The 72,089-nt window shown below is 38.3% G+C and overlaps 2 protein-coding genes and 1 pseudogene across 9 annotated transcripts; all 3 read left to right on the forward strand.

Annotated features, from left to right (window-relative positions):
* The first annotated feature begins 671 nt into the window (after positions 1-671).
* On the forward strand, positions 672-4,915 carry LOC104438814 (annotated as a pseudogene).
* Positions 4,916-14,244: 9,329 nt separating this feature from the next.
* On the forward strand, positions 14,245-58,008 carry LOC104436202 (disease resistance protein RUN1-like). Of its 8 annotated transcripts, XM_039301525.1 has the most exons (13): positions 14,245-15,182; positions 15,324-16,406; positions 19,263-19,596; positions 19,690-21,117; positions 21,220-21,343; positions 21,447-21,624; positions 21,748-22,505; positions 22,916-23,055; positions 41,836-42,187; positions 43,467-43,779; positions 56,023-56,918; positions 57,056-57,547; positions 57,646-58,008. In XM_039301525.1, exons 1-2 carry the CDS (start codon positions 14,485-14,487, stop codon positions 16,387-16,389), a joined length of 1,764 nt encoding a protein of 587 aa, XP_039157459.1. In that variant the 5' UTR covers positions 14,245-14,484; the 3' UTR covers positions 16,390-16,406; positions 19,263-19,596; positions 19,690-21,117; positions 21,220-21,343; positions 21,447-21,624; positions 21,748-22,505; positions 22,916-23,055; positions 41,836-42,187; positions 43,467-43,779; positions 56,023-56,918; positions 57,056-57,547; positions 57,646-58,008. The 8 variants fall into 8 exon arrangements, with proteins under 8 accessions (XP_039157459.1, XP_039157461.1, XP_039157460.1 ...); XM_039301527.1 differs by lacking the exons at positions 56,023-56,918; positions 57,056-57,547; positions 57,646-58,008 and adding exons at positions 44,039-44,420; positions 44,812-45,316 and having other exon boundaries at positions 21,447-21,527; positions 43,467-43,901; XM_039301526.1 differs by lacking the exons at positions 56,023-56,918; positions 57,056-57,547; positions 57,646-58,008 and adding an exon at positions 44,812-45,316 and having other exon boundaries at positions 21,447-21,527; positions 43,467-43,901.
* LOC120286374 (disease resistance protein RPV1-like) lies at positions 19,690-21,126 on the forward strand. The gene has a single exon (XM_039301891.1). It carries the CDS (start codon positions 19,690-19,692, stop codon positions 21,124-21,126), a length of 1,437 nt encoding a protein of 478 aa, XP_039157825.1.
* Positions 58,009-72,089: the final 14,081 nt, after the last annotated feature.

The following is a 72,089-nucleotide window of genomic DNA, read 5'->3' on the forward strand; positions in this document are numbered from 1 at the left end:
ACCTTCATTTGGTCCAACTCATTGGCAGGATCAAATGCCTCTTTTTGTGATACTTTGCACCACGTTCATGCTTTACTATGTGCCCTATCAAAGCATCGGTGCCGTCATCCTGTTGCTGTCATCGACTCATCGCAATGAGAGTCCGCTTGTTGAGATATTGATCCAAATTTCCGGAATAGTGCATGCATAGATATTCTGGAATACATGTTAAATATCAAGATAACTCTAGAATATGATATGTTGACAAAATTTCAGTCAGTGGCCTTCTAGGAAAGTCTGCAGCCTCTTTCCCATGCATCAAATCTTGTAAAAATCACTTTTCATGATACTACTTCATCAGCTTGTACCAACTATTCCACTAAAGGTCCTTTTCAAAACCAAATAACCAACCTTATTTATTCAAACTTTGTAACTTAAGGGGAAAAACAAAACAAAAGCTACCACCGTCGATTAAAACAAAAATTTGGAAAACATTTTTTTTTTTTTTGGGTAAAGGTAATGATATATTGAGCCAAGAACCAATAATTATAGAAGATTAGGCACCACAAAACTTTCACTCAAAGAGACACAACGTCAAAAGGAGTGAAAGGGCGCCTAATGCAAAAGAACACCGCAAAGCCGTCAAAGCAAGCAAGCAAACACAGACGGCTGAAAAGAAAGACAAAACAGCCATGCAGGGCAGGGGAAACAAAGAGAACAACACCAACCAAGGAACAACAACAAGGAGGACCCGAAGATTCGAGGCAGCCGCGGAAGGCGCAAAAAATGGGAAGGCAGTCGCAAGACAGTAGGCGGTCGGCGTAGGAGATACTAGGCGGTCAGCGTAGGAGAAGAGAAAATAGAAGGGTCGAGCCCCTAATTCCGTTGAAACCTTCTATTTCTCGGGCAATCTTTGACGCTTCTAAAGGTTAAGGATTTATCTTTGACCACTGAGATGCTTCTTGACAGCCACAGGCACCACTGGATGACCTCGAGAATGTCGCTCCTATACCTCCAAATAAGGTGGCAGAGCGCAGCAAAAGAGAAGCGCCTTATAGCATTATAGAAGTCCTTACCTGATAGGAATTTCATCGCCCACTGAAGATTTTTCACCCACGATCCGTTTCTCCACGGGAGATTGCACTTGGCTGCCCAAAAATAAGCCATATGCGAAGTAATACCGCAGCCAAAAAAGAGATGGTCAATAGGATCGGCATAAGCTTGCAAAAGGCACAAACGTCCCTCCCGATCGTAGCACTTAGAAGCTTACAACTTCAGCAAGTATTACCTGCCACGCGCCGCTCGGGCCCTCCCACCCGGCCGCGCACGCCGAGGCCATGCCCCCCGGCCACGAGATCACCGTCGACGTCGACCGCGCAGAGCTGTTCTGCTGCGTGTGCCGCGATCAGGTCTACGATCGCGACTTCGACGCCGCCGTGGTCCTGGCCTAGACCGCCGCCTCCACTCTGCCGGCCTCCGCCAGCTCCTCCGGTGGCTCCCGAGCGGTGGTGGCCCCGGAGAACCTGCGGAAGGGGCGGAGGGTTGATTACCGGCCGTGGTCGCCAGACCCGCGCGAGCGCGCCCTGATGGGGAGCTGTTCGAGCCCTCTCGAGTCCGTCTCGACCTCGGATTTGCCGCGGGGCTTGCGGGGGCTCAATAACTTGGGGAACACCTGCTTTATGAATTCGGTGTTGCAGGCATTGTTGCACACTCCTCCTTTGAGGAACTACTTCTTGAGTGACAGGCACAATAGGTACTTTTGTCAGAAGAAGAATGGGGTTAGTGGAAATGTGAGTAAAAGGAATGTAGATGGTGCTCTTGATGGAGGCCATGGGAGCAAGAGCAAGAATGGCAGCTTCTGTTTGGCCTGTGACATGGACGCCATGTTCTAGGCGGTGTTTTCGGGGGAGCGGATGCTGTATAGTCCCGCGAAGTTCCTGTACAGGTCTGTGGATGTGGAGGAAATTGCTCTTCTATGAATTTTTTTGGATAAATGTGGATGCTTGATGGTTTTTTGTTGGTTTTTGGAAGCACATGGAGGTTGGAAATTGTCCAAGAGGCTCTGTAAATTTTGCTGTTGTGACCTAGTGGCTGTGAAGATATGGAAGTTGTTTGATCAGTGCATGTTCTGCTATATTGTTAGTATGATGGACATTACCTAATTTGCAATTGCGCTTTGACCTCCTTTGTATCACAGCTTAGCTGCTCCATCTTTTTTTTTCTTTGGCAAATGGAAATTGGAAAATGTCAGAGAGTGCCCTTTGCACTTGTTATGGTTTGAAGAGTAAAAAATCACAACCATCTTGGTTGAGATGTGTTGAACAGCTGAGATCAATTGCCTTTCAATCCAACGATAAAAGATTGCTGAGGCACCGTGCCCTGTCGGGACTATGGCTTGGCCCCTTATCGGATGTGCTCTCAAAATTTCGAATTTACCATTGGATGTATTGCCTTAGTTAAAATGTGTGTTTCTCTCATTATTTTAAGTGCCTTGGAAAGCATTATTTCTGATTTTGCTAAAATTAACGAGTGCCCTTGGGACATTCGTTAACAAGGCCTTTGGAAATTATCTTCTTTCATGACGTACTTTTGTCTACTGGCTTTTCTGAAAATGGCTGTGGACATAATGGATAGGCATCTTTTCCTTATTCTAATGATGCATGCTTTTGTCAAGTTCCTTGTTGACCATCAATGTTGGACTGAGACTTTCTTAACTGTTCTATCTAATTGACTTAGAGGAAATCTGCTTTATACTTTTTATATTGATTTGGTTATCCCACAGTTGGTGGCAACATGCAGCTAACTTGGCAAGTTATGAGCAGCAGGACGCTCATGAGTTTTTCATTTCGATGCTTGATGGGATCCATGAGAAAGTGGATAAGGATCGATGCCGGCCACAGAGCCAAGGTAAATTTTACAGGCATTGCATTAAACCTGTTTCATCCAGTCTCCATTTTTTACAGGCATTATCTGGAATCTGCTGGTGCTGAGGACAGATATCAAGTGTTGTTAACATTTTCTCTTGGGTCAGTGGATCAAGCAGGCTTGTTTTTTTGTATAATCATGTAAATGAACTTTTGAACTGATGTAGGATCATGCTTGTGGATTATTACCTTTCTGGCATTTCCCAGGCCTAATATCTCTGAGTCCCTTGGGAAGTTTCATTTTGTTCTGGTGTCATTCGTTCTTGGAGGCATATCAGTCAGGAGATTCAACTCTGTCAACTAATATCAATGGGTCTTTATATTTGGCATGCGTTAGCCTCTAGTTTCAACTTTTCTTTCAAGTTATTCCATGGCGAAACTTATTATTGTTCCATCACATGGTAATTTAATGCATCTATAATATCTGCTGACAACTGCTTTCCTGGGCAAGTGCGCTCTTTTGTGTCATGTCTGATGGTTTTGTGTTTGTACTATAAAATATGTCCTGCAGTGACTTGTGATGCTGTTGAGGAACTTTTTTTTGACGAATTGTGGATTCTCAGATATCTTTAGAAGTGCGCTAATGAATTATTACAGGGAGTGGAGATTGCTGTATTGCTCAGAGTATTCTCTGGTATCTTATGCTCGGATGTCATGTGTATGGCTTGTGGTTTCACATCTACAACATATGACCCTTGCTTGGACATTTCTTTGGATCTGGAACAAAGCCAACATGGTTCTGTGAAGGCGACATCAGCTAAGTCACATCACTCCTGCAATGGCGAGGCAGAGTGCATGAATTCAAGCCAGAACTCTGGGATACCGACCTTGATGAGCTGCTTGGACCGATTCACAAGACTGGAGAGGCTGGGTTCAGACCAGAAGTTATTCTGCCAACAGTGTCAGGTGAGTCAGGAGTCTCTCAAGCAGATGTCCATAAGGAAGCTCCCATTGGTTTCTTGCTTTCACATCAAAAGATTTGAACATTCTTCCATACGGAAGATGTCGAGGAAGATCGACCGATATCTGCATTTTCCATTTTCATTGGACATGGCCCCTTACCTCTCTTCTTCCATTTTGAGGAGAAGATTTGGGAACAGGATTTTCCCTTTTGATGGGGACAAACCTGATGCATCAAACGAGTTCTCCTCAGAATTTGAGCTGTTCGCTGTTGTCACTCACACTGGTAAATTAGACGCAGGCCATTATGTGACTTATCTGCGTCTGAGCAATCAGTGGTACAAGTGCGACGATGCTTGGATTACCCAAGTGAATGAGAACATTGTGAGAGCTGCACAAGGGTACATGATGTTCTACGTCCAGAAAATGCTTTATTATAGAGCAAGTGATAAAATGGGTGCTTCATGATAGCCTTTGGAAATTGAAGTACCAGTTGCTGGTGCTGTATTATGCGTGTCTTGCGCTAAATCGCCGGGACTCGAGGTCAATATGCAGAATAAAGCGAAGAACAGTGCTGCAGTTTCTGCTTTGTCTGTGAACTGAATTTTAATGAGTTGCTGCAGCTAATTGCGGAATGCCAAACGAACTCTCTTCCATCGGGGCAAACATCCGTCGGAAAATAATCTGTAATTCTACTTTTGTGCTGTGCTGAGCCTAATATTATTTGGGGTGCCTCAGCGGATGAGGGAATCGCTTAGTGGAGCCCTCAGAGTTATTTATGAGTTAATTATTTCAACTTTTCCCCCCTAATTTTTCCTGCTTGTCCAAGTATTGATGGTGGGTTGATTTTTTTTTTTTTTTTTGTGGCATGGATCCTCGCGAAGGTTGATGCTTGGAGCTGTGGGTTCATTCCGGTATGCTCATTCCTTGCATTCCATATTGTACTTTTTTTGGGATTTTTTTAAGCTTCGGAGCTTTCTTGGGGAGGCGCTTCATATCAATTTCTTGAAAAGGAAATGTGAGGAATGTTATGCCGGAGATTTTGTATGTCGTACTTGTTTTGAGCAAAGAGAAATCATAGTATGACTAACTACACCTTAACATTCTTGATAGTGTTCACTTGCCATCATGATTTGGTCTGAATATCAAAGTCCATAAACGCCAACCTGACTCTGGCGAAAAGAAATAGTTGTGACCTTTAAATTCAAATGCTACAAACTGAATGAAAAGCAATATGATGTATTTAACTTTATAAGCTGCATGCCGGATCGAAGAACAAAAACTTGCTGGCTGTTTTTTCAATTCTTTGAGATGTCGTTGGATCTACAGGGCAGACTTTCCGCTCTCTGGCTCTAGGCAATTAGATCAATCTCTCTCGCTGTTAGAGCATTTGCCCAGATGATCCGGAATATAAGTGCTGAATAACCAAAGTTAAGACCAAACCATCCAATGCCACTGAAGAGGCTAGTTTTTGTATGAATCGAGCCAAGTGAAACCTCACAGAATGAACTGAACACACATTAAGATATAGGAGAAAATATGGGGTACACAGTGGCGTCACGTCATTTTCACAATAGTCCATTTACTGTGTGACATGTATCCATAAAAGGTGTACTTGTTAGATTTTTCTCTCCTTTGTTACCATTTCTTCTTTCACTGTTATCTCTTCTTCTCCAGTTCTTTTATTTTCCTTCCTTTTCCTTTGGCCTGTGGTTGGTCGTAGGGTCGCCCTTGCCGAATTCGGCGAGAGGTCAACTCTCGCTGCCAAGGCAAGGGTTGCTCCTGTCGGATCTGGTGAGGGTTGAGCCCTTGCTGGATCTAAAAGCCGTGGAGGAGCGAGTAGCCTTCCACTGCCACCTCACCACTATTGAGCTCGGCTGTCGAACTTGAGCCTTGGATTTTGGATCTAAGCTCAGCAGCAGGTTTGAGCTTGGGATGCAAACGATGGGATCTTGGGAGTGAGAGCATTTTGAAGAAAAAGGTTGGGCTTTCTTCTTTTTCTCGAAGAGAGAGGAGAGAGTGTGCAGGGGTTTTTGATAGGTGGGCCTAAATGCAACACATGTCATCCGTTCGGTGGATTTTTGTAGAAATGACACGACATCATTTGGTCACCTCATATTTTCTCGAGAAATAGATTGAAGTAAACATAAATGGAAAAAAGAACGTGAGATATAGTTACAACTAATGTAACAACTACAAAGGAGTGTGCATGGTGGGAAAGGTGATAGCTTAAACTAAACTATAAGTCGAAGAAGAAAATGATACTTTGAGCTAAACTAGTAGGCTAATGGTTAAAGATCATACTTCTGAAATTCATCATTCATCTAGGAGTTTGCAGTCCATCCTCCTGAAGTTCAATTTTTTCCTTGAAAGGTCAAATCCCACATTATAGAATTGCTGAGCATTCATTCCAATCACAATAGTCATTGGGCGTTTCCGATATCGTCATGCAGAAATACATCGGTGATGTTTGAAAGAACAAGCTCTCTGCCTCTAATCCCAGTTTTGCACCACTGCTAAAATGAAAAAATAACAACGGGAAGTCCCTCAATGTCCTTGTTAACATCACCTTCAAAGCACAGTGCATTGAGATCTTTTTGTAGGGCTTGATCCAACTTTTTAGTTCCATCTTCTCTCTTACTGCATTGGCAAGCTCCTCATATGCTCGTTGGATTAAAACACCACTCTCGCCTCCTGAGTCAATCATGATGCCACCTTTCATGAAGCTGTTCGCTTGAATGCAGCTCTAGGAATATTAAGCATAAATCCTAGACTTATCCCTTCCAAAGTGACAAAGTAAAATCCTTTGTATACATCTAGGAGTGTCGAGTCACCTTCAAGAATGGCCCCTTCCCCTAAAATTAACCGGTTGTATCCATAAGAACGATCTTTAACTTTTCCAACACAATAGGAGAATTTAGCTTCTTGTTGTGTAGCTAGAAACAATTATAATTAAAGAGATTACTTGGGTTTCACAAAGGAATGAATACTCAGGGTTGCATTTCTATTGAGAAATGTAGGGGAGGGAAGAGATTAGCAAAGCAAGCCACATTGAGCTAGCCTCTTTAGGATCTGAACGTTGTCATCGGAGGAATTGAGGGTTTCTAGGAATGACTTAAACTCATAGAGAATGAAGCTTTGTAATTGCAGCGATCAATGTATCCTTTTTTTCAAAATCGGTGAAAAAGAAAGAGCTTACTACCTATTAAAAAAAAATATTTATCCATCCATCCAAGTGATTGTGTACAAATCTAAGATGTTCTATTATTTCTATTGTGATAGCATAGCCAAATAGTAAGATATGTGAGATTTCTAACATAGCACGGAAGTAGAGTATTTATACTTTTGGAATTAGCTAAAAAATACACACTACCTAACAAAATATTATGCTCAGGATGTCAAAATTCATTTCAAGAAAAGAGTCCAAGAGAGAGAGACAACTCCTCCAAGTCAAGTATTATGTTGATTAAACATGTGGGAAAGCCAAGGTTATTGAGGATGATAGGCGTCATCAAAGGATCACACAGTTGAATCTTAAATGCTCATTCATCTAAGTTCTTTGTTTTTGACAAACATATGACTCGAAAAGATCATAATAATTTATTAAGAAGCTAAAAGTCAAGATGATCAATCTATAATACCTCAAAAGTAGTCGGAATAAAAAATCAAAACCTTACCAATGATGAACTTCTCTATTTATATTTATCAGTTCTAATAGTGAATTTGCATAACAGACTATAGTTAATTAAGTTCAAAGTGACGAAGACATGGAAAGGAGAATCACTAAGTTGGAAGGAAATTAGGTGCTGGGAATGAAAGGGCAAATCAGGTAAGGACACAAGTAATAGTTAAGTTATCAGAAGACATTGTCTAGATGTAAAACTCTGTAAGTAGGGTTCTCTACTATGCTTTTTTTGGTCTCTATTTTGGCCAAAGAAAACGTCATTTCATGCCCCGCACCACGTGGGTTTGGTACTATTCCCATTCAAGTAACCAATGTGAGTGTGCAACTTTGAGCTATGTGCATTGCAAAAATTATCTATGTCTTCAAATGTTTAGTTAAAAAGAAGAAGCTGTTTATGGTTTCATAGGAAAATTGTCTTAAGGTGGGCTTGGAGTGAAATTCATTTCGAAAGTAGATATCATTTATCATCCATTATTGCTGGGCACGGAAGTATGGCAATGGTAACACGAAAAATTATAATGAGCAATTTGGGACATGTTGATTTGAAAGTGCAGTATAACTATACATAGACAAATTAAATATATGTCACCCAACTATCAGACATATTCTTTATGATTGGTAGAAGCTTACAAATACTATAATGATTGTTTTTCTCATGTGACATACAAAAACAGTTGGAGCGAAGTGGACTCTTTTTTGTTTCTTTCCCGCATTGATGAGTCAACTCTTTCTTTTTCTCCTCAATTTGGAGCTCGCAAACTTTGAAAGAGCCTGAGGTTTCATGCATGATTTCAATAGCTCCTTATCTTCATGTTCTTGCGAAATCATCTGTCTATTATACACCTCCCACATAGCTCCCTCCCATTATTACCCTTGCTATTTCCTACACATCAGCCTCAACAAGTAGACGTTGATTTGTGATAATAGTTTTCGTCGAAGACAAGAATTACGGTATCTCGTGTTGCTAGCCTCCTTTCAAAAATTGCAAATTGGCACAAGAAAATTTATAAATGAGTGGAACATGAGGTCCCATATTTAAAACTGTTTTTCATCAAAACATCGGAAAGACCAATATTACTTGGAACGGTCGGGCCAAAAGTCAAGGCAGAGAAGCAAGAACATTTCTTCCCCTCACAGATGGACGAGCCAACTCTCTTTTTCTTTCTATTAACGAAGCTTTGCATGCTGAAGCTTTCTAATGCCCTATTTATAGGCACCAATCTACTGCTTTAGGAACGTTAGCTTTAGAAACAAATTCTTTTGAAATGTGTAGCCAAAATTCCTGAACGAAAGATTCACACGTTTAGCCACGAATATTGAAGCCCACAAATTTTGAAAGGCAAAATCCTAAACTTCGTGAACCTCAGCTTCATGTACGACATCAAGAGATCCTCATCTTTTATTTTCTTGTGAAAGCATTTACTGTATGTCTTAACATATAGTTCGCTACCATTAGGCATACTATTCGCTACACGGTAGCCCACAGATCCAATGATGCCCCGCCGCATGGTTCAATTAGAGGACAAAAACTTCACGCAGTTTCTAAGAACGTACTAATTGGGTAAGCTTTCCCCTTTTCCTTTGGACCGGCACCCAGGCTTTTTCACGTTGACCCTAAAACGTAGAGGTCCCTGATGGCCGTGGAGACCCGGAAAGGAAGAGCAATTGGGACGGAAGAAAAATAATTGATGAATGCTTTTCTATAGTATGATGGTGATTGTCCTCTCCATCTTTATCCCTATTCGATTAAAAATTTTGGTCTAATTGACTAAATTTAGGTTGCATTTGATTGGACTTTTGATTTTTTTTTTAAATATAAAAGACTAAAAAAGTAAAGGGATCTTTCAAAACACAAATTGCATTTGATAAATTGTAATCTAAAAGTCCATTGTAAAATACTTTTGAACAAAATAGTACTTGGACAAATTATATTTACAAAAAAAAAATTATTATTTAAAAAAGAAAAAAGACTGGCTGGTGAAGGGTAGTGACCGTCGGTGATCCAAATCTATCGCCATTAGTTGTTGTCTAAGGTTGCTTGGCCTCAAGCGGCCCACGGAGACCACTGGCAAGGGCTACTTGGGGTTGGGTGACCCTCGAGACCCAAGCAAGACCCTTGTTTGAGGTCTTGCAGTCTCGTTGAGGGCTGCCTATGGTCGGGCAACCCTTGATGATTGTCACGCGAGCTCATGCAACCCCTGATGCAAGCGGCCCTTGCCAAGGCCACGCAACCTGGCGAGGGTCTCTCTTGAGTTACACGATCCCGGTGAGGGTTGCCTATGGTTGAGTGACCCCTAGCAAGGGTACTGCGACCTCGAGGGTGACCCTCGTGGGGGGTCGCGTGGCCTAGATAGTACAGGGGGTCACACGATGTGACCCCTCGGCGATGGTCGCCACTGACCTCTCTCTAGCTAGTCTCTGACCATCCTACAACCCTATGCAACCTTGCTGACTGCCCCTTAATGGATGCATAGTCATATAACAAGGGAAAAATCGAAAAATAAAAGGTTGAGGATAATTTCGAAAGAAATTTTTTTACTAGCCTACTCGAATTTGCATGCCAAAAAAGCCAAAAGCCCAAAGTACCCCAAGACCAGTCTTGGGCTTTTAGCCTTTAGAAGGCCAACTTTGCACCAATGGAGTTTGTAAAATTTTTCCCAAATACCCAAATTTTGGCCAAAGGGGTTTTGGGTGTCTAAAGTCCATTCCCAGTGCAAATCCCAAACGTAGCCTTAACTGCTGTGTACAAGAATTTAGGAAACACTTGAATTCATTCAAGATTTGAAATATTGGAAAATTTTATGTATTGCTAAAACGAGAGAAATTAAGTAAATTTTACTTATTTTTGAAAGGAAAATTTTGCTACTCGAAATTGTGTGTGGGTGTGTGGTTTTTTTTTTTTTTTGTTATTCAAAATTGCATATAACATGGACATTAGTGCTTGATTGATGAAATTTGGGATTTTGATGGTGCTGGCAAAGTGTTAGTAGAAGTCATAGATAAGTGCTATCATGACCAAATCCAAGTTATAATTTTCTCAAAGCACTTCTTTTGGCAAAGTGTTAGTAGAAGTCATAGATAAGTGCTATCATGACCAAATCCAAGTTATAATTTTCTCAAAGCACTTCTTTTGAAGAATGATTCGCTTCTTTTCCTGTGCTTAAAATATATTTGATCCATGAGGATGCTCAGCTGGAAGAACAATTGCTTCAACCAACCCATATGTTCTCTTGAGCAAATTCCTTAAGTTCAGCTATCTTAGTCCCTTATCAATTCTTTTCATGGTAAATCATTAGCATTTTTTTTTTTATCAACTGCTATATTTCTTCACAAGATTTCTCAGCCATCTTGGATTCCTTAAATAGATTTACATGTCAAACTTGACCAAGTGCAAAATATCAATCAAATTCATTATGTCTAGAAAAATCATGTTTTGATTTTATGTTACGTTCATTCAAGCGTCATAATATAGCAATTGAGGCCCAAAATGTATGTGAAGTTCAAGTTGAGGCATTGGACCTAGGTAGTGCACACAAGCCCCCCAAACAATCACAGTGTAAATAGGTTTCTTGAAGATTCACATTCCTTGACCCCAATCGGAAGAAAGATCTCGGGATGGTCCACAAAACGTGTATGATGGTCAAGCCATGATGTAGACAAAGCAAAGTGGGTCCCTCCTTGTGATACTCCATTAATTCTTTGCTTACGTTGCTTTTCCAACGCGTGTTTGTACTCCATCCATGCCAGCCACAGATTGAGCTTCCATGGACAGTGCACGTCAGCCCATCCATACAAATGCATTCCACATTTTCGCCATGACTCCAAAGAGCAAATCTCACGAAAGCTTCCAATAATTTTGGCAGTAGTGCCATATTGCTACTATTGCATCACGCGTCACTTTCGAAAACAATCTCGATAAGATATAATAATTTTATCAACTTAATCATATAAACTTTTATGGGAAATATCAATGTAACCTTTGTGGCCAATTTCTATTGAGAATTATTGATGCGGCGACTTAATTATCTTGGATTGTCCAGTGGTTTCCATAAAAAAAGTGCCCACAAAAACTATATTAAAATATCGAAGAAAGGTTTAGAATTAAATTGTCTAAATTATAAATTATAAAACTAAATTGACATTCATATAATAAATTTAGGACTAAGTGGACAATTTTCTTGATACAATAATTGGTTTAAAATACGAAAAACATTCATGAGTAACGATGCATCTGATCCTACCTACCCATACTTGTCTTGTTCCCACTTGCCTATCTTTGAGCTATGAGCATTGCAAAAAATTATGGCATGTCTTCAAATTTTTAATTAAAAAAATAGAGTTCATTAATGGTTAAAAAATCATTTGGAGGTAACTTTGGAAGGAAATTCGTTCTGGAAACTAGATATAAGAAAATTATAATGAGCAACTCGGATCGGGGCATACTTAATTGAAAATACATTATGAATACTACACAAAAATAAAAAGAATAATTTGTGACACAATTGTCACACACATAATTCATGATTTATGAGAGCTTACACTTACTATTACAATTGTTTTTCTCACATGACACGCAAAAACACTTATATTTCTTTCTCGCATGGATGAGCCAACTCTTTCTTTTTCTCCTCAGTTTGGAGCTTGCAAACTTTGAAAGAACTTGGGCTTTCACGGATGACTGCAATAGCTCCTCATCTTCATGTTCTTTCGAAAGCATCTATCTATTGGACGTCTCCCAAATAGATCCCCACTATTAACCCCTACTATTTCCTACACAGTAGCCTCAATAAGTAGACGCTGATTTCTGATAGTAGTTTTCGTCGAAGACAAGAATCACAGCATCCCTTGTCAATTTCTGCGTGTGTTGCACAGAACTTGAATAAGAGCGAATAAATGGAACGTACTAACTAGGGGAGTTACTAATTGACGGGGGCTATTTAAGCCTCTTTTCCTTTTTTTTTTTCTTTTGAACGGCTGGAGGCAATCTATGTGTTTCACATTGACACTAAAAAAAAAAGGTTCATGGCCTTTCAAACTCGGAAAGAAGAGGATGGATGAGAAAAGCGACAAAGGTCCTCGATTCATGAGATAGAAAGACCGATTTTTTCGTTTGCGAAATACAAAGATAGAGAAGGCCATCGATCGATGCAGGTAGAGGGTGTAATTACATGTGGCGATGCATTGCTTGGTAACCGTGAATGAAGGGATTTTGGTCCTTCTTCATTCAAATTGATTAGAGATAGGATATCACTTTTGACTCGTAATTAGAGGCCAGCCCCACCATACATCCCTTCCCGATGTAAAGTTAAAGACGTCCTTCCCATTCACACGTCAACTTTGTATCCTTCCCTTTTTTTCCTTTTTTTCTCTCTCTCTCTCTCTCTCTCTCTCTCTCGATCGATCGATCGAAAGGAATAGGAGGTTCTTTTGGTAGCAGAAAAGGATATTTAACGAAAATAAATCAAAGGAAAGGGAAGGAAAAAAGGGGGCATTGCACTTCATGTGGCAATCGTCGAGGCCTTTGCAGTGTCTCAATCTTGAACAAAAGCTTGCACTACTTGCCATATCTCAGTGATTGAGGCAATCATATTATTTCAGATAATAATTTTTTCTCATGTTTAGTGGTAGTTAATCTACTGCTCGAAGGCTGTCACTACTCCACTTCCACCTCCATCAAGGAAAGTGTAGCCAAAATTTCCTGAACAAAAAATTCATTGAAGCCCACAATTTTGAAAGACAAAACCCTTAACTTTGGGAGCCTTAGTTTTAGCTTCACGTGCAACTTCAAGAGCGATATTCTCCCAAATAGTTCCCTACCGTTAGACTTACGACATACATTGATTTGTCGATCCAATGATGCCCCTACTGCATGGAAGTTCAATCGAGAGGAAATAAGGCTCCGCGGACGAAACTTCGCACAGACGTTCCTGGGAACGTACTAATTGCGTCGGTGCTTTAAAGTTCTTTGCTTTTTCTTTTGGACTGGTAACTAGTGCCTTTCACATGGACAATGAAAAGGAAAAGGATCGTGATGATCTTTGAGACTCAGAAAGAAGAGTGGTGGGGTTGGTTGAGAAAAATAATTGGTGAATACTTTCTAGTAGTGTGGGGGTAGTTGTTGTCTCAAAACCGATAGTGCTAATGTCATTTGGGCCAAAAATCAAAGAAAAGTAAGCAATAACATGAGTGTTGATAGTTATGTTTATTATCCTTTGTCATTTGCTGAACTTCATAAGTTAATTAAAAGTAAATTTCGTTGATGTGCTTGCAAAGAGATAGCATAATTTCTTAGCGATATGAATTAAGCTTACAAAATGAAATATGTTTCGTACATAAATCTAAAATAGATAACAGGCGAAACTTTCCATGAGGGATGTCTATCTTTATTTTTGAATGATTTTCCTTTTATTTTTCCACTTTAATCGAACTAAATATTTTTTGGCTTTAATTCAAGGGGCATATAATTACTTTCAATATTGCGGAAATCTCTTATTCTAATGAAGATAAAGTATATTTCTTGAATAATTAATTCTTGTGATCACAGTAATATAATTATAGTGGCAATAGCTAATATGTTCTTTTCTTTCAATTTTTTTTTTTATTTTCTTATAATGGGGGTGGTTGCTAACGCCAGCAGAGAGCAAACGTCAAGGGCGAGGAGTGAGGAGTGAGGACCACAAGACTTGCTTTTAGTCAATTAACAATTAACTTTTTTAGTCAAAATTCGAACGCGTCTCTGGATCCCAATATGAACACATGAAGTATATGAAACGGCAATGCTGCTTCGTCTTCCTGCCTTGCCTCCTGCTTTGCTTTCTTCCTCTTTACCGGCTCGAGTACGCTTCCCAGCTCAGGCCCTAGCAGCCGAACGGAGCCGTCCTCCTGGTTGACAAGCAAACCACTGTACTCACCCCCTTCTTCCATCACCTCAAAAACTATCCACAACAGTCGCGTCTCACAGAGAGAGAGAGAGAGAGAGAGAGAGAGAGAGCTGCAATGGGAAATTATTCCTCAAAGCAACAACGCAAGCGCGTTAGAGACACCGATGCTTCGAGTCCGACCATTTCGAAGAAACAAAGACACGAAAAATTGGTTGAATTACAGTCAGAGCAGCGCGAGAGCGAATCGCCTCTTCTTCTTCCCTCTTCGGACTCTTTAGAGACGATCAATGTGCCCTCCGCGTCCGAAGCGAATTCTGACCTATCCGCTTCGTCCATCTCCGTGATTGGAAACAATTACCATGTATTCTTGAGCTTTAGAGGCCTTGACACTCGCAAAGGTTTCATCGATCACCTCTACCGTCAATTCGTGCATGTGGGCCTGCACCATCCAAACTTCGTGTTTAGAGATGATGAGAACCTCTGCTTTGGCGAGCCAATTGCTGAAAATCTTCTCAATGCAATCGAGCGCTCTAAGGTTTCAATCCCAGTCATCTCGGAAAATTATGCTGCTAGCGAATGGTGCCTTCGTGAACTCATTCATATTGTGGAGTGCAAGGAAAGTAGAGGACAAATGGTTTTGCCTGTGCTGTACAAGGTGAAACCCAAGGATGTGAAATTCATGCTGGGGAAATTTGGAGAGGCCTTCAAATCTGGTATGCATCGTTTCAAGGAGGATGTCAAGCAACAAGGGCCGGAAGCGCTCAGAAAAGCACTTACTCTCAGAGTATACGAATCAGAGGTGTTTGCTAGTGGGTATGTCGTTTAACTTGTTTTAAAAGATCCTTGTCAAAAGAAGATTTTTTTATTTTATTTTATTTTTTATTTTTATTTATCATCTATAATCCTTGTTTCGTGAGCCATTAGTAAGTTCTTATGTGTTGTGTTGTTTGACAGGCATGAAGGGGAATTGGTAAATGAACTCGTAGAAACAATATTGTGTCAGCAGCAATATGATCTCCAACCTCATCTTCCCTTAAACTTGGTTGCAATCGAGGATCGTGTGGCTGAGGTTATGGAATTGATGGATCTTGCTTGCCCAGACACTCGAATTATTGGGATTTGGGGGATGGGCGGCATTGGTAAGACAACTTTGGCTACGATCATCTATAAAAAGCTTTTTGACAAGTTTCAGTACCGTAGCTCTCTCAAGGATATTAGAGAAACAATTAAGATGGAAGGTATCAAACATGTCCAATATCTACTCATCTCAGATATGACAAAAAGCCCTCCCCATAGGGTGCATAATTCTGATATAGGGATTGCAATGATTCGATTAAGTTGTGAAAATAAGAAGGTACTTATTCTTCTTGATGATGTGGATCATCAAGAACACCTTGATAATTTGATTGGAGGTTGTACTTTTGGGTCAGGAAGTAGGATCATTATTACATGTCGAAATAAGGCGCTCTTGAAGTTTGAATATAAAATGTATGAACTCAAAGAAATGAACCGCAAAGAATCTTTGCTTCTGTTTAGTAGATATGCATTTGAAGGGGAACGACCTCCCAAAGATCTGGCGACTCTTTCTAGTGATATTGTTGCCACCACAGGAGGGCTTCCCTTAACTCTCATGGTTGTAGGTTCACTTCTCAAAGGGGAAAAAGATCAAATGATATGGGAAGAGAGGCTTGAGAAATTGAGGAAGGTACCTCATGAGGACGTACGAGAAAAGTTGAAGATAAGTTATGATACATTAGGTCATGCAGAGAAAGAGATGTTTCTAGACATTGCATGTTTTTTTATTGGAACTGACAAAAGAATTGCCACCTACTTTTGGGCAGATCTCAAATTCTTCCCAAGAACCGGATTGCAAATATTGATTAGTCGTTCGTTAATAAAAATTGATGGTGGAAATCGGTTGAGAATGCATGATCAACTAAGAGATTTAGGTAGGATTATCGCCTGTCTAGCAGAGAAGAAGCCTTGGAAACGGAGAGACTATGGGATGAGGAAGCCATGAAAGTTCTACGACGCAAGGTAACAATGATGTCTACTTTTGGCCTCTCCCATTTTCTCTAATGGTAGTCCCTTAAATTATTATCGTTATCGTTCTTTTGCTCTAGACCATTGACCATTCTCAACATGTGGTTAGCATTTTCTTGGTAAAAGCTACATCGAATTTGGCCTTTAGTTCATGAAAAGTTTGCACTCGTCACCATTCAACAGGTCATCTCTTGATGCATATGACAGTAAAATTGTTTAGTATTGACTCTGTCTATATTGCTCTTTTGTGGGTTTAACATCGTTTTCTAGCAGATTTGATACTGCTTCTTACTATGTAGTACTTGTTGCAGACCGAGCATCACACTAGTTTGATGATTTACTTTATGCCACATATAATTCCGGTTTGTCACACTTTAAACTGCACATGTCTTTATAAATTTTTGCCGATCGACTTATTTTATTCAACCAAATGCCAAAAACTTTAGTGTTGATCATTACTTTGTTGTCTTTCATTCTATCTCCCAAAATATATTGGCAATATAGTTTTTGAAGTATGCTGATGGGAAGATAAATACATGGATCATATATTTGCCACCTTTTTCTATCTTGAATTTTTACTTTTTTCCTTCTCCAAGATTCGAATACATTATTCTGTCTTCAATTTCCAACCATAAATACGTGCTATTTCCTCGGGTGCTGGTTCTACTTGTTTTGCAACAAAAAGAAAGATTTCAGTTAAATCCTTTGCACCTTAACTATTGGCTATCAATTTAAGATTTTGTTCAATTTCAAGTAATAAGATGTTATGTAGTGGTTTTATATGTATGAAGAATTTTGACAATTTGTTTTCTAGGATTTATTATGCATTTTCATGATGTAAATCCAATATGATAATGTAAATGCAGAAGTACATGTACTTAATACAAAGAAAATTGAAGATTTAGTTTAAATTGTATTACTCGGTGAATATTAATAACATAATTGAAGAAGTTCCTTTAAATATATCATGTTTTTGAGCAATTTAGAAATGCATAATTATGTTAATAATGTGGTGGGTTAGTTGATAACTTGAAACAACACTACAAAACTCAGATGCCTCTTAGTCAATGATAAATAGAAAACTATTATTTTTTCTTTTCACTTAAAGGACTGGCACATTTAAAAAATGATTAGATTCAAATTCTCTATTGCGACTTTGGCTTTTCTTTCATTGTTGCCTATACCAACTTACAGTCAAATTAACAAATTACATAAAAAAAAATTGAAAGATTGTTCAAGATACATTAACTATAAAAGGAATCGGCATAATTAACAATATTTATTTTTTATTATGAGCACTGCATGTGTGCGATGGATCAATCATATTCATTCATATGAAAGATGAGAACTCACAGGATTTTGATATGTGATGAAACATCATAAGGCTATTTCATGTCTACCCAGCTTTCATAATATATACTCCATGTTCATACCGGTGCTATGCACGGATTTAGTTATAGGTATTATGAGCACATAATTCAACATCAATGAATGTTGTGCAAAATCAAATGATAGTAAATTACGACATAAGACACAAAATAACAATTGTCATATAATTTTGTACATATTCATACCAAGTAATTTTCGATAAAAAAACTGAAAAGCAAATATTGACATTAAGAAATTAAATGATTGAGTGACGAAATAGTGAAAGGAGAAAGAAATTGTGTTCTCCTCCTTTTATTTGCCTTTTGTGCAATACAATATCCACCTCTATTATGTAATGAGTGAGCTTTTCTTAGTACGATTAATTGAGCCTTTATTCACATGCACAGACAGAGGAGACAAAAATCTTTTGTTAGATATTAGTGGAGAAAAAACAGATAATTAACTTATGGAATAAGATAACTAGAGGAGCTAAAAAGAAATGTCAGAATGCACATAAAGGAAAACGATAATAATCGCTATTCTTTATTTACTAATTCATATATTTTTATATAATTGGGGGAATGGAAAAAAATGCACTAACCAAATTTAAGATCAGGTTGAATTTTATGAGTGATTGGGGCAAATTCAATGATGACTAATTGAATGGTATACTCATCTCAAAGGAAAATTATCCAGTCAGTTTCAAATTTGTTGTATAGATATCGATTTAGTCATGAATTTATTAAACCTTTGCGCAAAATTTCATTGTAGTCTCCTAGATCAACTTTCGCCAAAAATCGTCAACATGGTGATCCAATTATTTTTGGCCGTTCTATATGGCACATTGTCACCTTAGTGATTTCCTATAAAAAATGGCCGAAAAAATAAATTGTAATTTCACGAAAAGGGTTAAGACGAAATCAGTAAAATTGGTAAGTTTATGATTGATTAGGCAATTTCTTCCTAGTCTAAGGATTAGTTGTTGAGCTTTGAGCTTGAATACCCAAAAATGAAAATTCAAGTTCCATATACCAAATTCTTGTTTCCATCCCATATGCCAAAATCAAAACTATTTTATGAATGGGGAGGGAATGAGTTGTGATGCTTTATGAGTGCATAAGTCTAATTAGGTACCTTTTGTATTTGAAATGTGTAACGAGTTCTCACATATGTCGAAGGGTACACCATATTTAGTCAATCGTCAATATTGCCTATGTTAGAAAATTTAATTTCAAAATTTTTTAGAAACCTAGAATAATTTTATATAGGAATTTCACATAAAACATCAAAACTTGGGGCATAAAAGTGAAAATCGACGTACGACATGATCACATAATTGTAGAAGATTAGATATATTTCTTTTTGCCCTGTTAGTGTAGACAAAATGCATTGGCCACAATAACATGCACAATATACTAACAGGAGGAGGTTGGATAGTATTTATAATCCTCATTTTATTTTTTAATATTTTTATTTTTTTAGGAGGAAAATGAAGAATATGAAAATATTGAGGCACTACGTCTGGACGAAAGCGGCTCCAATGAGTTCATGATGCGAAAGAGCTTCAAAAAAATGCCTAACTTGAAGTTCCTTCATTTGAAAGCTGTGGGTTTTGCTAGAGATTTCAAAGGATCACTTTCTGAATTAAGATGGTTGAAGTGGGAGAGATGTTGCGACTCTTTCGAGGCGACTAGTGTTCATTTGGAGAATTTAGTGGTGCTTGAGTTATCAAGTCATGAAGATATTCGAAATCGTATTAGTGAAAATTGGAGAGGATGGAGTTTTTTTGAAGAGGAGAGGATGGAGTTCAATTAAGGTAAAGATGAAAAAGATTTTTCTTTTTGTTACATTTTATGTTAAATCATTCTATTTCTAACTGCTAATGTTGAAACATGTTTCTTTCTTGTAGATGGAGAAGTTGAAAGTTCTCAATCTTTCATGGTTCTCGAAATTGAAGAGCAACCCTAATCTCTCTGCTTTTGAAAATTTAGAGTGGCTAATCCTAGAAGGTTGTGCTAATTTGAAGGAAATCGACCCTTCCATTCAATATGCCAAGCGCCTCCTTATCTTGAACTTGAGCTATTGTAGAAGTCTCAAGATGTTACCTAAACAACTTGGCAAACTAGAAAATTTGGAGGAACTTGTCATAGACAAGACTTGGATAAAAGAAATCCCTTCATGTGTAGGATCTTTAAAGAAGCTAAAGAGGCTTAGTGCCCAGTGGGATTGGCGGTCAAAACATTTGTCATTAAAAAAGATCCCTTCTTCAATTGGGAAGTTGGGAGAGTTGGTTGAGCTGGACTTGTCATATACTAGGATTAAGGAACTACCTGAATCCATTGGGAAATTGAACAAATTGAAAATTCTGAATATTGAGGGTTGTGAGATAGAAAGGATACCGAGCTCTATTGGAAAATTGCAGAGCCTCCAAGAGGTCAATGCCATCTCATGCAAAAAACTAAAAGGACAAATTCTTGTTGATAAAGGTGGATTGTCTTCTCTAAAGACCCTTTGTTTAGGCGAAACAAAAATTTCTGGCTTGCCGGAAAACTTACATCAGCTTTCTTCTCTCGAGCACCTCGATTTATATAACTGTCATGACCTTCAGTCACTCCCAAAACCTCCTTGTAGCTTATCATTCTTGTGGCTCACCTGTCGGAGCAATGAGCTGCCATCGCTCTCTCACCTGAAGCATCTACAGAAGCTCTATCTTTGGTTTTGCAAGTCTCTTCAAAGCATCCCATCGCTTTCTCACTTGAAGCATCTACAGAAGCTCTCTCTTTGGTTTTGCAAGTCTCTACAAAGCATCCCATTGCTCTCTCACCTGAAGCATCTACAGCAGCTCTGGCTTTGGCATTGCGAGTCTCTTCAAGAGATCCCAGAGCTTCCCTCCTGCATACGGACGCTTAGCATTTGGATATGTCCCAAATTGGAAAGGTTGCCAAATCTTTCCGATTTGGAATTTTTGTCGGAATTAGGGCTCAATTATTGCTATGGGCTGAAGAAATTGGATGGACTGGAATCTTTAAAATCCCTAAGAGAGTTGCGCCTACCGCTATTATTTGCTGAAATGGTGGATCATCTCCATGCGATAGAAGGCCTTGAAAAATTGGGATCCCTGGAAGTGGTGGATATCTCTAGGCGCAAGCACATTCAAGTACTGGACCTTTCAAAGTCGGAGCATCTGAAGAAGTTGATTGTTAGGGATTGCAAAAGCTTAGTTGAAATTCGCTGCCCGAGTAAATTCCTGAAGTGCTTTGATAGGAGTGGGTGCGAGTCACTCAAGAAATTACCAGACTTTATTATTGAGGAAAGCAACGGCGAGAAGCTGACTGAGGTTTGCTAGCTATCGTCAGATCTAACGTTTGATAGTACTAGATACAATTTGATGTGAGCAACACCAAAAATATTGACTTGGTAACCCTACTCTGCTTTACAGGATTATCAAAATTATTCAGATTCTACGTAGGAGGATTATGAAGAATATTCAGATTCTATGGAGGATGACTAAGATCTGTTTTTGGAGATTGCTGAAGTCATTTACTAAACAAAATATATAGCAGGTATAGTGTCGTTTTTCTGTGGAGATAACCTGCTTCCATTAGTAATTTCAGTTTGGACGGGGCTTTTCTTTGACACGTTATAATTTTCTTGTCTTAATTCCAGCAACTGGAGGAAGTTGTTTGAGCGAAGTAATTGTAATGCTTCAGTGTTATCTGGCTCGTGATCATGATACGAATACAAAAGGTCAGAATGCCTCCAAAAGGATATCTGTTGTCTTCAGTCAAATAACATGAGATTCTTCATTCTTGACGTGGTATCAATCTGTGTTTGTTTAAATAAAGTAATACTTCTCTCCAACTTCTATGAAGCATAAAAATTCACTATGTGATGGATTCTGGAAACTGCTTATGCATATGTGATCTTGATTGCATTTTATTAATTCGTTATTTGGTCATGGATGTAGGCAGTGAAGGTGCCATAAACATGTTCTGCATTTTCTCAAAGCTAGGGCACTAATGTCAAGATGATTAATCTCCATGGATCTGTATCAAACTTTGCTCGTCGCTTAACATGCCAATGTGAAGATTGCTCTCTCTGAAGGCATATACATGGCCTTGATCAGGCTAAAAGTAGTATCATCAATGGTCAAAACCAGTACAAATCATGAAGCCACTCTTTCCTTGTTTTTCTTCATGCCTTCAATATCATCTTGCGATTTCGTACCTTAACATCATTCGCAATTTATTACTTCGGTTCAGTCATTGTTTGGTGATGACAATGTCTCCACCCCAGAGGCTTTAAAAGAACAGAGAATTTCCACTGTATTGTGGATAACAGTGTAAACAGAATATGGAGGAAGCCCTTAAATCAACCTTATTGCTTTCATGTTTTTGGGATAAACATGACAAGTAATCAATGGGTGGCTAGACATGTGATTTGCTTAAGTCCTTTAATGTTTGAGAGCTGATCTAGATCTCCAATTGCCATCTTTTCTTGATCTACAGCTCAAATCCGAATTTTTGCTACAGCTGCCACTGAACAAAATTGGAAAGTCACTTGCAATAGTTGAGGTTTTAGCCAGAAATGTGCACTATTTTTAGCTTGGCTGATGGCGGGGACAAAAAATCTGCGGAGCTTGAGTACTACCCTGCTGTTTATGACTCTGAAAAGAAGTGGGAGGAGCTGTGCATGTGCGTTTCAGTTTTGTGGAGAGCTTAAATGGTACTACATCAGAAGCAAGCATTTTCAACTACAACTGTAATCTCGACAATAAGAATAACTCATTGGCAATATTAGGAGTGCAAATTGACTTGGAAGATACTAGTCATGTTCTTTTATCATCATTTGCACAATAGTTAATGTGTGTCTCTGAATCCCGATGAGAGAAATCATGTTTGCTTATTTTCACCTACACAAAGAATACTAGAATGATGATGAACACATATACCCCATGTAGAATTATGAAAAATATTTGCATGACAACAGCATGACAGAGATCGGATTTTGGAGAGCATCTGTGTTTTTTGGTAAATGTAAATATAGCAGTCGAGAGTACCTACTTCACATTAGTATTTTCAGTTTGGCATGGGGCTTTTCGTGTCAATGTCTTATTGTTTTCCTCTTATTTCAAGGACTCTTGGGGAAACTGGTTGACCACGTGAATGTAATGCTTCAGCATCATCTGTCTTGTGCTCCTAATGGGAAAGAAAATAGATAAGAATGCCTTTGGAGTACATGACATTGCATGTCATTATATGTGATCAATCACGGAGTAAGACTCTTCATCCTTGACATGACAAGAATATGTTATTATGCAAACAGAGTATTACGTTTTTCCAAGTTCTATTAAAGTTGGTTTCCTAGATGTTGACACCTAAATTTTGGCGACCCATTTAGACATTTAAAAAATTAGGGGTTAATTTTATCCCTGAAAAAATAAAATCACATGGCATATAGTTTAGGAACATTTTTGTTTATTTTATTGGACCGACAGCGAGTGCAAAATTTTTCACATATTCCGTTCAGATTCTTCACACATTTAGGCAATATACACCAAAGGATGTATTTTCAAGCAAAAAGGAAAATTTTGGATGGGATATTTGATAAATACAAAAGGTAATAATGCGCGGGGTGCAACGATATATTCAGTGGTATTTTGCATGAGCAAAATTAGAAAGTAAAATATACCACGAAGATCCAATTTTTCGGCTTATAAAAGGGACCGTGTACGGACAAAGTTGAGGGGGGGAGGCCACACAATTGATACATACGGCCACAATTCTGAAAAGAGGACTTCGGCACACAGAGAGAGCTTTAGAGAGAAAAAGCCAAAAGAAGAAATCATGGAGGCCTGCCATACACTGAATTGAGGAAAAATCGTGAGGGGAAGCTTCGTACAGAGTGCTCATGAAGCATCAAGAATCGCAGAGCACACATTGGAGAAAACACACGAGAACCGAGAGAGGAGAGGGAGCTTCGCCAAAAGCTCTTCACGGCCGAGACCTCACCGACTCCTTTGCAGTTGTTGCTTCCCGTCATCCGATGCACCTAGGACGACTTACCTTGCCGTGATCCCTTCCGACGAAAAAGTCCTCGGAAGCTTGTCTTCGGCCACTAATCCAAGCTAAAGTCAACGTGGATTTGCGAGTCTCGCCGAGAAGCACCCCAGTCAAGCCAAACTCTTCCATGGCCCCGCGTTTGGTTGTAACAATCGCGAGGTCACGAGTTCGGGCAACCGCGGAACCTATTTCAATGTTCTAATTCCAAGCGAAGCTTCTGTCCAGCAAGCAATCCTCAGCGAAATCCAATCACTACTCGACGAGGCCAAGACTTTGTGCCACCCACTGCTGTCCCAAGCGTGAGTCGTCGCAACCCCGATCGCGTTAGGCCTGAATTTGGAAATTATCTTCAAAATTAGGTAAATTATACGCGCCTAATTTAGTTATCGCCTAATATACGTCTATTGGTATACTACATGCACATTTATAAGCGATGGACGTATTTCCCGATTAGGTTATTTGCCTAATTCGCAACCGCGCCAGGGTTTTTTTATTTCATCTATAAGGCTTTAGATGAAATAATTAATCAAGTGGGAATAAAATTGATATTTTGATCTTTAAGGCTTAAGATCAATTTATCGATTTTACTAGCGAAATATTATCTCTTGATCTAAACGATGTGCGATATTTCGATGATTTTGAATGAATTGTCTCGTTTTAATTGCCTTGTTTATCTCGAGATATATTTGAATTAGAATATTGCATGTCTTAGGGTTTACATGTTTAGAATAGGAATTTTATTTAAGAAAAAAATCAAAATGCAAATAAATCAATTTAGGTTGTTAGATTTTAATTTAGGTTGCATGTTTAATCATTTGGCAATTATAAATTTCGAAAATTAATAAAACAATAAAAAAATCATTATACACTTGTCATGTAGAATTAGGGCATATCTTGCATGTCATTGCATATTAGGGTTAAATTGCACTTAGTTTAATTTAGATAAATTTTTTTAAAATTTATTATAAGTTTAGGCATTTTTAGATATATTGCATTTTAGGATTATTTAGGTTAAGATAATATTTTAGTTTAAATTAGGATTTGGCTCAATCTAATTCCTAATACAAATTGAATAGGATCTTAATCTAATTAGATAATTCTCACATTTTTCTAATTTCAAATTTCATAAAAAAATACAAAAAAAAATGTCTTAGAATAAATTAGTTTCAATCTCTAGGAAAAAGAAAATAAAAATGTCATGTGCATGTCATTAGAATTAGATTCATGAAATGCATGCCATTTAGTAGTTGTTGTTAGGTCTAGTCAATTAGAAATTACATGTCATTAGAATTAGGTCATTTAGTTAATATTGCATTGCATATTGCATGATTTTCATTAATTAAGTGAAAACAAAAAGAGAAATTGCGTGTTAATTAGAAACCATATCTAGGGTTGTTGATGTGGATTTCGAATTAACATTGCGATGCTTTCGTTGCTACGAGGTAAGTCCTGCATTTTCTATTTGCTTTCTTGGGTGTTAAATTGATGGATTGTGCACCCGCATGATCGCCTCGCATGTTAGAGAATTAAATTTAAAATCAATTCAAGCTGCCTGCCAAACAATTTTTTTCAAAATAAAAGAGAAGGGTACCAAAAGGGCGTTAGAGAAATCTAGCGTAACCAAGTTCCCGAACTCATAAATCTCTGGTTCGTAGGAGTAAAGTAAAACTCCCGTTACTTTACTTGGGTTTCTAATCGACCCACCAAAAAATAGATTAGTGGCGACTCCTAATTGAAAATCAATTGTATGTTAAGAACTTGAACCTAAAGTCGCGAATTGGTATGGGCTTGGGAGAGCCCGAGTTAAGTCTAGGCTTAACAATCCATTAGCCAAACTCTAGGTGATTCACACCCCGAAAAATTAGGTCGCGACAGCTTGGCGACTCATTGGGACTTGTGTTAAAACACTTAGTGGACTTAGGCCAATTTTCTTCTTTTTGAAAAATGTTTTTGTTTGGCAAAGCGAGGATTCTAGGTATGCCCCTAACATTTAATGTGTTAAATGTTTTTGCAGATTGGGAGATATAAGGGGAGTAGTTTTTGCTAACCCTTGTCTTGCAGGTTTGAGTTAGGGATGAATGTTTTAAATTCAAGCTATTGAAGTGTTGTTTGATTTAAATTGTTGTGCATGCTCTGCATTTAGCACTACACTTTTGCACACACAACCTGCCGCCGGACCTGGGCCGCACTAGGATATTTAGGATGGTATTGAGTTGGATACGACTTCGACCGCGAGGCCGCGTAGTAGAGGTTGCCCAACTCAATCCCGAAAGTTTTTCTTGGTGTCAAGAATGTTTACCTCTGCCCGCGAGGCTGCGTTGCATTGGGGTATCATTCTCGATCGAGCCGGAGTCGGGAGGACTTGACTTAGTATGCGAGGCTGCAACTAAGTCATCCCACCCTTTAACTCCATTTTGCTAAGCTGTCTAGATAGAAATCGAGCCTCACAGTTCATGCGCCCGTCTATGTGATTGCTGTCGTTTTACCTTGGTGAAGTAAGTTGTCTATCCTTATACCATGCAATTTATTTTGGTCTGTCCATGACAATCTAGGGTAGTTATTTGATCTAATTCCTTTGTCAATCGAAATGAAACGAGAAATTGCCATGCAATGAATCATTTTGAAAATAAAAAACTGAGGAGAATTTGTTTTCAATTCATGTTTAGAAAATTTGGTTTTACTAGGATATCCATTTTTAGGAAATTCACTTCTTGCATAAACTTTTCATGAATAAATGAAAAAAAAAATAGAAAAATCGATTAGATCATTGTCATGGATTGACTCTCCATTTACACCTCATGCTTACATGTTCCCATTTTAGGTGATTATGGAGCGATCTCGCTCACCCATCCGTACACGGTCGAAAGCTAAAATGGCGGATCGAAACGATGTGCTAGACCGTATCATTGACAATATGAACAAGCGAATTGCACAACACCAAAGTCAAGTCGATGAATTGTCTGCTACATCGTGGCTTTTCTCATCAAACAAAAGAGCTGCGATGACATAGGTACTCTATCTTCAATGAGAAACTACGACTCGAAGAAGAGAGTCAAAAGAACTTTTGAATCGTCTCATTTTCCTGAGGTAGCTGAATTTGATGCCACCATGAAGAGACTAGTGACTTATCTAGAAGGAAGAATCTCTAACCTGGAGGGTTCGCATCACAAAGATCAAGGAGGGTGAAGAACTCAAGCGCACATGATTCATGGTCTTAAGTAGATCGCTTTCCTTATTTAATTTGGGGCATGTTCAATTGTACATTCCTTGGCGCGGGAATTTTTATCACATTTTAGGAATTGTTTTCACTTTCGAGAAATTGTTTTAGACTTCTTCTCTTTTTAGGGGTTAGGAATCATAATTTCCATTCCAATAATGTAATTCATTTGATTCTATTCAATGAAATTACAATTTTATTTCCAATTTTTGAGGGCATGATGGGGTACACCAAACTAGCCCGGTGACGATATCCAACAATGAAAAGAAAATATCATCCAAGGAGAATTCGAGGACTGGCTTCTTCATGCTTCCTCATCCAAAAAATTCCAAAAGAAAGAAAAAAAAGAAGATCATTTTTCAAGCCATTTCCAAAAAGTATGCATTAGATTAGCCTTGTTTAATTTTCTGACTCATTTACTTCATGTTTCAGAGCATTACTTTCTTGACCCGATAAGAAAGCATCCGAAAAGGCACATCAGGTTGCAATTGGTTCAATTGTTACTCAACAAGTTTCTAAAGAGATGACGAATTGGGGGCACTACAGATTCTAGTAGTGACATGACTGAGACAAAATCTCGATCCGAGTCAAAATGGTTATGCAATTTGAATTTACTTTGAGTTGCATAGTATCCTATTCATGAACGTTCTCTTGTGCAGGGGCAAAAGCAAGAATGGAGTATTCATCAAATCAAAAAGCGGATTTTCACTTTTGATTGATAGAGACAATCCAAGGACATCCATTGCTGAGACAATCCCTTCGTGGGACAATTCATTGAATGAATGCTTAAAACCATGTTTTGAGTGCAATAAATTGTTTGTTTTGAAGTCACAAACACATTTCATGCTTAAAGTTGTTGGACTTTTTTGAAAAGAGAATTTTCATATTGATTTAGCTCACCAATTTCATGTGGAGATTTGTCAAGATAGACAATTTAATGGAGTGACATCAATGCTTAAGAATGCTGAATGAGATGTGTCAGGATGATGAAAGGCAAGCCTTATCCTATACACAGTCCCCTACTTATACACTTGTGAGATGAGTGTAGAATGTTCTATATCTACAAGGTAAAGAGTTCTCTCGCAAAAGGTACAATAACCGAAATGATGAGGAGCAATTCATTTCTCTATCCCAAACACAACAAGTGTTCCATTGCTTAACCATTTTGACCTTCATACACTTATGAAAATTCCTTTCAAATTACCCCTGTCAAGAACCACCCCACATTGGGGCAAATCATAGGGTAAGACAACACCATGAGGTCAAGAAAATGGATTGAAATTTTCTTGCTCTCACTTGCATCAATCTTCTAGTCATGTTATTACATTGAATTCATGTGGTAATTTAAGTGCCTTAGGATGACGAAGAGCATTTCTTTCTCTATCCTACATACTTATATCCTTTGCATAGCCCATTTGAGCCTGCAATTTTTTTTTTTTTTTTTTAAATCCAGTTGGTGATCATCCCCCACATTGGGGCAAGGCAAAAGCAGATGAAGATTCTTAAAAAGTTCGAGTGTCATTCAAAGTGCAATTGCTTGACGCATGAATTGTGTGCAAGAATTGAATTCAAAATAGAACTAAGGGGCATGAAAAAGCAGTGTGCCTAGTAAAAGCAAGGCCAATGCCCATGAAAAAAAAAAAGTGAAAAAAAATGAATAAGAACTAGGGGCATGAAAAGCGGTGTGCCTGGTAAAAGCAAGGCCAATGCCCATAGATGAAAAAAGAGAGTCAAGATAAGGTGACTCTCAATTGCAAGAATTGAATCCTAATAGAGCAATACTCAAAGAACTCAAAAGTTGAGTTTTTACAATCAATGGGGCATTTCATGAAGACAATCCCCGATGATGAAAAAGAAAACTGGTGACAATGCCAAGATGATCACCAACCCTCACCATTCACACACATTTTGAGCCTAATGATCTTTTCATTTCTCAACCCATGAACCCAGCTTACGTTACGTCCCTTACAAGTCTCTTCAGATTATGGCACTTGAATTAACATAGGGGTTCACATGTTTTAAGCATCGCTCGAAGGAGTGCGAGCAAGACTATTTCTTTCTCATTTTGCAGGGTTCTTGACTTGTAAACCCGGAGATGATTGCGAAGCTATTCTTTCAATAGCCTTGACTCAATGAGTCCTTTTGTTAAGCCATTGACCAAGCCTACATTACGGTCCCTATGAAAGACCTCTCAGATTGGTAAGGTCGTACCGCTTGCGAGAATACTTGGACCCTTGTTGGTATGATGATAGTGAGACGGAGTGATTATCATAAAATAGCCTCTAAATGAGAGGTAGTGAAAGTCCTTTCTAACCGAAAGTCTCTCATTTAGTATTCTTATAAAATCCATGTCATGAAAGTTGTCTTGAATGATAATTCTCTCCAATGGAAATTTAGGTGATGCAAAGGTCATTATGCATAAATCCCGATTGAGTTGATGAAAACCTCACTGAATTTTGAAATGTACATTCTAGAGTAGCTTAGATTGTCTATCTCTTTGATGAATGCATATCAGTTTTTGCTCTAAATCATGTCGACGTGTAATTCAAGTTCCTTTCAGAACGTTTCATGATATTAGGAGATGAGAAACCTCCACCATGAGGTGAAAGACCTCTACGGGATATCTAAATTCTAAAAAGACATATCCCCAAGAATCAGAGATATCATCAGGTGAGTATATCTCTATCATACTCTAAAATACTTGTCATTGTGCAGGTATTCTCTCTCAAGTGCATCGACACTTGACTTGGTCAAGCTGTCCAGTTATAGCGATCGGGGCGTGCTTTCGCAGCCCGTGAGTCCCCTTCATTGACCCGGCATGCTTTCTTAGCCCGAAGTTTTGACCGGCGTGCTTTCGTAGCCTGAGTCCATTTTATCAAACCGGCGTGCTTCCGTAGCCCGGATTTCTTTTATCGACCTGGCGTGCTTTTGTAGCCCGAGTCCTTTTCACCGACACTCAATGGAGTTGTCCCCCAAAGATTTTTCCTCCGATTCAATCGATTAAGGCGACCGAAGAATGGTTCGGGTCCGGGTCGGATGATTTGCCGCAAGGCTGGGCGACCGAAGAATGGTTCGGGTCCTAGCCAAGCAAAACCTTAATCTAGGCGACTGTAGAATGGTACGGGTCCTAGACAAGATTTATTGCTCTAATAGGCGACCGTAGAATGGTACGGGTCCTGGAAAAGCAATTTCCTCATTCGGCGACCGTAGAATGGTACGGGTCCTGAAAATAATTTTCTTCGTCGAGGCGACCGTAGAATGGTACGGGTCCTTGACAACACTTATTCCTTATTCAGCGACCGTAGAATGGTACGGAACCTGGAAAATGAATCCCGTTTAGGCGACCGTAGAATGGTACGGGTCCTAGACAAAACCTTTTGCCGTCTTGGGCGTACCGTAGAATGGTACGGGTCCGGGAAAGCAAAGTTCCTTACAAAACCTTTTTGCAGTATTGACGACCGTAGAATGGTACGGGTCCTGAGAAAGTAGCTCCTTTTCTGCCATACTGAGCGACCGTAGAATGGTACGGGTCCTAGGAAAGCAGCATCTTCACAAAGTCATGTTACTATTCTAGGCGACCGTAGAATGGTACGGGTCCCGGGACGAGTAACACTCACTACCTCGAATTACTTTATCCTTCTCGAAGGTAAGTTATCCAGTGTAGGTTTATCTATCATTTGCATTAGTATTTCCATGCATCATATAAATTGCATTAAAAAATGGAATTCACGTTCCAACAAAAAATCATTCACTGCATGTGCATGGTCAAAATTTAGGTCTCAATTTGTCTTTGAAGGCAACCTCTATGAGCTCACCTTCAAAGAGGGGCAGCTGTTGACACCTAAATTTTGGCGACCCATTTAGACATTTAAAAAATTAGGGTTAATTTTATCCCTGAAAAAATAAAATCACATGGCATATAGTTTAGGAACATTTTTGTTTATTTTATTGGACCGACAGCGAGTGCAAAATTTTTCACATATTCCGTTCAGATTCTTCACACATTTAGGCAATATACACCAAAGGATGTATTTTCAAGCAAAAAGGAAAATTTTGGATGGGATATTTGATAAATACAAAAGGTAATAATGCGCGGGGTGCAACGATATATTCAGTGGTATTTTGCATGAGCAAAATTAGAAAGTAAAATATACCACGGAGATCCAATTTTTCGGCTTATAAAAGGGACCGTGTACGGACAAAGTTGAGGGGGGGGAGGCCACACAATTGATACATACGGCCACAATTCTGAAAAGAGGACTTCGGCACACAGAGAGCTTTAGAGAGAAAAAGCCAAAGAAGAAATCATGGAGGCCTGCCATACACTGAATTGAGGAAAAATCGTGAGGGGAAGCTTCTGTACAGAGTGCTCATGAAGCATCAAGAATCGCAGAGCACACATTGGAGAAAACACACGAGAACCGAGAGAGGAGAGGGAGCTTCGCCAAAAGCTCTTCACGGCCGAGACCTCACCGACTCCTTTGCAGTTGTTGCTTCCCGTCATCCGATGCACCTAGGACGACTTACCTTGCCGTGATCCCTTCCGACGAAAAGTCCTCGGAAGCTTGTCTTCGGCCACTAATCCAAGCTAAAGTCAACGTGGATTTGCGAGTCTCGCCGAGAAGCACCCCAGTCAAGCCAAACTCTTCCATGGCCCCGTTTGGTTGTAACAATCGCGAGGTCACGAGTTCGGGCAACCGCGGAACCTATTTCAATGTTCTAATTCCAAGCGAAGCTTCTGTCCAGCAAGCAATCCTCAGCGAAATCCAATCACTACTCGACGAGGCCAAGACTTTGTGCCACCCACTGCTGTCCCAAGCGTGAGTCGTCGCAACCCCGATCGCGTTAGGCCTGAATTTGGAAATTATCTTCAAAATTAGGTAAATTATACGCGCCTAATTTAGTTATCGCCTAATATACGTCTATTGGTATACTACATGCACATTTATAAGCGATGGACGTATTTCCGATTAGGGTTATTTGCCTAATTCGCAACCGCGCAGGGTTTTTTTATTTCATCTATAAGGCTTTAGATGAAATAATTAATCAAGTGGGAATAAAATTGATATTTTGATCTTTAAGGCTTAAGATCAATTTATCGATTTTACTAGCGAAATATTATCTCTTGATCTAAACGATGTGCGATATTTCGATGATTTTGAATGAATTGTCTCGTTTTAATTGCCTTGTTTATCTCGAGATATATTTGAATTAGAATATTGCATGTCTTAGGGTTTACATGTTTAGAATAGGAATTTTATTTAAGAAAAAAATCAAAATGCAAATAAATCAATTTAGGTTGTTAGATTTTAATTTAGGTTGCATGTTTAATCATTTGGCAATTATAAATTTCGAAAATTAATAAAACAATAAAAAAAAATCATTATACACTTGTCATGTAGAATTAGGGCATATCTTGCATGTCATTGCATATTAGGGTTAAATTGCACTTAGTTTAATTTAGATAAATTTTTTTAAAATTTATTATAAGTTTAGGCATTTTTAGATATATTGCATTTTAGGATTATTTAGGTTAAGATAATATTTTAGTTTAAATTAGGATTTGGCTCAATCTAATTCCTAATACAAATTGAATAGGATCTTAATCTAATTAGATAATTCTCACATTTTTCTAATTTCAAATTTCATAAAAAAATACAAAAAAAAAATGTCTTAGAATAAATTAGTTTCAATCTCTAGGAAAAAGAAAATAAAAATGTCATGTGCATGTCATTAGAATTAGATTCATGAAATGCATGCCATTTAGTAGTTGTTGTTAGGTCTAGTCAATTAGAAATTACATGTCATTAGAATTAGGTCATTTAGTTAATATTGCATTGCATATTGCATGATTTTCATTAATTAAGTGAAAACAAAAAGAGAAATTGCGTGTTAATTAGAAACCATATCTAGGGTTGTTGATGTGGATTTCGAATTAACATTGCGGATGCTTTTCGTTGCTACGAGGTAAGTCCTGCATTTTCTATTTGCTTTCTTGGGTGTTAAATTGATGGATTGTGCACCCGCATGATCGCCTCGCATGTTAGAGAATTAAATTTAAAATCAATTCAAGCTGCACTGCCAAACAATTTTTTTCAAAATAAAAGAGAAGGGTACCAAAAGGGCGTTAGAGAAATCTAGCGTAACCAAGTTCCCGAACTCATAAATCTCTGGTTCGTAGGAGTAAAGTAAAACTCCCGTTACTTTACTTGGGTTTCTAATCGACCCACCAAAAAATAGATTAGTGGCGACTCCTAATTGAAAATCAATTGTATGTTAAGAACTTGAACCTAAAGTCGCGAATTGGTATGGGCTTGGGAGAGCCCGAGTTAAGTCTAGGCTTAACAATCCATTAGCCAAACTCTAGGTGATTCACACCCCGAAAAATTAGGTCGCGACAGCTTGGCGACTCCGCTGGGGACTTGTGTTAAAACACTTAGTGGACTTAGGCCAATTTTCTTCTTTTTGAAAAATGTTTTTGTTTGGCAGCGAGGATTCTAGGTATGCCCCTAACATTTAATGTGTTAAATGTTTTTCAGATTGGGAGATATAAGGGAGTAGTCTTTGCTAACCCTTGTCTTGCAGGTTTGAGTTAGGGATGAATGTTTTAAATTCAAGCTATTGAAGTGTTGTTTGATTTAAATTGTTGTGCATGCTCTGCATTTAGCACTACACTTTTGCACACACAACCTGCCGCCGGACTCCAGGCCGCACTAGGATATTTAGGATGGTATTGAGTTGGATACGACTTCGGACCGCGAGGCCGCGTAGTAGAGGTTGCCCAACTCAATCCCGAAAGTTTTTCTTGGTGTCAAGAATGTTTACCTCTGCCCGCGAGGCTGCGTCGCATTGGGGTATCATTCTCGACTGAGCCGGAGTCAGGAGGACTTGACTTAGTATGCGAGGCTGCAACTAAGTCATCCCACCCTTTTAACTCCATTTTGCTAAGCTGTCTAGATAGAAATCGAGCCTCACAGTTCATGCGCCCGTCTATGTGATTGCTGTCGTTTTACCTTGGTGAAGTAAGTTGTCTATCCTTATACCATGCAATTTATTTTGGTCTGTCCATGACAATCTAGGGTAGTTATTTGATCTAATTCCTTTGTCAATCAGAAATGAAACGAGGAAATTGCCATGCAATGAATCATTTTGAAAATAAAAAACTGAGGAGAATTTGTTTTCAATTCATGTTTAGAAAATTTGGTTTTACTAGGATATCCATTTTTAGGAAATTCACTTCTTGCATAAACTTTTCATGAATAAATGAAAAAAAAAAATAGAAAAATCGATTAGATCATTGTCATGGATTGACTCTCCATTTACACCTCATGCTTACATGTTCCCATTTTAGGTGATTATGGAGCGATCTCGTTCACCCATCCGTACACGGTCGAAAGCTAAAATGGCGGATCGAAACGATGTGCTAGACCGTATCATTGACAATATGAACAAGCGAATTGCACAACACCAAAGTCAAGTCGATGAATTGTCTGCTACTGTGGCTTTTCTCATCAAACAAAAGAGCTGCGATGACATAGGTACTCTATCTTCAATGAGAAACTACGACTCGAAGAAGAGAGTCAAAAGAACTTTTGAATCGTCTCATTTTCCTGAGGTAGCTGAATTTGATGCCACCATGAAGAGACTAGTGACTTATCTAGAAGGAAGAATCTCTAACCCTGGAGGGTTCGCATCACAAAGATCAAGGAGGGTGAAGAACTCAAGCGCACATGATTCATGGTCTTAAGTAGATCGCTTTCCTTATTTAATTTGGGGCATGTTCAATTGTACATTCCTTGGCGCGGGAATTTTTATCACATTTTAGGAATTGTTTTCACTTTCGAGAAATTGTTTTAGACTTCTTCTCTTTTTAGGGGTTAGGAATCATAATTTCCATTCAAATAATGTAATTCATTTGACTCTATTCAATGAAATTACAATATTATTTCCAATTTTGAGGACATGGTGGGGTACCATAAACTAGCCCGGTGACGATATCCAACAATGAAAAGAAAATATCATCCAAGGAGAATTCTGAGGACTGGGCTTCTTCATGCTTCCTCATCCAAAAAAATTCCAAAAGAAAGAAAAAAAAGAAGATCATTTTTCAAGCCATTTCCAAAAAGTATGCATTAGATTAGCCTTGTTTAATTTTCTGACTCATTTACTTCATGTTTCAGAGCATTACTTTCTTGACCCGATAAGAAAGCATCTGAAAAAGGCACATCAGGTTGCAATTGGTTCAATTGTTACTCAACAAGTTTCTAAAGAGATGACGAATTGGGGGCACTACAGATTCTAGTAGTGACATGACCGAGACAAAATCTCGATCCGAGTCAAAATGGTTATGCAATTTGAATTTACTTTGAGTTGCATAGTATCCTATTCATGAACGTTCTCTTGTGCAGGGGCAAAAGCAAGAATGGAGTATTCATCAAATCAAAAAGCGGATTTTCACTTTTGATTGATAGAGACAATCCAAGGACATCCATTGCTGAGACAATCCCTTCGTGGGACAATTCATTGAATGAATGCTTAAAACCATGTTTTGAGTGCAATAAATTGTTTGTTTTGAAGTCACAAACACATTTCATGCTTAAAGTTGTTGGACTTTTTGAAAAGAGAATTTTCATATTGATTTAGCTCACCAATTTCATGTGGAGATTTGTCAAGATAGACAATTTAATGGAGTGACATCAATGCTTAAGAATGCTGAATGAGATGTGTCAGGATGATGAAAGGCAAGCCTTATCCTATACACAGTCCCCTACTTATACACTTGTGAGATGAGTGTAGAATGTTCTATATCTACAAGGTAAAGAGTTCTCTCGCAAAGGTACAATAACCGAAATGATGAGGAGCAATTCATTTCTCTATCCCAAACACAACAAGTGTTCCATTGCTTAACCATTTTGACCTTCATACACTTATGAAAATTCCTTTCAAATTACCCCTGTCAAGAACCACCCCACATTGGGGCAAATCATAGGGTAAGACAACACCATGAGGTCAAGAAAATGGATTGAAATTTTCTTGCTCTCACTTGCATCAATCTTCTAGTCATGTTATTACATTGAATTCATGTGGTAATTTAAGTGCCTTAGGATGACGAAGAGCATTTCTTTCTCTATCCTACATACTTATATCCTTTGCATAGCCCATTTGAGCCTGCAATTTTTTTTTTTTTTTTTTTTTTAAATCCAGTTGGTGATCATCCCCCACATTGGGGCAAGGCAAAAGCAGATGAAGATTCTTAAAAGTTCGAGTGTCATTCAAAGTGCAATTGCTTGACGCATGAATTGTGTGCAAGAATTGAATTCAAAATAGAACTAAGGGGCATGAAAAAGCAGTGTGCCTAGTAAAAGCAAGGCCAATGCCCATGAAAAAAAAAAGTGAAAAAAAATGAATAAGAACTAGGGGGCATGAAAAGCGGTGTGCCTAGTAAAAGCAAGGCCAATGCCCATAGATGAAAAAAGAGAGTCAAGATAAGGTGACTCTCAATTGCAAGAATTGAATCCTAATAGAGCAATACTCAAAGAACTCAAAAGTTGAGTTTTACAATCAATGGGGCATTTCATGAAGACAATCCCCGATGATGAAAAAGAAAACTGGTGACAATGCCAAGATGATCACCAACCCTCACCATTCACACACATTTTGAGCCTAATGATCTTTTCATTTCTCAACCCATGAACCCAGCTTACGTTACGTCCCTTACAAGTCTCTTCAGATTATGGCACTTGAATTAACATAGGGGTTCACATGTTTTAAGCATCGCTCGAAGGAGTGCGAGCAAGACTATTTCTTTCTCATTTTGCAGGGTTCTTGACTTGTAAACCCGGAGATGATTGCGAAGCTATTCTTTCAATAGCCTTGACTCAATGAGTCCTTTTGTTAAGCCATTGACCAAGCCTACATTACGGTCCCTATGAAAGACCTCTCAGATTGGTAAGGTCGTACCGCTTGCGAGAATACTTGGACCCTTGTTGGTATGATGATAGTGAGACGGAGTGATTATCATAAAATAGCCTCTAAATGAGAGGTAGTGAAAGTCCTTTCTAACTGAAAGTCTCTCATTTAGTATTCTTATAAAATCCATGTCATGAAAGTTGTCTTGAATGATAATTCTCTCCAATGGAAATTTAGGTGATGCAAAGGTCATTATGCATAAATCCCGATTGAGTTGATGAAAACCTCACTGAATTTTGAAATGTACATTCTAGAGTAGCTTAGATTGTCTATCTCTTTGATGAATGCATATCAGTTTTTGCTCTAAATCATGTCTGACAGGTAATTCAAGTTCCTTTCAGAACGTTTCATGATATTAGGAGATGAGAAACCTCCACCATGAGGTGAAAGACCTCTACGGGATATCTAAATTCTAAAAAGACATATCCCAAGAATCGGAGATATCATCGGGTGAGTATATCTCTATCATACTCTAAAATACTTGTCATTGTGCAGGTATTCTCTCTCAAGTGCATCGACACTTGACTTGGTCAAGCTGTCCAGTTATAGCGATCTGGCGTGCTTTCGTAGCCCAGAGTCCCCTTCATTGACCCGGCATGCTTTCTTAGCCCGAAGTTTTTGACCTGGCGTGCTTTCGTAGCCCAGAGTCCATTTTATCAAACCGGCGTGCTTCCGTAGCCCGGATTTCTTTTATCGACCTGGCGTGCTTTTGTAGCCCAGAGTCCTTTTCACCGACACTCGATCGAGTTGTCCCCCAAAGATTTTCCTCCAAATTCAGTCTGATTAAGGCGGCCGAAGAAAGGTTCGGGTCCTGGTCGGATGATTTAATCGCAAGGGGGGGCGACCGAAGAATGGTTCGGGTCCTAGCCAAGCAAAACCTTAATCTAGGCGACCGTAGAATGGTACGGGTCCTAGACAATATTTATTGCTCTAATGGGCGACCGTAGAATGGTACGGGTCTGGAAAGCAATTTCCTCATTCAGCGACCGTAGAATGGTACGGGTCCTGGAAAAATAATTTTCTTCGTCGAGGCGACCGTAGAATGGTACGGGTCCTTGACAACACTTATTCCTTATTCAGGCGACCGTAGAATGGTACGGAACCTGGAAAATGAATCCCCGTTTAGGCGACCGTAGAATGGTACGGGTCCTAGACAAAACCTTTTTGCCGTACTGGGCGACCGTAGAATGGTACGGGTCCTGGGAAAGCAGTTCCTTACAAAACCTTTTTGCCGTATTGGACGACCGTAGAATGGTACGGGTCCTGAGAAAGTAGCTCCTTTTCTGCCATACTGAGCGACCGTAGAATGGTACGGGTCTTAGGAAAGCAGCATCTTCACAAAGTCATGTTACTATTCTAGGCGACCGTAGAATGGTACGGGTCCTGGACAGGTAACACTCACTACCTCGAATTACTTTATCCTTCTCGAAGGTAAGTTATCCCAGGTAGGTTTATCTATCATTTGCATTAGTATTTCCATGCATCATATAAATTGCATTAAAAAATGGAATTCACGTTCCAACAAAAAATCATTCACTGCATGTGCATGGTCAAAATTTAGGTCTCAATTTGTCTTTGAAGGCAACCTCTATGAGCTCACCTTCAAAGAGGGGCATTTGTTGACACCTAAATTTTGGCGACCCATTTAGACATTTAAAAAATTAGGGGTTAATTTTATCCCTGAAAAATAAAATCACATGGCATATAGTTTAGGAACATTTTTGTTTATTTTATTGGACCGACAGCGAGTGCAAAATTTTTCACATATTCCGTTCAGATTCTTCACACATTTAGGCAATATACACCAAAGGATGTATTTTCAAGCAAAAAGGAAAATTTTGGATGGGATATTTGATAAATACAAAAGGTAATATTGCGCGGGGTGCAACGATATATTCAGTGGTATTTTGCATGAGCAAAATTAGAAAGTAAAATATACCACGAAGATCCAATTTTTCGGCTTATAAAAGGGACCGTGTACGGACAAAGTTGAGGGGGGGAGGCCACACAATTGATACATACGGCCACAATTCTGAAAAGAGGACTTCGGCACACAGAGAGAGCTTTAGAGAGAAAAAGCCAAAAGAAGAAATCATGGAGGCCTGCCATACACCGAATTGAGGAAAAATCGTGAGGGGAAGCTTTCGTACGAGTGCTCATGAAGCATCAAGAATCGCAGAGCACACATTGGAGAAAACACACGAGAACCGAGAGAGGAGAGGGAGCTTCGCCAAAAGCTCTTCACGGCCGAGACCTCACCGACTCCTTTGCAGTTGCTGCTTCCCGTCATCCGATGCACCTAGGACGACTTACCTTGCCGTGATCCCTTCCGACGAAAAAGTCCTCGGAAGCTTGTCTTCGGCCACTAATCCAAGCTAAAGTCAACGTGGATTTGCGAGTCTCGCCGAGAAGCACCCCAGTCAAGCCAAACTCTTCCATGGCCCCGCGTTTGGTTGTAACAATCGCGAGGTCACGAGTTCGGCAACCGCGGAACCTATTTCAATGTTCTAATTCCAAGCGAAGCTTCTGTCCAGCAAGCAATCCTCAGCGAAATCCAATCACTACTCGACGAGGCCAAGACTTTGTGCCACCCACTGCTGTCCCAAGCGTGAGTCGTCGCAACCCCGATCGCGTTAGGCCTGAATTTGGAAATTATCTTCAAAATTAGGTAAATTATACGCGCCTAATTTAGTTATCGCCTAATATACGTCTATTGGTATACTACATGCACATTTATAAGCGATGGACGTATTTCCCGATTAGGGTTATTTGCCTAATTCGCAACCGCATAGGGTTTTTATTTCATCTATAAGGCTTTAGATGAAATAATTAATCAAGTGGGAATAAAATTGATATTTTGATCTTTAAGGCTTAAGATCAATTTATCGATTTTACTAGCGAAATATTATCTCTTGATCTAAACGATGTGCGATATTTCTGATGATTTTGAATGAATTGTCTCGTTTTAATTGCCTTGTTTATCTCGAGATATATTTGAATTAGAATATTGCATGTCTTAGGGTTTACATGTTTAGAATAGGAATTTTATTTAAGAAAAAAAATCAAAATGCAAATAAATCAATTTAGGTTGTTAGATTTTAATTTAGGTTGCATGTTTAATCATTTGGCAATTATAAATTTCGAAAATTAATAAAAAAATAAAAAAAAATCATTATACACTTGTCATGTAGAATTAGGGCATATCTTGCATGTCATTGCATATTAGGGTTAAATTGCACTTAGTTTAATTTAGATAAATTTTTTTAAAATTTATTATAAGTTTAGGCATTTTTAGATATATTGCATTTTAGGATTATTTAGGTTAAGATAATATTTTAGTTTAAATTAGGATTTGGCTCAATCTAATTCCTAATACAAATTGAATAGGATCTTAATCTAATTAGATAATTCTCACATTTTTCTAATTTCAAATTTCATAAAAAAATACAAAAAAAAAAAAAAATGTCTTAGAATAAATTAGTTTCAATCTCTAGGAAAAAGAAAATAAAAATGTCATGTGCATGTCATTAGAATTAGATTCATGAAATGCATGCCATTTAGTAGTTGTTGTTAGGTCTAGTCAATTAGAAATTACATGTCATTAGAATTAGGTCATTTAGTTAATATTGCATTGCATATTGCATGATTTTCATTAATTAAGTGAAAACAAAAAGAGAAATTGCGTGTTAATTAGAAACCATATCTAAGGTTGTTGATGTGGATTTCGAATTAACATTGCAGATGCTTTCGTTGCTACGAGGTAAGTCCTGCATTTTCTATTTGCTTTCTTGGGTGTTAAATTGATGGATTGTGCACCCGCATGATCGCCTCGCATGTTAGAGAATTAAATTTAAAATCAATTCAAGCTGCCTGCCAAACAATTTTTTCAAAATAAAAGAGAAATGTACCAAAAGGGCGTTAGAAAAATCTAGCGTAACCAAGTCCCCGAACTCATAAATCTCTGGTTCGTAGGAGTAAAGTAAAACTCCCGTTACTTTACTTGGGTTTCTAATCGACCCACCAAAAAATAGATTAGTGGCGACTCCTAATTGAAAATCAATTGTATGTTAAGAACTTGAACCTAAAGTCGCGAATTGGTATGGGCTTGGGAGAGCCCGAGTTAAGTCTAGGCTTAACAATCCATTAGCCAAACTCTAGGTGATTCACACCCCGAAAAATTAGGTCGCGACACTAGAGCATAGGATGTTTATTATGTGATTTTTTTCATTCATTCATGCATAATAAAACAGAGCTTCATTCATTGTTAGCAAAAGTTCAACTCAAAAGCTTAAAGTATTAGTTAGAGGTAGACTACATGTATATAACCCCTATCGATGCCCTTTACTCAACCAATGAAGAATAACACTTCTAAGGATTGATTGATCATAGCAACTACTCATGTTTACATGGTTTCAATTGCATTTTTAGTAGCTTATGTCCACTTATTCTGTCGTGGATTAATAAGCCACTGGAGGCATCATCATAAGATCATTACTTTTCGGACATCGATGTTGAGATGATGAATATCCAAGGATCTATATTACACTTTGTTTGTCAATTGAAGTGCTAATATGTAGATTGTTCAATCTGATGGTGGATTATGGCCTTGATTCTGTCAAAAGTAACATCATGTACAGTGAAAATCTGGTAGGAATCATTTTGCGCTCTTTCTTATTCTTCATCGTGCCTATATCCATCTCCTTTGTTCATACTATCAATATCTTTACATATTGAATTTGCATCCTTCTATTCGTTGTTCATATGGTGATGACAATTTCTCATGCTCCTGATTTCTTTAAATGACCAGGAGCTTCGCTGCAATTTCAGCAATTGTGTGAGATCCAAACCAAACATCTGGGATATGGCTGCAAGAGGAATGCTCTTTAAGCCGATTGCATTGTGTCGTGTGATTATGGGGATATGCGTAAGAAGAGGAGAAGGCTAGAAATCGAGCACAGAGAGAAGGGGAAGAGATTGAGGGGTCGAGCATCATCTGGTGGTCTGGTTCTATCTTCCTTTCGGTGGACGACGATGGGATGACTAATTCGAAAGTGAGATTCATGCTCACTGATTGCTTTGACCCTTGTGCTCCAGCTTGAATGGAAGGATCTTCATGTTGGGTCTTCATTGCTTCTGGTTGCCATATCTTCAGAGTCCAGGTGATTGGACACCTTTTAACATTAATCCATTCTTGTCGATGATTGAGCGGTTTAGTCATTGGTTGATTCTTGGTGTGATTGGTGCATGCGCATTATGGTGATTTGAGGTTTTGAGTCGCTATTATTGGTCTGATTTGGGATGCTCGATGTTTGCACACGGAGGAAATGAAATAAGGCCAATTCGAGCTTTTTGCATGTTCAACCAAGAATGTTTAGTTGTCCTATTATAATTATTAGCTTGTGATTCCTGTTAGGTGCAGAAATCTGCTCGGTTATTCTCTTCTACCAGTTTGCTATGGTGTAATGAGGTAACTATATCAGCTTTTGATTAGGTTTCATGTCAATGGTGCTAAATTTTCCTTATGTTATCTGAGCAATCGTAGAGCAAGTATAGCAGGATTATCAAGACTTACGAGCCTATTACAAGTTTAGGTTGATTTTATCACCCTGCCTAGGTAGCATGGAAAGTGACTGCAGAGTTGTCGAAACTAATGTGAACTAACTTTAGGTTGAACGGGAAGATTACCTTGATTGATGAGGTTCTACTTTCATAGCCATTTCTTTCATTTTCTTGGATCTTGAAGCACCTTGAGGGGTGATGAGAAGTGGAAAGATGAACAATCTCCTGTGAACCATTTGTTTGTACTTTGATCCAAAGTAGCATTTTCTCCATGAGTGTGGAAATTCCTTCTCATAAGATTCTCTGAAGATGTCCTCACTCATCCCTGTTAGCTAATAACGTGGTGAAATGGTGTTGAAGGCAGCTAATTTCACACGGAAAAGGATGCTAATGTCTGAATTGTTGTGATGGTGATATGGCTTGTTCATTTTGTCCTTACTTTTTTTTTTTTTTTGCTAGCTTTCTAGTTGAATGGAATTGCTCCTCATCTCCTTCTGACTGGGGGAAAATGCAAAAGCTTGAGCCGTGACAATAGAAGTCCATTGGTTTCTTCTTTCACCAGTGGTTATTGAGCTTTGACAGTGGTGTGTTTGGAAGAACTTTTGTTTTTTACTTTTATCTATACTATTGTTTTTAGCATTTGCAATGTGTCTTTTGTTCAATACTCGGTGCTTCAAACATTCGAAAACATATAACTTTGCATTTTATGGCCAATTGTAGCAAAATAATTCTTGTCTTGTCGACGAGGTCGGGAAGTACCTTCGATTTCTAATGTTGTAACAGAAACACCATTAAATTTGTTTCTATTTGCATGGTTGGTTTTCATTATGTCATCCTCTGTATGGATCCTCTATAATTTGATGGTCTTGCTTTTTGAAGGTTACAAACTCTATGCTAGTCGACTGTTGCCCGCACCGATGCGAAATTCAGAGTACAAAGTTGACTAAATCTGACAATAAGTGGCTTTTCTTTTAAATACCTAAAGATTTCAGTTCACAAAAGGTGTCGAAGAATGGCATTGAGTTGTGCTTGAGAAATATCTAGTCGCTGGCCAGTTCAACTATGAATTTGAAGATTGTGTCTCTAGCGGGGATGGGTTATGTTTGATGCAGGGGTGGAGACTGCTTTGGCCAACTTATTGTCTGTTCCTTAGCTTTTCAACATTTTTTCTTTTCTCATGTTGGGCAAGAAGGTTGGTCCACGATTGAGTCGTGCCCTCGATTGCCGGTGCTGCATTGTTCCGTTGTTGAGTCTCTCCCTGATTTGCCTTCAAAAACTCCATTTGTGCTGCTTGGGAAGCTTGATTGTGGAATGGTAAGTAAGAAGATCTTTGGAGCTTAGTTTAAAGGCTTAAGTTGTTGCCGCTGTAAAATAAGCAACATTTATATGTCACTATTCAAATTTGCTTTTGTTGAACAAGTGTACTATATTTTTACATTAATACATAACAGGTAGTTTGGGGTGTTCATCCGGAAGTTTAAGAGTTGAAGCACGCCAGTTGGTAGAGGAGTTACTGATTTGGTGTTAATTCTTATCTCTGGTAGTTTGGTGCAGTATGTTGTAATTGACTTATCATGATGAAGTTACTATAATTCTTGGGATTTGACCAAGTAAAAAGAACTTCTGGGGCCTATGAAAAAAAAAAGAAAAAAAGAGAAGGTTGAAAAGTCAACTAAACAAGGGAAGTGGTCGTTGGCTTAAGGGGAGAAAAAAGAGATGCTTAGCTCCCTCTTAAACCGAGAGCTCATGAAGAAAGAAAATGGAGATAAGAGAGAGAAAAAGATCTGATTCTGGAGATTGCTAACATCTCCTACTAAACAAAAAATATAGCAGGTATGGTGCCGTTTTTCTGTGGAGATTACCTGCTTCCATTAGTATTTTCAGTTTGGACAGGGCTTTTCTTTGGTAAGATATTATTTTCCTGTCTTAATTCCAACAACTGGAGGAAGTTGTTTGAGCAAAGTAAGTGTAATGCTTCTGTGTTATATGGCTTGTGATCTTGAAATGAAATAAAAAGATCAGATTGCCTCCAAAAGGATATTTGATGTCTTCAATTAAATAGCATGAGAGTCTTCATTCTTGACATGGTATCGATCTGCGCTTGTGTAAATAAAGTAATACTTCTATCCAACATCTATGAAGTAGAAAAATTCACTATCCGATGGATTCTGGGAACTACTCATGCATATGTGATCTTGATTGCATTTTATTAATTCATTATTAGGTCATGGAAGTGGGCAGTGAAGGTACCATAGATGTGTTTGGCATTTTCTCAAAGCCAGGGCACTAATGTCAAGATGATGAATCTCCATGGATCTGTATCAAACTTTGTTCATCGCTTAATATGCCAATGTGAAGGTTGCTCTCTCTGAAGGCAGATATATGGCCTTGATCAGGCTAAAAGTATTATCATCAACGGTGGAAATCCAGTACAAATCATGTTGCCGCTCTTTCCTTATTTTGCTTCATGCCTTTATTAATCATCTTGCAAATTCATATCTTAACATCATTCGCAATCTATTACTTCAATTTGGTCATCGTTCGGTGATGACAATGTCTACGCCCTAGAGGCTTTAGAAGAACAAAGGATTTCCACTGTGTTGTGGTTAACAGAGTGAGATCCAAACCAAGAGTATGGAGGAAGTCCTTAAATCAACCATATTGCTTTCATGTTTTTGGGATAAACATGACTAGTAATCAATGGGTGGCTAGAAAGGTGATTTGCTTTAGTCTTTTAATGTTTGAGAGCCGATCTAGATCTCTAAATGCCATCTTTTTTGAACTACAACTCAAATCAGAATGTTTTGTTATAGCGGCCACTATATGGAATTGGTTTCGGCCAGAAATGTGCACTATTTTTGGCTAGGCTGATGGCGGGGACAAAAAATCTTCAGAGCTTGGGTACAACCCAGCTGTTTATGGCTCTGAAATGAAGTGGGAGGAGCTACGCATATGATTTTTAATTCTGTGGAGTGTTTAATTGGTATTGCATCAGGAGCGCGGACTTCCTACTAAAACTGTAATCTTGACATAGGAATAGCTCAATGGCAATATTAGGAGGGCAAATTGACTTGGAAGATAATTGTCATGTTCTTTTATTATCACTTGCACGGTAGTTTGATGCGTGTCTTTGAATCCTGACGAGAGAAATCACATTCTTTTATTATCATATTCAGTTGAGAGTACCCATCTCACATTAGTATTTTCGGTCTGGCATTGGGCTTTTCATGTTGATGGCTTATTGTTTTCTGTCTTATTTCAACGAATCTTGGGGAAATTGGTCGACCACTCGAATGTGATGCTTCAGCATCATCTGGCTTGTGATCTTGGTGGGAATGAAAATAGATAAGAATGCCTTTGAAGTGGATTGCATATCATTATACGTCATCAATCACAGAGTAAGACTCTTCATTTTTTACATGAATCTGTTCTTACGCAAACATATTATTACTTTTTTCCAAGTTCTATTAAAGTTGGTTTCCTAGAGAACAGGATGTTTCTTATGTGATTCTTTCATTTATTCATGCATAATAAAACAAAACTTCATTCATCGTTCGCCAAAGGTCCAACCAAAGGTTTAGAGTATTAGTTGGAGGTAGACTCAATGTATGTAACCCCTGTTGAAACCTTTTATTCAGCCGATATCAAATAACACTTTTAGCAATTGATTGATCTTGGCAACTGCTCATGTCTATGTGGCTGTTATAGCATTTTAAGCAGTTTATGTCCAGTTTTTTGGTCATGGATTGATAAGTCACTGGAGGCACCATTGTAAGAATTTTACTTCTCTCAGATCCAAGACACTGATGTTGAGATGTTGAATTTCCATGGATTTTGCCCTCTTTGTCAATTGAGATGCTAATACATAGATAAAGGTGGATTGTCTTCTCTAAAGACCCTTACTTTAGGCGAAACAAAAATTTCTAGCTTGCCGGAAAACTTACATCAGCTTTCTTCTCTGAAGCGCCTCGATTTAGATACATGTCAGGACCTTCAGTCACTCCCAAAACCTCCTTGTAGCTTATCATACCTGAGGCTCACCTGTCGGAGCAATGAGCTGCCATCACTCTCTCACCTGAAGCATCTACAAGAGCTCACCCTTTGGTTTTGCAAGTCTCTTCAAAGCATCCCATCGCTCTCTCACCTGGAGCATGTACAGGAGCTCCGACTTTTTCATTGCAACTCTCTTCAAAGCATCCCATTGCTCTCTCACCTGAAGCATCTACAGCAGCTTTGGCTTTGGGATTGCTGGTCTCTTCAAAGCATCCCAGAGCTTCCCTCCTGCATACGGACGCTTAGCGTTTGGGTATGTCCCAAATTGGAAAGGTTGCCAAATCTTTCCGATTTGGAATTTTTGTCGAAATTACAGCTCGAACTTTGCAATGGACTGAAGAAATTGGATGGACTGGAAGCTTTAAAATCCCTAAGAGAGTTGCACCTACCGCTAGGTCTGCTATACTCTATTCATGGGGTGGATCATCTCCATGCGATAGAAGGCCTTGAAAAATTGGGATCCCTAGACGAGGTGGATATCTCTAGGTGCAAGCACATTCAAGTACTGGACCTTTCAAAGTCGGAGCATTTGAAGAAGTTGATTGTTAGGGATTGCAAAAACTTAGTTGAAATTCGCTGCCCCAGTAAATTCCTGAAGTGCTTTGATAGGAGTGGGTGCGAGTCACTCAAGAAATTACCAGACTTTATTATTGAGGAAAGCAACAACGAGAAGCTGACTGAAGTTTGCTAGCTATCGTCAGATCTAACGTTTGATAGTACTAGATACAATTTGATGTGAGCAACACCAAAAATATTGACTTGGTAACCCTACTCTGCTTTACAGGATTATCAAAATTATTTAGATTCTACGTAGGAGGATTATGAAGAATATTCAGATTCTATGGAGGATGACTAAGATCTGTTTCTGGAGATCGCTGAAGTTATTTACTAAACAAAATATATAGCAGGTATAGTGTCGTTTTTCTGTGGAGATAACATGCTTCCATTAGTAATTTCAGTTTGGATGGGGCTTTTCTTTGACACGTTATAATTTTCTTGTCTTAATTCCAGCAACTGGAGGAAGTTGTTTGAGCAAAGTAATTGTAATGCTTCAGTGTTATCTGGCTTGTGATCATGATATGAATACAAAGGGTCAGAATGCCTCCCAAAGGATATCTGTTGTCTTCAGTCAAATAACACGAGATTCTTCATTCTTGACGTGGTATCAATCTATGTTTGTTTAAATAAAGTAATACTTCTCTCCAACTTCTATGAAGCAGAAAAATTCACTATGTGATGGATTCTGGAAATTGCTTATGCATATGTGATCTTGATTGCATTTTATTAATTCGTTATTTGGTCATGGATGTAGGCAGTGAAGGTGCCATAAACATGTTCTGCATTTTCTCAAAGCCAGGGCACTAATGTCAAGATGATTAATCTCCATGGATCTGTATCAAACTTTGCTCGCCGCTTAACATACCAATGTGAAGATTGCTCTCTCTGAAGGCAGATACATGGCCTTGATTAGGCTGAAAGTATTATCATCAACAGTCAAAACCAGTACAAATCATGAAGCCATTCTTTCATTGTTTTTCTTCATTCCTTCAATTATCATCTTGCGATTTTGTACCTCAACATCATTTGCAATTTATTACTTCAGTTCGGTCATTGTTTTGGTGATGACAATGTCTCCACCCCAGAGGCTTTAAAAGAACAGAGGATTTCCACTATATTCTGGATAACGGTGTGAGATCCAAAACAGAAGTATGGAGGAAGCCCTTAAATCAACCTTATTGCTTTCATGTTTTTGGGATAAACATGACAAGTAATCAATGGGTGGCTAGAAAGGCGATTTGCTTAAGTCCTTTAATGTTTGAGAGCTGATCTAGATCTCTACTTGCCATCTTTTCTTGATCTACAGCTCAAATCCGAATGTTTTGCTGCAGCTGCCACTGAACAGAATTGGAAAGTTACTCCTGCAATGTGACACCCTGAACCCTTCGCAAGTCGTCACCAGCGCCAATGTTACACCTTATCACCTTTCTGCTTTGAAGAAGTGTCCTAATTCGCAGACACAGACACACACACAAACACAGACACACAGACACACACACAGACAGACAGACACACACACACACGTACACACGAGACACACGAGACACCTGCATACGTAGACACGGCACACGCAGCACGTACACGAACACGTGCACACGAGACACACACACACACACACACACACACACACACACACACACACACACACACACACACACACACACACACACACACACACACACACACACACACACACACACAACAAAACGGTCCCAGCGTGACTCATTAGCGGAAGCAAATTAAAACATCACCGTCTCTCCCCCTACCAACCATGATACAAATACACACCACTAATTACCATAATTTTATAAACAAGCCACGACACTTTATTTACATATATATTTTCAAGATGGGACTTCTTTGGGTCGGTACATCAAAAGGAAAAGCTAGGACTCAGCCACGTCCAGCCTAAAACCTCAAAAAGAAACCTCAACCCTCTACATTTCACGTGCAACAATTCCCCATCATCAGTGTCAGCTAACTATCCCCAAAAAGAAACAGCCCCTATTTGTCGCGCACGGGTCTCACACCCAACCCGATGCATCAGGCGGTGGCGGCGGCAACATCCCTCGCATCGCTCCATCTCGACGAACATGTACGGATATGAACTCCTGAATAATAGGGCCCTCAGCCAGGCCTACGTCGTACATCACTAGACAGCGTACTCGAATAAAAGTCAGTCTGGGAACAGATGGACAGTCTATCTTAGCACACTCGACCTCTACATCGGATGGTAGACCGTAAAATACACCACGCGTGACGGCAGGAAGTGGCATACTGCTAATCTGAAATGTGGGTCCCCAAAGGGGTGAGTACAACCACCGCCGGATAAGGAATCCAATAACAACTCAATGCATCATGCAAATCATACATGCATTGCAGGCATTACTTACCTTGAAGCCATGCGCATACTATCATGTATCATTATATCAATTTATAACACATACATGTGTATCGTCATCGTATCATACATGTCATCATCATCATGACATCATCACATTACACATGTCATTATCATCATGGCATCATACATGTCATCATCATCATGCATATCATCATGCATAGCATATCGTGGGTGATCATCATTATTTCACATCACATATCATCATCATCATCATCATCATGCATATCATCATGCATATCATATCATGGGTGATCATCATTATTTCACATCACATATCATCATCATCATCATCATCATCATCATCATCATCATCATGCATATCATATCATGGGTGATCATCATTATTTCACATCACATATCATCATCATCATCATCATCATCATCATCATGCATATCATCATGCATATCATATCATGGGTGATCATCATTATTTCACATCACATATCATCATCATCATCATCATCATCATGCATATCATCATGCATATCATATCATGGGTGATCATCATTATTTCACATCACATATCATCATCATCATCATCATCATGCATATCATCATGCATATCATATCATGGGTGATCATCATTATTTCACATCACATATCATCATCATCATCATCATCATCATCATCATCATCATGCATATCATCATGCATATCATATCATGGTTTAGTTTCCACTTTTAGCTTTCAATTTGATCACCACATCACCCATTCCTCAAATCATCAATTTCATCATCCCCTCGGGCAAAGACCTCCGAGGCTTCCGCATTCGGCCTCCGGGCCACCGGGCATCCGGCCCCCACATTCGGGCATCTTGCATCCCAACTAGCATCACGAGGCATTACTTTCGAGCAGAGACCTCGACGGGGCTTCCGGCATTTACACTCCTGGCCGGGCATCCCGCACCCAATCCCGGCATCGCGAGGCATTCCCTTCGGGCAAAGACCTCCGACGGGGCTTCCGAATTATGTACCGACATACCACCGGGGATCCCCCTCCTCTGGAATTACGTACCGTATACCACCGGGCATCCCGACACTTTCGAGGAATCTCCAGAATTACGCCACTAGGCCATCGAACATCATCATCCACCACAACCACTTCCTCACTTATCATTATCCACATTTACCATTATTTTGATCTCAATTTAACATGGCATATGGCGTGACATCAAACAAGTCATACTTGGCATAGAATTCACACATGCATCACAATTCAATGTCATACATACACCAATATCTCATCATACATGCAACAATGCATAATTATTTATTAATAAATTCAATGGAATTTATGGCCAATAAAATAATCCATTTTATTTTATTATTTATTTATTTTATAAATAAATATTAAATTCAATATCTATAAATTCCCAAAAATTTCAAAAATTCAAGCAATCATTAAACAAATCAATAGGATGACAATTTCGTGCAAAATTCATGGCCAACTTGAACTTCACACAATTTCACAATTTCCACAAAACAACACATAATATTCGGATAAAACCAGAATGCACAGTTTCTGAAGAAATTCGATTAAAATATCCATATGGTCTCCAAAAATTACGAAATTTTACAGAGTGATAGCCAAGAAATTTTCACACAACTTTTATGAAGAACTCCAAGCCAGATTCTTTTTAGATTATTTTCTACAGTCTCATGAAGCTTCCGGACCCATTACCGCATTGTCCAGTGCACATATCACCGAAATATTGAGATTTCACCTACCTATTCTCTTTCGTTTTCTCTGAAATTTGGATATGTTATACATCAAGATATCCTCTACTAGTTTCATGAAGATAGTCATCATTTAGGTCCTTGAAGTCTCGGGTATCTCAAAATACATCACCAGAATCATCTTCTTCAAGATATAGTCGATTTACTAGGCTATACTTGTTCATTTCACTTCAAATTTGAGTATGTTGTATTTTAAGATGTCTCCTACAAATTTAATGAAGAAACCAAAGTGAGATTCTCAACAAAAACCAACATGCAATCACGAATCCAGCAAGAGGTCAGTAAAAACTCTCCAGATCTGAGGTCTCCGTAGAACAAGACTTTTACCCCTCAAATCTCCATCATTTTCCACTAAATTTCATTATGTTGTAGTTCAAGATGTTATCTAAAACTCTCATGAAGAAATCAAAGCCAAAATCGGACTCTAAAGACACATTCAAGCTCGAACAAGTTTCTGACTCACACGGTCCGAACACAAACAGCCACACCATTCACACACAACTCATCCATGCTTCGGTTTTTCTCATCTAACACCTAAAAATTCAACATGCAAACAACACACAAGCATGCAAGAGAAGCTAGGGGACTCCCACTTGCCTCTAGAACGGACGGTCGACGGCTTAGGGCGGCGAACACGGCAGCACACGGCGGATGGACGGCGACGACACCTCGGCTCCGCCTCCTTCCTCTCTCTCGGCCTCTCCCTCTCTTTCTCGAATTCTCTCTCTCTCTCTCTCTCTCTCTCTCACCCTCTCTCTTGGCCAAATGAGAAAATCCGGCCACCTTCTCTCTCTCTTCCCTCTTATACCCCCAAATCCTCATGATTACTTGCCTACAAACCAGCCAATGCATGGCCTTCTTCCCTAAGCCAATGCATGAGAGTTTAGTGCCACTTGTCCTATGGATTTTTGAATTGGGTTTGGGCTTCTTGGGCTTGGGCTCCTTTATGGCCGGCGACTACTCCCTCTTGGGCCTCTATTGGGCCGGCCAACTTGGCCCACTAAGCTTAGGCCAATGGGCCTAAGGCCCATTCCAAAAATTGACCTTTTCCCTTCTTTTTTTTTTTTGAATTTCTTCTATAAATATTTTTTTAGATATCAATTTTCATCTTGGCCAAAGTCTTGGGGAATCTTGGTTATTGAAATTTAATTTATAAAGTACATGGCCAAGCATAAATTATTAATCTATCAAATTTAAATTTTTTTACAATCATATGCACAAATCATCTAATTAAAGACTAATGGCTAAGGTATAAACCTTAGGAAATTTTATCACCTAATTAGAAAGTTTAACACACATTATGGCTTGGCTTTGAATTTTGGGATGCCACATGCAATAATTGCAGTTTCAGCCAGAAATGTGCACTTTTTTTAGCTTGGCTGATGGCGGGGACAAAAAATCTGCAGAGCTCGAGTACTGCCCTGCTATTTATGGCTCTGAAAAGAAGTAGGAGGAGCTGTGCATGTGCGTTTCAATTCTATGGAGAGCTTAAATGGTACTGCATCAGAAGCAAGCATTTCCAACTACAACTGTAATCTCGACAATAAGAATAACTCATTGGCAATATTAGGAGTGCAAATTGACTTGGAAGATACTAGTCATGTTCTTTTATAATCATTTGCACAATAGTTAATGTGTGTCTTTGAATCCTGATGAGAGAAATCATGTTCATTTATTTTCCCCTACACAGAGAATACCAGAATGATGATGAACATATATACCCCATGTAGAATTATGAAAAACATTTGCATGACAACAGCATGACAGATATTGGATTTTGGAGAGCATCTGTGTTTTCTGGTAAAAGTAAATATAGTAGTTGAGAGTACCTACTTCACATTAGTATTTTCAGTTTGGCATGGGGCCTTTCGTGTCGATGTCTTATTGTTTTCCTCTTATTTCAAGGACTCTTGGGGAAACTGGTCGACCACATGAATGTGATGCTTCAGCATCATTTGGCTTGTGATCCTAGTGGGAAAGAAAATAGATAAGAATGCCTTTGGAGTACATGACACCGCGTGTCATTATACGTCATCAATCATGGAGTAAGACTCTTCATCCTTGACATGACAAGAATATGTTCTTATGCAAATAGAGTATGACATTTTTCCAAGTTCTGTTAAAGTTGGTTTCCTAGAGCATAGGATGTTTATTATGTGATTTTTTCATTCGTTCATGCATAATAAAACAGAGCTTCATTCATTATTAGCAAAAGTTCAACGCAAAAGCTTAAAGCATTAGTTAGAGGTAGACTACATGTATATAACTCCTATCGATGCCCTTTACTCAACCAATGTGGAATAACACTTCTAAGGATTGATTGATCATAGCAACCACTCATGTTTATGTGGCTTCAATTGCATTTTTAGTAGCTTATGTCCACTTTTTATGTCATGGATTAATAAGCCATTAGAGGCATCATCATAAGATTATTACTTTTCAGACACCAATGTTGAGATGGTGAATATCCAAGGATCTATATTCCACTTCAATATTGAAGTGCTAATACGTAGATTGTTCAATTTGATGGTGGAGTTATGGCCTTGATTCTGTCAAAAGTAACATCCTGTACGGTGGAAATTTGGTAGGAATCATTTTGCGCTCTTTCTTTTCTTCATTGTGCCTATATCCATCTCCTTTGTTCATACCATCAATATCTTTACGTATTGAATTTGCATCCTTCTATTTGTTCTTCATTTGGCGATGACAATTTCTCATGCTCCTGATTTCTTTAAATGAGCAGGAGCTTTGCCGTAATTTCAGCAATGGTGTGAGATCCAAATCAAATATCTGGGATATGGATGCAAGAGGGACGCTCTTTAAGCCAATTGCATTGCGTCTTGTGATTATGGGGATGGCCATAAGAAGAGGAGGGTGGAAATCGAGCACAGAAAGAGGGGGAAGAGATTGAGGGGTCCAACATCATTTGGTGGTCTATTTATGTATTCCTTCTGGTGGACGACGATGGGATGACTAATTCGAAAGTGAGATTCATGCTCACTGATTGCTTTGACCCTTGTGCTCCAGCTTGAATGAAAGGATCTTCATGTTGTGTCTTCATTGCTTCTGGTTGCCATATCTTCAAAGTCCAGGTGATTGGACCCCTTTTAACATTAATCCATTCGTGTCATCGATTGATCGGTTTAGTCATTGGTTGATTCTTGGTGTGATTGGTGCATGCGCATTCTGGTGATTTGAGGTTTTGAGTCGCTATTATTGGTTTGATTTTGGATGCTCGATGTCTGCACACGGAGGAAATGAAATAAGACTAACTAGAGCTTTTCTACATGTTCAATGAAGCATGTTTAGTTGTCTTGTTATATTTATCAGCTTGTGATTCCTGTTAGGTGCAGAGATCTGCTTGGTTATTCTCTTTTACCAGTTTGCTATGGTGTAATGAGATAACTATAGCAGCTTTTGATTAGGTTTCCTGTCAATGATGGTGAATTTTCCTTATGTTATTTGAGCAGTCGTAGAGCAAGTATAGCAGGATTATCAAGACTTACGAGCCTATTACAGGTTTAGGTTGATTTTATCACCCTATCAAGGTAGTGTGGAAATTGACTGCAGAGTTGTCGGAACTAATGTGAACTAACTTTAGGTTGAACGAGAAGATTACCTTGATTGATGAGGTTCTACTTTCATAACCATTTCTTTCATGTTCTCAGATCTTGAAGCACCTTGAGGGGTGGTGAGAAGTGGAAAGATGAACAATCTCCTGTGAACCATTTGTTTGTACCTATGATCCAAAGTAGCATTTTCTCCATGAGTATATTGAAATTCCTTCTCATAAAATTCTTTGAAGATGTCCTCACTCATCCCAGTTAGATAATAGCGTGGTGAAATGGTGTTGAAGGCAGCTAATTTCACACGGAAAAAGGATGCTAATGTCCGAATTGTTGTGATGGTGATATGGCTTGTTCATTTTGTCCTTATTTATTTATTTTTTTGCTAGCTTTCTAGTTGAATGGAATTGCTCCTCATCTCCTTCTGACTGGGGGAAAATGCAAAAGCTTGAGCTGTGATAATAGAAGTCCATTGGTTTCTTCTTTCACCAGGGGTTATCGAGCTCTGACACTCGTGTGTTTGGAAGAACTTTTGCTTTTAACTTTCATCTATACTTTTGTTTTTAGCATTTGCAATGTGTCTTTTGTTCAATACTCGGTGCTTCAAACCTTCAGAAAACATAAAAGTTTGCATTTTATGGCCAATTGTAGCAAAATAATTCTTGTCTTGCTGACAAGGTCAGGAAGTACCTTCTGATTTCTAATGTTGTAACAGAAACACCATTAAATTTGTTTCTATTTGCATTTTCATTCCGTCATCCTCTGTATGGATCCTCTATAATTTGATGGTCTTGCTTTTTGAAGGTTTTAAACTCTATGCTAGTTGACTGTTGCCCGCATCGATGCGAAATTCAGAGTACAAAGTTGACTAAATCTGACATTAAGTGGCTTTTCTTTTAAGTTACCTGAAGATTTCAGTTCACAAAAAGGTGTCGAAGAATGACGTTGAGTTGTGCTTGAGAAATATCTGGTCGTTGGCCAGTTCAACTATGAATTTGAAGATTGTGTCTCTAGCGGGGATGGGTTATGTTTGATGCAGGGGTGGAGACTGCTTTGGCCAACTTATTGTCTGTTCCTTAGCTTTTCAACATTTTTCTTTTCTCATGTTGGGCAAGAAGGTTGGTCCACGGTTGATCCCTGATTCGCCTTCAAAAACTCCATCTGTGCTGCTTGGGAAGCTTGATTGTGGAATGTTAAGGAAGAAGATCAATCTTTGGAGCTTAGTTTGGAGGCTTTAAATGTTGCTGCCATAAAATAAGCAACATTTGTTTTGTCCAATTTGATTGTTGGAGATAATTATGTCACTATTCAAATCTGCTTTTGTTGAACAAGTGTACTATATTTTTACATTAATACATAAAAGGTAGTTTGGGGTGTTCATCTGCAAGTTTAAGAGTTGAAGCACGCCGGTTGGTAGAGGAGTTACTGATTTGGTGTTAATTCTTATCCCTAGTAGTTTGGTGCAGTATGTTGTAATTGGCTTATGTTGATGAAGTTACTATAATACTTGGGATGTGACCAAGTAAAAAAGAACTTCTAGGACCTATGAAAAAATAAATAAATAAAAAGAAAACAAAAGAGAAGGTTGAAAAGTCAACTAAACAAGGGAAGTGGTCGTTGGCTTAATGGGAGAAAAAAAGAGACGCTTAGCTCCCTCTTAAACTGAGAGCTCATGTAGAAAGAAAATGGAGATAAGAGAGAAAGAAAAAGATTTGATTCCGGAGATTGCTAACATCTCCTACTAAACAAAAATATAGCAGGTATAGTGCTGTTTTTCTATGGAGATTACCTGCTTCCATTAGTATTTTCATTTTGGACGGGGCTTTTCTTTGACAAGATATTATTTTCCTGTCTTAATTCCAGCAAGTGGAGGAAGTTGTTTGAGCAAAGTAAGTGTAATGCTTCTGTGTTATATGGCTTGTGATCGTGAAACAAAATAAAAAGATCAGATTGCCTTCAAAAGGATATTTGATGTCTTCAATCAAATAGCACGAGATTCTTCATTCTTGACATGGTATTGATCTGTGCTTGTGTAAATAAAGTAATACATCTATCCAACTTCTATGAAGTAGAAAAATTCACTATCTGATGGATTCTGGAAACTGCTCATGCATATGTGGTCTTGATTGCATTTTGTTAATTCGTTATTAGGTCATGGAAATGGGCAGTGAAGGTACCATAGATGTGTTTGGCATTTTCTCACAGCCAGGGCACTAATGTCAAGATGATGAATCTCCATGGATCTGTATCAAACTTTGTTCGTCGCTTAATATGCCAATGTGAAGGTTGCTCTCTCTGAAGGCAGATATATGGCCTTGATCAGGCTGAAAGTATTATCATCAATGGTGGAAATCCAGTACAAATCATGTTGCCGCTCTTTCCTTGTTTTGCTTCATGCCTTTATTAATCATCTTGCAAATTCGTATCTTAACATCATTTGCAATCTATTACTTCAATTTGGTCATTGTTTGGTGATGACAATGTCTACGCCCTAGAGGCTTTAGAAGAATAGAGGATTTCCACTGTATTGTGGATAACAGTGTGAGATCCAAACCAGAAGTATGGAGGAAGTCCTTAAATCAACCATATTGCTTTCATGTTTTTGGGATAAACATGACTAGTAATCAATGGGTGGCTAGAAAGGTGATTTTCTTTAGTCTTTTAATGTTTGAGAGCTGATCTAGATCTCTAAATGCCATCTTTTCTTGAACTACAGCTCAAATAAGGATGTTTTGTTACAGCTGCCACTGTATGGAATTGGTTTCAGCCAGAAATGTGCACCATTTTTGGGACAAAAAATCTTCAGAGCTTGGGTACTACCCAGCTGTTTATGGCTTTGAAATGAAGTGGGAGGAGCTGCGCATATGAATTTTAATTCTATGGAGTGTTTAATTGGTACTGCATCAGGAGTGAGGACTTCCTACTAAAACTGTAATCTTGACATAGGAATAGCTCACTGGCAATACGAGGAGGGCAAATTGACTTGGAAGATAGTTGTCATGTTCTTTTATTATCACTTGCACAGTAGTTTGATGCGTGTCTTTGAATCCTGACAAGAGAAATCACGTTCTTTTATTATCATATTCAATTGAGAGTACTCATCTCACATTAGTATTTTTAGTCTAGCATGGGGCTTTTCATGTCGATGTCTTACTGTTTTCTGTCTTATTTCAACGAATCTTGGGGAAATTGGTCGACCACTTGAATGTGATGCTTCAGCATCATCTGGCTTGTGATCCTGGTGGGAATGAAAATAGATAAGAATGCCTCCGAAGTAGATTGCATATCATTATACGTAATCAGTCACAAAGTAAGACTCTTCATCCTTGACATGAATCTGTTTCTTACGCAAACAGATTATTACTTTTTTCCACGTTCTATTAAAGTTGGTTTCTTAGAGAACATGATGTTTATTATGTGATTCTTTCATTCATTCATGCAAAATAAAACAGAACTTCATTCATCATTCACAAAAGGTCCAACCAAAGGCTTAAAGTGTTAGTTGGAGGTAGACTCAATGTTTGTAACCCCTGTTGAAACCTTTTATTCAGCTGATGTCAAATAACACTTTTAGCAATTGATTGATCATGGCAACTACTCATGTCTATGTGGCTGTGATTGCATTTTTAGCAGCTTATGTCCAGTTATTTTGTCATGGATTGATAAGTCACTGGAGGCACCATCGTAAGAATTTGACTTTTCTCAGATCCAAGACACTGATGTTGAGATGTTGAATTTCCATGGATTCTGCCCTCTTTGTCAGTTGAGATGCTAATACATAGATTTCTCAATCTGATGGTGGATTTATGGCCTTGATCCTGTCAAAAGTTGCATCTTGTACGGTGGAAAAACTGGTAGGAATCATGTTGCACTCTCTTATTTTTCATTATGCCTTTAGGTATCGAAGTTGCATCCTTCTGTTCGTTCTTCATCTAGTGGTGACAATTTCTGATGCCACTTTAAATGACCAGGAGCTTCACTGTAATTTCGGCAATGGTGTGAGATCCAAACCAAATATATGAGATATGGATGCAACAAGGACATTCTTTAAGCTGATTGCATTGCATTGTGCTTTATGAATGGGAGCTATCTGTCATAATAATGAAAACAAGATGTTTTACTTCACTCGTGGGATGTTTGAGAGCTAATCTGCATCCATGAATGTCTATTTTTCTTGAACTAGCTAACTTAGTAACCTCTCTCTCTCTCTCTCTCTCTCTCTCTCTCTCTCTCTGAAGGACAGTAATTTTCCTTAAATTTGGTTATGTTACAAATTTTTCATAAATATCACGATTTTGCCTCTTAAATTGTACTTAATGTTATTGATAAACATGCATATAAAGATTGCAATTAATCTCTTGTGTAACTAAGACTAACAATACCTACTGGTTAAATAGTTTTCCCATAAGATCCTAATCCTCCTCAATCAGCCATATATACCCAACGATACCTATCATTAGCACCTCCTCATTCTTTAGCACAATAATGCTTTTTCTTCTGCCGATCGTTGCCATGTACATAAGAAGTAAGTATTTTAAGTGTAAATATTAAGAAAAAATTACGTAAAAAAGTAAAAAAGAAAACGAAAGAGGGAGTAGAAAGTGGCATTAGAAGCTACTCTTATATATGGTCAATAAATCAATCAACCTACTCATTTTCATGAGTCTTGCGCGCTCTGTTCTAAAGTCCAAAAGCTCAATAGATACAGGGGAACGCAGATAGATTTGCAGAGCACACCACTTGGAAGTTAACCGCTTCAGGATTGAAGCACTCTGGTTAGAGTAGCTGAGACGTTCTAGAAAATGGCTTTAACTCATCTAGAATGAAGCTTTGAAATTCTTGCAATGGATTCGCTTGCTCAGAAATTGACCAGAACTTGCGGGACATGGACATTGCTATCTGAATGACAACATATCAAGTGCTTGAAGAGTTTCGAACATCCCATCTTAACAATAAATACATTTCAGGCACTCGACTTTGTTAAGGAGATAAATGTCAATACTATAGAGTCAGCCCCTGTAAAAATCTCACATAGGGCTTTCCTCAAATAGATTGTGCGGTGGAGCTCAAAATGAATAACCTCACTCAATGCCCGAACCTCATGACGAATCCTACATCATCAATAAAATGTGATGTTACCAATACAAGAAAATACTCTCGAGCACAACAAAAGGGCATTTTCCTAGAAAAATAGTTAAATTGGATAGAAAGCAGAGGGTGAGTCGGGCAATGCTCTCGCCTATGGGCCGAAAAGGTTTCAGAAATGGCTTCACTTATAGTCAATGAAGCGTTGTGATTGAGCAATGAGCATTGCACATTGTAAAATTAGGTCGTTAATGGTTCCGTTAAAGTTAAATTCGTTCGAAAAGTATACATCATTTATAATTCATCATTGCTAGGTACAGAAGCATGGTGGTGGGGACTTGAGAAAATTATAGTAGGTGATTTGGGACATTCATATATGAAAAATGAGATACAAATTTAACACATTAATGAAATGTCTGTCACACAAACTATTGCACACATTATTGTACTTTTGTCTTTGAGTAGTTCCAAGGAATGGAGACGCTAGTCGCGAAAGTTGACCAGATGCTTTCGGGGGTACGAGCTTTGGATCATTATACAAAAAAAGTAGAAGAATTTAGCAACGTTTTAATAAATCAGTAAATCACCGATTTTTTTCAACTTTTATAAGCCTGGTTAGTAAAATACAAACCTTGAAACGATTTTTACCGAAGTCCCAATAAATTAGTTAATGACCAATTTTTCTCAAATTTACAGGTGTGGCACTATAATATATTTACAGAAATGTTAATGAAACTAGAAAGTTACGAACTTCTTTCATTACGAGATTTATTTTCGTCAACTGAAAATTTTCTATTGTTAATGTATTGACAATTTGAAAATAGCAACATAGAAGGAGGAGTTTTAATATTTAATCACAGAATAAAAAGATGGATTATTAGTTAAAAAAGGTACAAAATGATGGATTGAAAACTTTAGTTTTACAAAGCAAACATATTTTCAATAAAATAAAAGAGAAATATTTTCCTTTACATTGAAACTTTTTAATGAACTGGATTTGTTAGTTCTTTTCTTTAATTTATATATTTTATTTTGGGTTTGTAATACTTAATATCCAAATTTTCAAATTTTATGATGAAAGAGGAGAGGAAAAGGTTGATAATTTTTTTTTTTTTTTTTTTGTCTCCTTTCCCTTTTACATAAAATAATTAGGTCAACTTTTTATCATATTCTATGACAACAAGGTATTATTTTCCTTCTTTTACGTGATTCGAGGAATAGGGAAGCTGATCTAGGATTTTGACATGACGCTTCAGAGAAATCATTCTATTGATAATACCAATAGTGATCAGAATGCCTTCTAAATACATCAAATCTCACAAGCCATCAAGTAAGATTGTTCATCCTGGATAAGCTATCAATGACTATCACAAGCAAATCTGAGTTATAATTGTCTCGAAGTAATACTATTGAAGAATGATTTGCTTCCTTCCTTGAAATCAATTTGGTTCTGTTTACTCCCTTATGCAAATATTTTCCATTTCATATTATCCATGAGCATGCTCAGCTTGAATAGTTAATTGCTTCAAATAAGCCATATGTACTCTTTAGGAAATCCCTTAAGCTTCAGTTATTTCCATACCTTAACAATTCTTTTCATGTTAAATCATCAGCATGTTTTTGATACACTGCTATATTTCTTCACAAGATTCATTGGCCATTTTGGATTCCTTGATCAGATTAACGTGTCAAATTTGACCAAGGGCTGAAAATCGATCAAGTTCATCCTTTCTGGAAAATTATCTTTTGATTTGATGTTATGTTCATTCAGGCATTAGATTTTTTTATGCCAAGCAAGGTGTTGATGCTCATTCTGGAACTTCAAAATAGCAAGATATACTATATCATGCTAACTAGGATAAAAGAAGGGATGGCACTTTGATCTGGGATATATAAACTAAAACAGAACCACATGTGCAGGTGGTTCTATCGTGAGATTATGAATGAAGTGACCGTGTAAAGCGGACCATTTGTTTTGTCACCGGAATGAAGGCAGAGCTGGACGCTGTTCTTGCTTTGTGAGAGTTGTGGTGTCAAGACCGCTATAAAAGATGAAGATTCCTCGCTGGCACCTCGCGGCATGATTCGGTGCTAATAAATTTAGGGGATAACAAGTTGATCTCATGATGTAGCCCTGATCTGCAGGAGCTGTTAATGCCTTTCTTGGTGATATTTTTCAGTTTTTGAGTGGCTATTTGAATTGATGCAGTTCATGAAGGTTGCAATTTGTAATTATTGTTCTTGACAGTTCAGGCAGCTTGAGACTCTGGAACTGTATCCATCCAACGCCTGATTTGTTGAAGGAATGACACTTGACAGCCATGTCCTTATGAACTTGAGAAAAATATCAATAATGATTATGTGATTCCTAACACCGAAGATTGAATATCCTAACATCCGAAACAGAGGGGTGCAGACGCGGAGTTTCATGATTTGGCATAATCCAAGTTAGTGAAAATTTAACAATTTCCATTCGAAATTCTTTTGTTTTAGAGAGAACATATTTTGATAACTGGGACAGTTGCTGACTTGATGTTAGAAAGCTATTTGTCAACGATTCAAATGTCATTTTTGGTTGCCCTTACGGTAAAATCAAATTCTTTCACCCCGAACATGAGAATGTTCGCATTAGCTAATTTACGTACCCAAGTACAGAGTACCACGTTTGATCCGCATTATATGGCATTCTAAATTAGCTAGGCGGATCTTGGGTTTTGAACTCCATGGCCGCTGCAGCTTCTGGTTTCTGCAATTAAAATTGAACTCCATAATCAGCTTTCATAACTCTTCCACTTCTACAGGAAAGGAAAACAGAGGCACCTTACATTTTCATTTTCCTTTTTCCCATTTGTTGCAACAGAACAAAGACAAACCGCCGGAAGGGAAAAAAAAAAAAAGAAGAAAGGGATGATCACGAAGTGAGTGAAGGGATCAGAGTTGATATATCCGTGGAACGTGGACAGAGAGATTCAGGGCTTGTGGAGGTATCTCCCGGCAAGCAACGCAGCTTCCATGACAATGGAGAGGACGTCAACATCCTCGACTTGGCATTTGCTTCCTTCAAACGTTCTCCCTCTGGAGTTCTTGAAGTTGGTCATGCAGTTCAGTAAGTTTTGGCTGCACTTCTGGCTCATTTAGTCATCTGCACAACACCCCACCAGGTCTCAGCGTCACAATTCCACTATTTCTATGAGGATGACACGACCTGTTCTATGAATAAAAGTTCGAATTGAACAATCACACGATATGATTTCATTGCCATCACTTAGCACATTTGACGGGCTAGATTATTAGTTGAAGTTATTGTCCCCAACCGGTCTATGAGAAAGAGAAAATTTAGACATGCACTTTTTGTAATAAAAAGCAAATGTTGATGTCATTGCCCTCACAAGAGCATTTACTCCCTCACAATCTCCTCCCCCAGACCTCAGAATAGTGATTAAAGTTGGCTCATGAATGAAGAGATAGTTTAATGACATTGTGGAACAGCAGAGCCCTCGTAGGCACATTAATCTTACTCATGTCTCCTTTCTTTTGACCCATTAGTCCCTTACACCATTTTCTCTATCTCCACTCCGTAATATGCTTTTTCAGGAATGTGAATCCATGCATGTATAGACGAGTAAAGCTATTGTTCACCAACGAAAATGGCTTCCACAATCGTCCTCATAAAATACATCCATGCAAACACGTGGTCCACTAACTAGTTATATCAATCGATTCAATGAAGAAAAGTTGAAGGAATCGATGCCGAAACTCACTGTTTTTGGCTTGAATGCAACGTCGTGCTTCATGCAGCAAGCGTCAAGGCCGTCGTAGGGCCTCTCCTCCAGACATCCGCTGTACAGGAGCCCACAATACTTGCCATATCTCAGAAATGGAGGCACTGTGTCATTTTCAATGATAATTCTTTTTATGTTCAATACTAATTAATCAATCACAAAAAAAAAAAAATCCAATTTAATTGACAAATCCTCATCGCATCATGCCCAAAAAAATTGATTTTCTTTTTTTCTAGAGAAGAGCAAGCATCACTAGATATTTGAGCATAACTCGGATTCACATTTTCTGCTACAGTCTTTGCTCTGCAAAATTATTCATTCAAGTAAGAAAAATGTTGCACCTGGTAATTATTATAATTATTGTGACTAATAATCATGTTTTGGGTGAATTGGATAGTTTCAGTTGTATACTTCCATAACTGTGAGTTAACCACGTTCTTTACGAAAGAGAGTTTTTGTCAGTTATCCTTTTATTTGTTAGTTTCGTTTTAATTTGAGTGGCTATTCTTTTTTTTTTTTTTAATGAAACAAAAAGAGATTTCTTAGGTTACATAAAGGAACAAATACACAAAGAGTTGTATCTATTTCTATTGAGAAATGCAGGGAGGCAAAGATTAGCAGAGCACGCCACATCGAGAGTTACTTTTTAGGATATGAATGCTGTGGGTGGAATTGAGATTTTCTAGAAATGGCTTAAAACATGGACAATGAAGCTTTGTAATTGCAACAATGAACGCGTCCTTTCTCAAAATCGGTGAAAAAGAAACAGCTCAGCTGCCCATCCAAGTGATTGCGTACAAATCTAAGGAAGACATTCTATCATTTCTATTGTTAACACAGTCAAACAATACATGTGAAATTCCTAACATAGCATGGAATCGGAGTATTTTAATTTTTGGAATCAGCTAAAAAATACTCACTACCAATCATAAGATTATGCCTAGGACATCAAAATTGATTTGAAGAAAAGAGTCCAAGAGAAAGTGATGATTCCTCCAAGTCAAGCATTAGGCTGATTAAAGATGCGAGAAAGCCAAGATTATTGAGAATGATTGGTGTCATCAAAGGATTGCATAGTTGGATCTTGAATGTCCAGTCATCTTAGTTCTTTATTTTTGGCAGAAATATGCCTCGAAAAGATGATAACATATTATCAAAAAGTTGGAAGTCAAGATGATTAACCTAGGATAAAAGTAGTCAATAGAAAAAAATAATCAATTTCTTACAATGATAAACTTCTCCAATTATATTTGTCAATTCTAATGGTGAATCAGGTTTGGAACAAAAGTAGATACCATTTTCATTGGAAAATCGTCTTGAGGTGAACTTGGAGTGAAATTCTTTCTAAAAGTAGATATCATTTTTCATACAATGTTGTTGGGCATGGACGTATGGTGATGGTGATGCGAGAAAATTATAATAGACAACTCGAGACATCTATGTTTGAAAATGAGGTACAAATATAACACACAAACAAAATAATTGTCACATGATTATTACACACATTCTTTATGAATAGTAAAATCTCTCACTTACTATTTCAATTTCTTTCTTGCATGACACATAAAAACAAGTATAGAGCAAACAAGCTCATACAATCACATATTCAACGGACAAGTTGCCTCTCTGCTTTTTCTCTTTATTTGTGAAGCGTTCTCAACTTCTATTTCAAGGGCCTTTCCAATGCCCCTATTTTTTTTTTTTTGGTTGCTCAAACATGTCATTTCATTTCATGTATGTAAAATAGAACGACCTAGATGGGCTTCAAAGCAAAAAACAGCCAAAAGAGATTGTAGGGTAGACACCTAGCTTAAAGGGAGAGATGCTTCATTCATGAATGATGATCTATTTCAAATTCAATGCCTTGGCAGATTGAAAAATTTGGATATGCTACGTATTGATTCCTGCCAGTCCCTCATAAGACTCAACATTTTGCAATTAACACTTATGGTGGAATTACTAGTCACTGAATGCAAAAATATAGTTGAAATTAAATGCCTTGAGAGGTTGAGAAAATTGAGAATTTTGAGTATCCAGGGGTGCAAGTCCATTGAAATATTACCGCACCTCTCGCTTTTCCATAAACTCCTACATTTGGGCATTGGAGGATGTTGGAATCTAAAATGAGGGATCAACTGTAAGGCCTCAACAAATTGTCCACACCCGTCGAATTTCGGAGGTTTTACGGAATATGATGGAGGGGTCAATTTCGGATGAACTTTTGGAAATCACAGAGCTCCAGAAATCAAGGCGTCTAAATTCTAGTAGACGTTCAGCGATGCGACTTTGTTGGAATATCGTTCATTGCGCTACTGCAGCAGAGAAACAATCGGTTCATGAAAATAACGCTCCGACCTATCGAGCGCTCTGGCCCCGATGTCGGAACGATTCGCATGTCCTTTCAAAGGTGAATAAAAGCAGGTCACGCTATTCATCGTCGAGATGTATCGCCTATTTCATCAGCATTTCCTCCTCTTGCGAAGCCGTCCACAAGCGTCCCCTCTGAGTTTCGAATGACGCAGGCGATTGCTCCTTTCACGGAGCTTTCGACGAAGGGATTCATCAATGTTGACCTCTAAAGATCCGACCTTTGTGGGGTTTCCAGTTCTCAGAAGAGGTGGGAGCGTCAAGGTCCGATTTTTTGCTTTGAATTCCATCTCCTGCAATTGCCGAGAGAAGTTAGAGCTCCTTGTAGTGCTTGAGCTGGGTCGGGGGGTTTCTTTCGAAAGATGAAGTTGTTACAATAAGCCAAAAGATGGCTACTACAAGCGCCAGAGAAGGTGGGTTTTCTGTGCTTTTGAGGAATTGCGTTAGCTATATCTCTATTCTGCTTAACCCCTGGAAAAAAACCTGAATGTTTAGGGATGGTTAAGCCCATATGTCTCGCGTCCAAGGACAAGAGAGAAGGAGATGCTCTGTGGATTCCGCCCGGTCTTTGCACAGTGAGCGGTAAGGATCCGGTACTATTTTTCGCTTGTGTAAGTTCTCCATTTTAGTGACGGGGACAAGATTTGCACTTGGAGTTAGGTGTCAGATAATTGATCACTTGTGAAGATGATAGTGGGCCAAAACCCAAGCCCATGGGAGCTGAGACCCACTAGTGGAGCTTCAATGGAAAAGTCAAATCTTTGAGTGTTGATTTCTCTCGAAACACCTGGATATAAAATATAGAATGGCTCTTGGAGGTTAAATTTGCAAATACCAACCTCTTATACGAAGTGTGAATGGAGCGTCGGGTTCTTGAAAAACAGTTGAAAAGCGGTTATTTGTTTTTCTCACTTTTTGTTCCCTAAACCTTCAAGAAAGCTGAACAAGTTCAATGTACATATTAACATTTCTTGTTTCATTAATCATGCAAACTGAACACATTATACTCAAATTAGTCGACAAAGCTATATATCTTGATGCACTAAGTGCTTTTGCATAACATGATGAAAAATAACGATATGACGAGACTAAATATATTCGTTGGAATAAGAATAACTAGTGATGAATGTAGAATATTAGTTATTTATCAGAAGGACCAAACTATTTAATGGTTATTGCTAAGTGACATCACGTAGCCATTTTGTGGCATTAAATAGGAATGACTTATTATGTAAATACTCATCTTGCAGTTAGACATATCGTTAGTTTTACTGATATGTCGAACCAAGCTTATCATTGTTGGTATTATTTGAACTTGAACCTTCCCCGCATTAATTTTTTGTTACTACCCTTTTGGTGCCCTCTTTTATCACACTGATATTGTGATGAGCCACTTTTGGCGATTATGCAATCTAACATTAATTTAGGGAGCAATATAGTTATTTTTCCCTAATTAGCTCACTTTTTAGTTTTACTTAATAGTTTTGTGAACTTTCGACTAAAAATAAAAGAGTTTTACAAACTCTCCCCTAGATTACTTAACGTTTCCAACCAAAAAAAAAAAAGAAGAAGAAGAAGAACGAGAGACTTACTCCCGGACTTACATTACTTTCGCTGAGCACAAAGCTATTTTCCCAGCCAACTTCCCTGGAATCGGGCTGTGCCAGGAAAGAGGACAGCCTGGGCCCAATGGCTGCCTTGCGGAAGGAGGCCCGATAGTGCCTGCGCTACCAGGCCCACTAATGGCTGGCCCGGACTCGTTGAAACGTAGCATATATGACTAACTGAGGTAATTGCAACGTTCCTGATCTTCATAGCTCTAGCTCATTCCATTGAGTAAGAGGAGTGTAGAAGTCTCTTGGTTATCAAGGAAACAAAATGTGTAGCTTCTATGGAAGATTGAAATTCTGTGTAGAGACTTCTATGAGATACTTGAATATAAGATTTAGATTAACTTGTGGAGGCTTAATTTATATCAAGAAATCATAAATTTTTTTACTCTGGTATCCAAACTATCTACGTAATAATTGAGAGTTTGTAGTCTGTTCAATTTTGAAGAGCTTGTTCAATTGTTGCCCCTATTTTCGAGGATTCTAATTGGTAGGAAAGAATTATCTTGGATGTTATTACAGTGACTTCATTTTGACCAAAAAACGATCACGAACAATACCTTTGTTTAACTTTCGAATCTACAATAACCCATTATTTTTAGTAGTACAAAAGTGTAGTGGTTAGATTTACATTATTACTAATAAAGAAAACATGTAGTTATAATACAAACTTGCGTAGTTATAATACTGGAAGAAATATTTGCTCCTCTCTATTTTCTGATTTTAAAAGTAAAAAAAGGATCCTGCGCAGGGTAGTAAAACCAGCAATAGTTATAGTAGTAATAGAAACAACGGCAACGACAACAAAGTATAATGATGATGATGGTGATGATGATGATATGTATTTGTCTATGCGTAAAACCTTCCCTCACTTGAGATTTAGAATTTCTTTAGACTTATAAACAAAACAACAAAAGAGAAAAAAGAGAACAAAGATAAGTTGGCTCCCCCTCCCTTTCTGGCGAAAAAAAAACATGTGACCATCCAAATTTCCAAAAAAAGATAACAGAAATAATGAAAGAACACACAAAACTAACGCCACCTCCATACGTTCCCATCGCCTAATCTTGTTGTCACAAGAAAATTTATTCGTACTTGTTTTGTTCTTGCCAAGACATAACTCAGGAACTCAAAGAAAAAATTCCATGAAAGTCAATTTCACGAGGGAAAAAAAAAACTTATACATAGAGAGAACCAACCAAAAAAGTACTTAACAAAACCCTAAACTAAGAAAGCCTACGAAGAAACCAATCAATTTTTGCACAAAAGAGGAGGTCGTCACGGAAGCCAGAATGACCGCAAACTTCTAGGAATCCCTCTCATAAAGTGTGAAGCATTATTTTCTTCTCGGTCTTTCTAAGTTAGTGTTTTGTTAGGTTTTGTGTGAAATTGACCTTCACGCAATTATCATTTTTTAGTTCGTGAGGTGGCTGGAACCAAACAAGTGAGGATGAATTCTCTCGTGAAGATAAGTTTTGGCAATAGAAAACCAAGGGTTGGATAGTCCGGAAAAATTTGGAGGCGGAGTTAGTTGTTATGCTCCCTTGTATCCTTCTCGGAGTCGGGGCAACAATTGAACATAATCCTAAAAATTGATAAAACTCAAGGTATGCATTTAGCCTGGTTGTTTGTAAGGGATTGCTCAATGGCCATGTTGGCAATTTTGATGGGTAGAGAAAAATTCTTAATAAAAAATCAAACAAAACATATCATAGAAAAGATACTAAAAGAAGAAGAAAAGTTGCGAGAATCAAAGGAAATACCAAAACAAAGAGATGTATGATATATAATTACTTGAGCATCAATAGTTCTCCTAACGTCAAGTCAAAAGTAAAAGTATTTGAGAATCTTGGAGAATCTGCAATGGAGTTGAAGCAAATTAATGGTTGTCGAAGGTGATTGCCTAGCTCTTAGTGCACCCAAATTTCATGCAATTTTTCATGCATCAATACTAAAAATAGCAAATATATGGAAATTTCCTAAGATCTAATTACCCGAAATTTCAACAAAAAACCATAAAAACGATCCAAATCATCAACCTAATTATTCCTAAACAAATTGCAAATCAATGTGGAAGAGAGAAAAACTTTCCTCCCTTCTCCTCGACTTTATGCTTCTTTCCCTTCGATGTTGCTGCTCCAACAGTCGATTTTGGCTTCATGGGTAAGCCAAAATATTCCTCCAATGTTTTCGTGAAGAAGGGAAAATTAGAGTCATCATCTTAATCGTAAAACTCCTTGATTATCTAGAGAGTGGTTTTTCCGTTGAAAAGCTCATGAGTATTCTTTCCGCTATCGTTGTCTCTCAATCCATTCTTGGGTGTGGCCGGCAATTGTGTGGAATGATCTCGTTGTTGTTGTGTTGCGGTGGAGGAGCCAGGTTTCGTCGAGACCTTTCCTTTTGATGTTGTTGCTCCGATAGTTGATTTTGTCTTCATGGGTAAGCCAAAATATTCCTCCGGTGTTTTCATGAAGAAGGGAAAATTAGGGTCATCATCCTGATCGTAAAACTCCATGATTATCTAGAGAGCGATTTTTTCACTAAAAAGCTCATGAGTATTCTCTCTGCCATCATCATCTCTCGATCCATTCTTGGGTGCGGCTGGCAACTATGACAAATCACTTTGTTGCTGTCGTACCGCGGTGGAGGAGTTGGGTTTCATCAAGAAGTTGTCTCTAGGAGTTATTCAGAGACATGATTAACTAAAAGAATGTAGCTATGTAGTTTATGAAAAATTCTCTTTCTTTGGTGGATGGTTGTCCCCAGAACACATGATTCGTAAATCTAATAAGTAAAGGATTTCTAATCTAGTTATGAAGATTAGCACAAGTCGCTCTTTAAGTGTTTGAAGTCTTTATTGGTTTAAAAAAATTAATTGGATAACGGATTTTTTTGGCCGTGCTTATCACATATTTTGATAATTGGACTCTTTCTCACTTAATATATTGATTGTTATTGTTTGCAAGAAAGGATCCACTGAAATAGATAAGTTCCAAAGGGGTGGAGGCCTAGTTCAAGCCTAATTTTGCTATTGGAAGTCGCATATAAATAAATTTTAATAGATTACTTTTTGATCCTAAACAGGGTCGGTTTCTTTTTATCCCTTCTTTTTGGCGAGGTGCTGGAGCTCTTCTAAAGTTAGGTGCGAGGTGCTGGAGCTCTTCTTTATTAACAGGAATTCTGGTGATTGGCAATCCGAGTTCACCTGGCTCTAGCAAAAACGGGGGAACGGCAAAGGACAGCAGAAAGTGATGTTGAAGTTTCTTCGGAGTAGTTTATGTGGAAGGCAAGAAATGATCTGCTTCCTGGTCAAGCTACTGCTCCCATGGAGCATGTTCTTAGATTGATTGAGTTCTTAGATTGATTGAATTTTAACGTAACATCGATTTGAAGGCTATCTAGATTCAAAAGGATACATGTTGTGCTTATGATTATTAATTATCGGGGATAACGAAAGGCTAAAATGTGTGAGACTTGCTTACACCATCATCTATAATGAGTATCTCTCTTTGTGTAACTATTTTCTTGCTACTATCTTTAAAAGCTAAATAATTGATGCACCAGCCTTTTTTCTTGCTGATCTAAACATTAGGTTTGTCAACCCAACCCAATTTATAGTTGTCAAAAGCGGTGTTCGTGTTGAAAATTTTGTGAATTTACGTTATGACATAAGAGTTTGTTAAAAAGTGCCCTGGTGCACTTATTAAACTATCGAATCGGGCAATGCTTATTTAGACAATGAGAGAGTTCAGAAACTTGCGGTGTCATAATCACTTGATTTTATTGACAGGGGAATATGCTATATTTAAAATACTTTATTGGGTATATATGTTGTTGTATCTAACACTGAACTCCTCCAGTACCCATGCTAATAAAGTCCGCTAGCATTTAATTAATTGAGATTACGGTGTAACTATACCTGGTAAATTTATCCTAAAGGCTCAAAATTATGGGGGCAACTTCAAAGTTAATGGGGTTACTTTTGTTAGGGATATGTTTACTAAAAATCCTAAAACTTGTCACGGAAGTGTAATTGAGTCCTAAAACTTAGAAAAATACAATCAAGTTCTAAAGTTAACATTTTCAATTCGATTAACGGAAAATGCTGACGTGATTTTTTTAAATGTTTTCTCTTTCCTACATGGCAATGACGTAGCTAAAACATTGAACACTAGACTAAATTGACATTGTCTTAGATTTAATTCTAATTTTTTAACGATAAGCTTAATTGAATACAATAAAAAATATTTAAAAAAAAACACAAGAAAGAGCCAAGGCAAGGGCACCCTTGGGCTACCCCTTGCCAAATAGGGTTGGCGGGGGCTCGACAAGCACCAGTGG

Source organism: Eucalyptus grandis, chromosome 9 (genome assembly GCF_016545825.1).
Source record: "Eucalyptus grandis isolate ANBG69807.140 chromosome 9, ASM1654582v1, whole genome shotgun sequence".
Classification (NCBI taxonomy): Eukaryota; Viridiplantae; Streptophyta; class Magnoliopsida; order Myrtales; family Myrtaceae; genus Eucalyptus; species Eucalyptus grandis.

Coding starts and splice junctions, on each gene's coding strand:
- LOC104436202 (XM_039301525.1), top strand. CDS start 14,485: ATGGGAAATTATTCCTCAAAGCAACAACGCAAGCGCGTTAGAGACACC. Junction 15,183..15,323: donor TCAGAGGTGTTTGCTAGTGG/GTATGTCGTTTA, acceptor GTTGTTTGACAG/GCATGAAGGGGAATTGGTAA.
- LOC120286374 (XM_039301891.1), top strand. CDS start 19,690: ATGGAGAAGTTGAAAGTTCTCAATCTTTCATGGTTCTCGAAATTGAAG.